The sequence below is a fragment of the Ascaphus truei genome, chromosome 1 (assembly GCF_040206685.1).
Source record: "Ascaphus truei isolate aAscTru1 chromosome 1, aAscTru1.hap1, whole genome shotgun sequence".
NCBI lineage: Eukaryota > Metazoa > Chordata > Amphibia > Anura > Ascaphidae > Ascaphus > Ascaphus truei.
In genome coordinates this window covers 119838621-119910709 of record NC_134483.1, presented here as the reverse complement: position 1 = coordinate 119910709, position 72089 = coordinate 119838621, and the positions used below count along the sequence as shown (strand labels likewise).

Sequence of the window (72089 nt, the reverse complement as noted above, 5' to 3'; positions counted from 1 at the left end):
CAAAAAACTGCTAGGTAAGGAATATGCCCACACACAGCAGACAGATAGGGAGAACTAAATCCCCGAAGAGAGACAACAGAGCCAAGGATAAAAAGCCATATAAAATTTATCCGGAATGGTAAAATTCAAGGCTTACAAGATACCGGAGTATAACGGGCGTTGGTAAGGTTAAAGATGATACACCGAGTCGCGACCTCGTGAACCTCCAGCGCGTCCGCCTTCTCTCCCGGTATCCGTCCTGTGCTGCAAACTGGATGCCGATACGTCACTTCCGGGTTTCGTGGGTGTTGTTGGCGTCACCGGAGCTGCAAGCTGGATGCCGATAGTCACTTCCGGGTTTCACGGATATCGTTGGCGCCACCGGAACATCAGCTGGATACTGTCTCCCTCAGGGTGTTGTATTGAGGGTTACGCTCTACGTGTTTCGCCGTGCGGGATTGTCGAAGCCGTCAATCCCGCATGGTGAAACGCGTAGAGCGTAACCCTCAATACAACACCCTGAGGGAGACAGTATCCAGCTGATGTTCCGGTGGCGCCAACGATATCCGTGAAACCCGGAAGTGACGTATCGGCATCCAGCTTGCAGCTCCGGTGACGCCAACGACACCCACGAAACCCAGAAGTGACGTATCGGCATCCAGTTTGCAGCACAGGACGGATACCGGGAGAGAAGGCGGATGCGCTGGAGGTTCACGAGGTCGCGACTCCGTGTATCATCTTTAACCTTACCAACGCCCGTTATACTCCGGTATCTTGTAAGCCTTGACTTTTACCATTCCGGATAAATTTTATATGGCTTTTTATCCTTTGATCTGTTGTCTCTCTTCGGGGATTTAGTTCTCCCTATCTGTCTGCTGTGTGTGGGCATATTCCTTACCTAGCAGTTTTTTGCTCCCTGGAGCACTACCATGTTATGTATATATATTGCCAAACAGTACACACTATGGTAGTTTGTATATATTTTCCAGGTACTGACGCTCCCCTGATTCCGTTCCATTATCTTGATTGAGGACCCTGAAACAGTCCCAGAATGGTTTGAGTGTCTTTACTTTTATTTTTGTGCACGGTGAAGTTTTATTTTATTTCATTTTATTGATTTTTTATCACTGTTATTTGCACTTAGATATAGTGTTTGAGCGCTATCTAGTAGATTTTGTATGGAAGATCAACTGGTCCCTGACGGCACCTTTTGTGTTTGGTCGGGGAGTACGTCAATGGTGCCCCCTGTCTGGGCAACTGTACGCACTGGCCATTGAGCCCTTCCTCTGCCTACTGAGGAGGAGGCTCACCGGGCTGGTGCTGCGGGAGCCCAGCATGCGGGTAGTCCTGTCGGCTTATGCTGATGACGTGCTCCTCGTGGCCCAGGACCTAGATGATCTGGAGCGGGCACAAGCGTGCCAAGAGGTCTACACCGCAGCCTCTTCTGCTCGGATCAACTGGTCCAAGTGCTCCGGCATTTTGGTGGGTCCCTTACAGGTGGACTCTTTGCCCCCCGCGTTTCTTAATATCTCGTGGGGGAGCGATACTCTCAAATATCTGGGAGTCTACCTGTCTGCTGCGGAGGACCCGGCCCCAGAAAACTTCAGTGAGCTTGAAGAACTAGTCATTGCTCGTCTGGGGTCATGGGTGTATCTGTCGAGAATGCTTTCCCTTAGGGGAAGAACCCTGGTGATCAACCAGCTGGTGGCCAGTCAGCTTTGGCACCGGCTGATAGCCATGGGTCCACCCCCCGAATTCATCAACAAGATCCAGAGGAGATTGATGGATTTTCTCTGGATGGGGAAGTATTGGGTCTCTGTGGGGGTTGCGTGCCTTCCTTTGGAGGAGGGTGGACAGGGAGTGGTGTGTGTCTGCTCCCAATTACACACTTTCTGCCTCCAGTACCTGCAGAGATACCTATTTGCAGATCCGTCTCCGCAGTGGTGCCAGCTGGCGACCTTTTTCTTTCGCCAGCTGCGCAATATGAGGTATGACCGGCAACTTTTTTTCATCAGGCCCGAGGGTTTAGGTAGAAACCTCTCGGTGCTGCCGGCATACTACCGGGACTTACTGAAGGCCTGGAAACTGGTCTCCGCGACCAGGAAGGAACAGGCGGTGGGGGTTGATTTATTCGCCGAGCCCCTGCTGTATAATCCGGCAGTGGGGGCTCGGATGTTGGATTCACCCTCTATTTGCCGCCGGCTAATCCTGGCGCAGGTGACCAGAGTCGGGGATCTCCTGGACTATGAGCGGCGGGACTGGGTAGGAGCAGAGGAGCTCGCGCCCCGAATGGGTCTGCTTACTGCCCGCGTCCCTCGTCGTTTGATCCAGGAGATTAAAGATGCTATCCACCCCGACTATTTTTTGGGAACGAGGGCGAGAGACCCCGGTGGAGAGAGCTCTATTCAGCTTTGGTTCCCCGTCCCGCCGGGGATTTGAGTTGGAGGGTCCTCCACGGTGCACTGAGCACGGGAGAGTATTTGGCACACTTCACGGACTCCCCCGCCGCCTGTCCCTTCTGTGGCGAGCGGGAGTCCGTATTCCACATTTATCTGAGCTGCGCCAGACTGCAGCCCCTCTTATCCACCTTGAGGAGCCTTCTTCTGCAGTTCTGGCTGGGTTTTTCCCCTCATCATTTTATTTTTGGGTGCCCAGTGTCCCGAGACAATAAGCCTAGGGATCTCCTAGTCAACCTGCTCCTGGCAGTGGCTAAGGTAGCCATTTACAAGACCAGGAAGCAGCGTTTGGAGAGGGGGGTCCCAACGAACATCGTGGCAGTGTTCCGGGAGCTGGTGCACTCCCGTATTCGGGCAGAGTTCACGTACGCCGAGTCCACTGGGACGGTTTCGGAGTTTGCCTCCCAGTGGGCGTTAGGCGGGGTGCTATGCTCGGTATCCCCCATCATGGGTTCTTCTGAGTTAACCCTTCTTTTTTAAGTGCACTTTTACAGTGCACTTGTTGATTCCCTTATATATTTGTTTGACTGTTTTTTCTTTGTTCTACTTCGCCGGCCAATCAGTATTAAACCAGATCAAAATAGGCTGCTTCCCTCACCTTAGCAGGAGGATTCCACAGGGAAAAAAGCAGAGCACAGCAGAAATAATGGGGGCTAAACACCAATTAGTATAGAATTTCAAGCACTTTAATCCATGGTAGACATCATGGTACAATGCTGCTGCTTCCCTCACCTCAGCACTATCACCTGCTGCTGTTTCACTCACCTCAGCATTATCACCTGCTGCTTGTTCACTTCGTTGACTCATTCGGAAAGCGGAAACCAGCCCACGCCATTAGGAAAAAGTTTATTTTAGTGTGGGAGTTGGCAAACTGAAATTTGTCACATTTTCATGGCCAATTTGGCGATTGGCGACAGGGTTACCCACCTCGGGTCTAGTCCATTGCCTCATGCTTGTTCCCTCCCCCTCTTTCTTAGTTTAAAATCTCATCTGACCATTTTAACATCCTCCCTCTTAGCACAGCAGACCCCTCTTCGATGAGGTGCAATCCATTCCTACTATAAAGATTGCACCTCTGAGAGAAGGACTCCCCATGCTCTAAAATGTCCAAACTCAAATCCTACACCATTTCTTAGCCATGCATTAACCTCCCTAAGATCCAACTGTCTCTCTAGTGTAGCACAGGGCATTGGTAGAATTTCTGGAGATATTATCTTGGAGGTCCCTGCTTAAGCTTGCGGCTTAGATCCCTGAAATAATTTTTTCAGGTCCTCCATCTTTCTTTAACTTTTTCATTGGTGCCAATGTGTATCCAGCCACTCCGATCAACCCACTATACAGTCTCCATGCTCACACGCCAATGCATACTCCTTATTTTGTTAGTTTTCTATTATAATAAACAATTCACTATATTTTTATTTTAAGTACAGTACCTACTGTTGTAATTTACTTAAATGTAAGGTGTCTTACAGCCAGACTTATCAAAATGGGTTTATGTTCATTCATTTAGTTTAGCTTTCTCAGGGGAGGAGCAAAAAGGATTAATTACACCAGGCCCTAAAAGAAGACAAGGAAGTTGTAACTATGGGCTCTATGCAGTAAGCGCCGAAAAAGTGCAATCGCTAAGTGTACCTTATCGGCATGATTCTGCCGATTTTCCCTCTCCGTATGCAATAAGTGCCGAATCCCTTCCGAATCAAGCCGATGATTTGCCGATCACACACAGGTGTATCGGCGTGCATGGCAGGGTGGTGTTAGGTTCGCCAATGAAACTTCTTGCTGAATCTGCCGAAGCAAGCATGTTTTGGATTGAGCGGCCCATTTAAAGACAGCGTGTATTTTTATTCATTCTCTGTGTTGTTGGGAGTGAGAGAGAGAGACACACAGAGCTTGGTGATTTACATATTTCATATTGACTGAGAGAGTTGTTGTGTATTGTGAGAGGTTTGTCCTGTGTTGTTTTGTTAACATCTTTGTCTTGTTTTCACTTTGTAAGTGTTCAGTGCGATTGTTTTTAAATTTCTTTTCTGTTCTTTGTGAGTGCTAGAGGTATGGCCGCAAGGCATGGGAAGAGTGATGCTGGTGTGAGTGATACTGGTAGTTGTGTGAGTACGCGTCTGAGTGAACGTAGGATTCAGGGGAGTGCTGTGTCTTCGAGTGCGAGTAGTGTTGCTGGGAGTGCGAGTCCTGCTGGTGGCTCTGTTGCTGGTGCTGGTGGGGTGTCTTCTGCTGGTGCATCTGGTGGTGGGGTGGTTGCTGGTGGGCCGCTTTTGGAGTCTCTTCCATTGGAAGAAGGAGAGTCCAGTCAGCAGCAGCCAAGCTCTGGGCCTGCACGTATTCGGAAGAAACGTCTTGAGCGGCCACATAATACTCAGTGCAATGAAGAGGAAAACAGAGTTCTTGTCACAGGAATTTTGGAGCACTATGACTCTCTGTATGGCATTTACTAGGTAAGTCTATCTTTGCATTGATTGTTCAAAGACACGTTATCCTAGGTCATGTGAGATGTCTTAATATCACAATATTATTCTATAATATCTATCAATTAAAGTTAATTGTTACACACATATTCCTTCATGCTTTATAACGACCATAACAATCAGTCTAAAAAGTTTGACAAAGTTCATATAATATTCATGCAAGCTTCCTTACATTTGTATGTTTCCACGTAAATGCTCATGTGGTACACATATTCCACCTAAACCAGCATGTTTGGTATCTCTTGGAACAGGTAGCAGTTTAGGCAACTGATCGTTTTTCTAATAATAATTGACGTCATATATTTTGTATGTATTTCAAGGGCGGACAAGTTCAGCATCCAAAAATGAAATGTGGGAACAAATAACATTGGCTGTGTCTGCGTGTGGGAATCATATCAGGGACCGGACGAATTGTCGCAAGAGATTCGATGATATCAGGGCAAACTTAAAGAAAAAAATCCAAGCACAACGGATGCATGCTTCTGGCACTGGAGGTGGGCCGGCAGCACAAGCTCTAATCTTAACTCCATTGGAGGAGCAGATGCGGGAAAAATTTCTTCCTGTCGTCGTGGAGGGTTTGCCAGGGGACAGATATATCGGAATTTATTCGGCTCCATTTCCACCAGGTGACAAATGTTACTGTACTAGGCGTGTCGTAGGTTATAGTTCTTATCTATATTTCCGCTGCTACTTATACTTTCTTCCCAATATAAGCATACCTACATATATATCTATATATATGTGTCTCTCTCTCTATATCTATCTGTGTATCTATCTATCTATCTATCTATCTATCTATATTTATATCTAGTTGTCCTAAAAAATATATATATGTGTGTGTGTGTGTGTGTGTGTGTGTGTGTGTGTGTGTGTGTGTGTGTGTGTGTGTGTGTGTGTGTGTGTGTGTGTGTGTGTGTGTGTGTGTGTGTGTGTGTGTGTGTGTAAACATGTATTGGCTCAGCTATCGTGGATGACATCATTATAAGTAAACATACACAACTTGACCTGCATGAAGGGATTATGTGTACTGATCTTCCAAATAACACACACTGCAACCTTCTACCTTACAAAGCATTCAACATCTTTGCCCTATAGTTCAAAGCTGAATGTATGTGTGAATCTTTGTACAAACAATGGGTTAATATGCATAACCACAAAGCACATCCGCTCTCATTGTTTGTCACAGTAATGTATAACTTCGTTATACTGTGTCTGTGCACACAAATGCCTAATTCACTTTTTCATGTATGTGTCGATACATATATACATATATACATATAATATATAATATATATATATATATATATATATATATATATATATATATATATATATATATACAGTGTTCGACTATCCTATACATTTACACGCCCGGGGCGTGTGGCTTTAACCCCCGGGCGAGTAAATATTGGCCCAAGCAGAACACGTGCTTGTTTTTTAAAATTTCCCTGCTTGCGCTGAAATTTCCCCTGCTCGCGCTGAAAAAAAAAAAACTCCACCTACCTGATTGCTGATTGGCGCACGCTCCCAGGCTTTGTGGGCATGTGGCCAGGCTCTATATGACCCCGCCCCCAACGAGCGGCCAGTCTTTCTGGCCGGAGATCTCTCCAATCTCTGCATGCTGCGGCCCCTCTGCTTCTTCCCTGCCTCCTGCAAGCCCCCTTACTCCCCGCTTCCCGCGCGGGGCAGGAGTTGGTAGTGGGGTCCCCCCCCCTTCTGTCCCTGTCCCCGCTTACCCCGACTCCCCGCCGATCCCCGCGTGGGGCAGGAGATGGTAGTGGGGGTGTCCCCCCTTCTATCTCTGTCCCTGCTTACCCCGACTTCCCGCCGATCCCCCCGCGGGGCAGGAGATGGTAGTGGGGTGCCCCCCTTCTGTCCCTGTCCCCGCTTACCCCGACTTCCCGTCGATCCCCGCGCGGGGTTGGAGAAGTCACGGTGGGGGGGGCGAGCGGGGCAGTGGTGGTGGTGGTCGCGCGGCCTTTCCTCTTCTTCCCCCTATCGTGTGTGTGTGTGTGTCTGTGTGTATGCATGGGTGTGTGTGTGTGTGTATGCATGGGTGTGTGTGCATGGGAGAGTGTGCCTCCCCCCACCCTGTTGCCTCCCCAAAGATTACACTAAGCCCAGCTATCTTCATGATGGCGCAGCATGAGGTGTGTGGGGGGGGGATGCCGGTCTGCCCGCTCGACCACTAGCTTCATGCCGTCGAGGGGAGCAGGGCAGTGGCGGCCACGGCGGGGCTGACTGTCCCCTTGGGCGCCCGCTGGGGGACACCTCGCAACGTGCCTGCCACCTCCCCAAAGCTTCCACTACGCCCGCGTGAGGTATGGGGGGGGGATGTCGGCCTGAACCCCCCTCCCATGAGCGGGAGATCGGCGCGGGTGGGTGGGGGAGGTGCGTGGTGGTGCTGGTCGCGGCCATTCCTCCCCCCCTGTATGTGTAGAGTGTAGTGTGTGTGTATGTGTATGGGAGAATGTGTATGGGAGTATGTGTGTGACACCAGAGGTACCCCCCCAATCAGTCACCCCCCCCAGTCAGTCACCCCCCCAGTCAGTCACCCCCCACCCCCAGTCAGTGTCATTCACCCACCACCCCCAGTCAGTGTCAGTCACCCCCCACCCCCAGTCAGTGTCAGTCACCCCCCACCCCTAGTCAGTGTCAGTCACCCCCCACCCCCAGTCAGTGTCAGTCACCCCCCACCCCCAGTCAGTGTCAGTCACCCCCCACCCCCAGTCAGTGTCTGTCACCCCCCACCCCCAGTCAGTGTCAGTCACCCCCCACCCTCAGTCAGTGTCAGTCACTCCCCACCCCCAGTCAGTGTCAGTCACCCCCCACCCCCAGTCAGTGTCAGTCACCCCCCACCGCCAGTCAGTGTCAATCACCCCTGCCCCAGTCAGTGTCAGTCACCCCTGCCCCAGTCAGTGTCAGTCACCCCTTCCCCAGTCAGTGTCAGTCACCCCTGCCCCAGCCAGCCTGTCAGTTACTCACCCAGCCAGTCACCCCTGCCCCACCCAGCCAGTCACCCCTGCCCCACCCAGCTCACTCACACAGCCAGTCACTCACCCAGCCAGTCACTCACCTAGCCAGTCACTCACCCAGCCAGTCACTCACCCAGCCAGTCACTCCCCCAGCCAGTCACTCAGTCACCCAGCCAGTCACTCAGTCACCCAGCAAGTCACTCACCCAGCCAGTCACTCAGTCACCCAGCCAGTCACTCAGTCACCCAGCCAGTCACCCAGCCAGTCACTCAGTCACCCAGCCAGTCACTCACCCACTCACCCACCCAGCCAGTCACTCAGTCACTCACCCACCCAGCCAGTCACTCACCCACCCAGCCAGTCACTCAGTCACTCACCCAGCCAGTCACTCAGTCACTCACCCACCCAGCCAGTCACTCAGTCACTCACCCACCCAGCCAGTCACTCAGCCAGTCACTCACCCAGCCAGTCACTCACCCAGCCAGTCACTCAGTCACTCACCCAGCCAGTCACTCAGTCACTCACCTAGCCAGTCACTCACCCACCCAGCCAGTCACCCAGCCTCTCTCTCTATGTATCACCCACCCTCTGTGTGTGTCTCCCACCATTTCCCCCCTCTGTGTCTCCCCCTCTGTCTTCCCCCACACTCTCTCTCTCTCCCCCCACACTGTCTCTCTCTGCCCACACTCTCTCTCTCTCCCCCCACACTCTCTCTCTCCCCCCATACTCTCTCTCTCTCCCCCCACACTCTCACACTCTCTCCCCCCACACTCTCTCCCCCCACTCTCTCTCTCCCCCCACACTCTCTCTCTCCCCCCACACTTTCTCTCTCCCCCAACACTCTCTCTCTCCCCCCACACTCTCACTCTCTCTCCCCCCACACACTCTCTCCCCCCCCACACTCTCTCTCCCCCACTCTCTCTCTCCCCCACTCTCTCTTCTCCCCCACTCTCTCTTCTCCCCCACTCTCTCTCCCCCCACACTCTCTCTCCCCCAACACACACTCTCTCCCCCCACACTCTCTCTCTCCCACATTCTCTCTCTCTCTCCCACACACTCTCTCTCTCTCCCACACTCTCCCACACTCTCTCTCTCTCCCACTCTCTCTCTCCCACACTCTCTCTCTCTCTCCCATGCTCTCTCTCTCTCTCTCTCCCACACTCTCTCTCTCCCACACTCTCTCTCCCACACTCTTTCTCCCACGCTGTCTCTCCCAAACTCTCTCTCCCACACTCTCTCTCCCACACTCTCTCTCCCACACTCTCTCTCTCTCCCTCTCTCTCTCCCTCTCCCTCTCAATCTCCCTCTCCCTCTCTCTCTCTCTACCTCTCTCTCCCTCTCTCCCTCTCTCTCTCTCTCTCTCTCTCTCTCCCTCTCTCTCTCTCACACACTCTGTCTCCCCCCACTCTCTCTCTCTCTCCCCCCACACTCTCTCTCTCCCCCACACTCTCTCTCCCCCACACTCTCTCTCCCCCACACTCTCGCTCTCCCCCCACTCTCTCTCCCACACTCTCTCTCCCACACTCTCTCTCCCACACTCTCTCTCCCACACTCTGTGTCCCACACTCTCTCTCACACTCTCTCTCCCACTCTCTCTCTCTCCCTCTCTCTCCCTCTCTCTCTCACACTCTCTCTCTCCCTCTCTCTCTCACTCTCTCTCTCCCCCCACTCTCTCTCTCTCTCTCTCTCTCCCACCACTCTCTCTCTCTCCCCCACACACTCACTCTCTCTCCCCCACACACTCACTCTCTCTCTCTCTCCCACACTCTCTCCCCCACACTCTCTCTCTCTCTGTCACTCACACTCTGGATCTGAATCTCTTATTTACCCTATATATCGTAACTGCCCTATACTACACCGAAATCTTAACTGCCCTATACTGCTTTCTTCCAGATCTGACTCAAGCTTCACACGGAAGACATCAGAACCCCCCCCCCCCCAACCCAGAAGACAGGTAGGGAACACTTCCCCTCCAATGTATAACATTACGGGAATGAGGCTACCTGGACATTGAGGGACTACGGATCAGGTAAGATCCCAGGCGGGATTGCTGCTTTAGATATTGTGAAGCGGGGACGTCCAGACACTGGTTAAGGGTTTCAGGAAACTAGTCATTCACACCTGGATTTTAATTCTAGATCCAACATTTATACACACACACACACACACACACACGTAACAAGGACTAATTGTAGTATAATGTAATACAATAAATACATTTGTCAAAAACGAATGTTGTTCTGACTAGGAATTTATTAAATGTATTTTATTTATAAACGAAAATCACTCTTAGAAGTGCAGGGGTCTGTTCCCCTCCTCTTGGTTTTTAAATCCATGTTCAAATAAAGCATTTTTCAGCCCAGTCCAGCCGTTTGCAACTCTTTCCTGCACAGTTGTGCCTGCTGATCCACCTTCCCCCTCGGCAAGGGTGATTTTCGTTTGTATCCATATACAGCAAGGAGCACACAGATCCAGATGGAAAATGGACTTATGTGAGTACAATATGATTACTATTTGCAAGTGGGAGCTTCCCCATGTTCACTGGATCATATACACTGGCGACACACTTTATTCGAGCTCGGCTAGTCCCACGAATTCGGGTATACCCGGGTGTATTGAGGTTTGTGACTGTTTTCTGCCCGAGTGCATTGAGGTATTTTCCAAGCAGGGATTGAAGCATTTTATTCCCCCTGGCTGCAATACTGCACAGTATATATATATATACTGCATTACAATTCATGAATTTATGCCATCTGGTAGACACGCGAAGCATTGCAGCCTATTAAATCCTAATCATTATCATTTAACAGATCAGCCGCCCGTCAGCCAGGCATGAACCCAGGCTGGGAAGGCAAACGCAACGGGGCTTGTCAGAGGTGAGGAGCGGCGCATTCCAGGTATCTGCCAGGTACATACTGGGTATTTGCTCGAATAAAGTGTGTCGGTGCAGTAGTTGCTGGATTTATATACAAGGGGTCTGGGTGGGTCCTAGGACTTCCCCCTGACATCCCTTTTTATCCTTGCCAGATTGTGTTCCAACTAGGGGTTAATCTACACAGCTCCACACAGTATTTCTACACAACAAGTGATCCGGATGCAGTATTTATTTTCACAAGTGGGTCATATGCTTTGTAGCACTAGTAATTGAGGGACTCTACCTCAATATTCCTCTGGTATTTTATTTATATATTTTATTTTAAAGCGGGGTTGGGGGCGGGACTAGGGGCGGGGTTGGGGGCGGGATTAGGTGGCGAGTAGATTTTTTGGTTGGGCGAGTAGATTTTTGGGTGATTTGTCGAACACTGTATATATATATATATATATATATATATATATATATATAAATTAGTGATAATCTATTTCCCCTATAAACAGGCCATTACTGCCTAATCAAGTCTTGCATGGAAGATTGTGCATTGAAAGGCGAACATTAATAATTTGCACAAACACATTTGGTTATGTTTTATTAAAGCTCTTTTGTCGCTTCATGTACTATAATGAGAGCATAAATAGGAACATGTACCATATGGTATTTAATTGTGTTCATATGTAGCTCACTTCAGATTTTTATTTCGCTCATGTACCGGTGTGTGAAACCAGCTGCAATTAATATGTAATCACAGCATAGAGGTGAACAAAGAGGATGGGGTCGGGCACAGAGCCAGATCACAGGGTCATGGTAGGGTCAAGTCTTGTGGGACGGCTTACAGGTGGTAGAACCAAATAAAAGGTCAGGGTGGTGTCACGTCTTGGGGGAGGGACTACAGTTGTTACACGCTGACAAGGTGAACAGAAGTGAATCACATTCATTAGACATGGTAATTATCTGAATACTTTCAACCACCAGGCCACTATATATGAAAACGTACGTTAGTCATTCGTTCACTCATATTTTCTTTTTACCTTATACACTGGCGACACACTTTATTCGAGCACGGCTAGTCCCGCGAATTCGGGTATACTCGGGTGTATTCAGGTTTCTGATATTTTTCAGCCAGAGTGCATTGCGTTATTTTCCGGCAGGAATTTAAGCTTTTTATTCCGGCTGGTTACAATACTGCAATGCCGTCAAAATACACATGGTGGCGCTTGCGAGCTATTCTCTGTGAAGCCGTCCCCTATAATGAATTGTAATGCAGTATACAGTATATATATATATACAGTACTGTATAACAACAACCCCTGTAAGCCCTAACATACAGTACTGTACAGTACTGTACTGTATATGCACATACATAAATGATACTACTGTATGGGCGGCGGGGGCGAGATGTGTTTGCAGCAGAGAGAGATCCGCTGCTCTCTCTCTGCGCAAACATCCACACATTAAAAATTATTTGAAATACATTTTTATTGATAGTGTAGATGTGCAGGGGGTCTCCGGAGCTGAACCGCGTTGGTTTTAGGTCTGGGGACCCCGTGCCCCCCGAGATACAGGCCCCTTTAGGGGGTGCCGGTATCCAGCTCTGCGTTAAAAGCCCCGATCACGTGACCGCGGCCTGTAAACCAAGCAGAGCAGAGGGATACCGGCACCCCCTAAAGGGGCCTGTATCTCGGGGGGCACGGGGTCCCCAGACCTGAAACCTGTGCGCTTCTGCTCTGGAGACCCTCTGCACATGTACAGTATCAATAAAACACATACAATATACAGTATAAATAAACACTCGTTCTTTACCTTAGCGTCTATGCGCTATGGTAAAGAAGCATTATTTTAATAATATTGTAAAGTGAGCAGGGGGTTCCCTGAGCCAGAAATTAATGATTAATGCTCAGGGAACCCCCCCCCCCCTGCTCCTGATCAATATTATTAAAAATACGGAAAATGCTGCGTCATTACCATAGCGGATAGCCGCTAAGGCAATGAAGGGGTTAACCCACCGTGCCCGCTTTATTGTGTGTAGTGGGGATGGGTGAGGGGGGTATTTGGCCCTTGGTGTGAGTTTACGACTTGCGGGAGGGGGGGGGGGGGGTTGCGGGTGCACTTAACCCCTTCACGATCGTAGCAGTTAATACCGCTACGGTCATGAAGGGGTTAAGCCCTCCCGCTACCCCAACCCCCCCCCCCCCGCAAGCCCTCCCCAACCATCGTTGGGGCGAATACCCCATTCACCCACCCTCCCGCTACCCACAATAAAAAAATACACACACACAGCAGCCGCCAAAAAATAAATAAATAAATGACAATAAATACATTTGAAATACATTTTTATTGATAGTGTAGATGTGCAGGGGGTCTCCGGAGCTGAACCGCGTTGGTTTTAGGTCTGGGGACCCCGTGCCCCCCGAGATACAGGCCCCTTTAGGGGGTGCCGGTAGCCCTCTGCTTGGTTTAAAGGTCCGATCACGTGATCGCGGCCTGTAAACCAAGCAGAGCAGAGGGATACCGGCACCCCCTAAAGGGGCCTGTATCTCGGGGGGCACGGGGTCCCCAGACCTGAAACCTGTGCGCTTCAGCTCCGGAGACCCCCTGCACATGTACACTATCAATAAAAATGTATTTCAAATGTATTTATTGTCATTTATTTATTTATTTATTTATTTATATTTATTCATTGTGCTGCTGCTGCAAGTCGTAAACTCACACCAAGGGCCAAACACCCCCCTCACCCCCAATAAAAAAAATTCACGCACAGCAGCCCCACAATTAATAAATAAATCTAAATAAATAAATAAAATCTATGTAAAACCCCCTCCCCTATTCTCGCTTTTAAAACGCCCTGCCTTCTCTCTAATCTATGTAAAAAACCCTCCCCCTATCCCCCTATTGTGTGTGCGTTAAACTTCCCTGCAAGCTATGTAAAAAAACCTCCCCCTATTGTGTGTGTGTTTAAATCTGTCTGGCCTGTGTTTCTGAGTGCTGAGTGCTCTGCGTTTAAAGGTCCCGATCACGTGATCGCGGCCTGTAAACCAAGCAGAGCAGAGGGATACCGGCACCCCCTAAAGGGGCCTGTATCTCGGGGGGCACGGGGTCCCCAGACCTGAAACCTGTGCGCTTCAGCTCCGGAGACCCCCTGCACATGTACACTATCAATAAAAATGTATTTCAAATGTATTTATTGTCATTTATTTATTTATTTATTTATTTATATTTATTCATTGTGCTGCTGCTGCAAGTCGTAAACTCACACCAAGGGCCAAACACCCCCCTCACCCCCAATAAAAAAAATTCACGCACAGCAGCCCCACAATTAATAAATAAATCTAAATAAATAAATAAAATCTATGTAAAACCCCCTCCCCTATTCTCGCTTTTAAAACGCCCTGCCTTCTCTCTAATCTATGTAAAAAACCCTCCCCCTATCCCCCTATTGTGTGTGCGTTAAACTTCCCTGCAAGCTATGTAAAAAAACCTCCCCCTATTGTGTGTGTGTTTAAATCTGTCTGGCCTGTGTTTCTGAGTGCTGAGGGCCAAACACCCCCCTCACCCCCAATAAAAAAAATTCACGCACAGCAGCCCCACAATTAATAAATAAATCTAAATAAATAAATAAATAAAGACATGAAGAGAAATAAATATATACTGTACAGTATATACTTTGTATATATATATACACTGTATATATATATATATATATATATATATATATATATATATATATATATATACATACAGTATACATATATACACTGTGTATATATATATATATATATATATATATATATATATATATATATATATATATATATATATATATATATATATATATATATATATATATCATACAGCTATATTTATATATATATATATATATATATATATATATATATATATATATACTGTATATATATATATATATATATATATATATATACATACTGTATGTGAGTGAAAAGAGAAAAAAGTAACCCGTATGGGAGCACTCAGGTATGCAATTGATATATTTGTTTATTTATTTGACACAGTGCAAAAAGGGATGAATAAACAGTACATGATTTAATAACACTTAAAAAAGAGGCATGGACCCTTAAACACTAATGAACAGCACTAGGGAACGACACACACTGTCAACCCTAAACATGAAAAGGATAGTGACTCAAAAAACACTAGGGAGAATCAAAGTGAATCACAATACAGTAGGTTACTGGGTTTAAAGGCACCTACTGTATACAACGCTAAGGATAATGCACACTACACACCAAAAGGTAGACTTGTCAAAGTATAAATGACAGTCTCAAAGCATCACACATCTGCATTAGCATACAGTAATATACAGTAACCAATGCCTACAGCACAAATCATGTGTAGGAAAGGTGGTAAGGTGGAATGAAATCCCTAAATGTGTAGAGCAATGAAGTTAATGAATAGCATACTGTACAGTATAAAACATAACATTACAATCCACACAGTACATTGCATTTACAGTACATTGTATACTGTAAATGATGCATAGCATTAAATCTATGCACCATATACAGTACTGTACATTCTGCAAATGAATGTTAACAATATAATTGCAAGCTACTCTACCAGTAAATACTGTACAAACACTTCCAAACAAGTCAACTTAACTACAGTATTTTAACCAAGCAAGTAAACCAAAATCAATATATACTGTAAGTAACAACCAGAAAAGACAATTTAAAAACAAACTAACCCTTACAATACCAAGGATTACATCTATCTAATTGTAAAAAACCTTATACATTATACACAGCATTGTTTAAAAACCCCTTCCCCCCTAATGTTTGTGTTAAGCAGATTACACTGAAGGGAGAGAGATATAAAGGCCTAAAGCCCCTTCCCCCCCTAATGTTTCTGTTAAGCAGATTACACTGAAGGGAGAGAGATATAAAGGCCTAAAGCCTTACCTGCATTGGTAAACCCTCCCTGCATTGGTAAACCCTCCCTGCATTGATGTCGTGTAGTGTACAGTATGTAAATGTGGGGAGGAGGGGGGCCCAATGTGCATAATGTACTGTGAGGTCTAACCACCCTCACCCCCTACCCACATACTGTACCGTTACCCCCCCCCCCCCCCCATCCTGGCCATGGCCCCTCACGCACAGCAGCTCCACAATTAATAAATAAATATAAATAAATACATGAAGAGAAATAAATATATACTTTATATATAAATGTGAGTTTATAAATAAAATAAAGAATATTATTTCTAGGGGCCCTAGAACAGAAGTTCCCACGCCAATTTCGCGCTCGTTGCTCTTTTTTTGCTCTTTTTTTACAATGTTGCTGGTCTTGCGGCTTTGCAGTATGCAAGCAAAAAGCGCAGTGTATGAAGTCTGGGTGAGCGCTTTCCACATTTGATGCCTACGGCACCTTCCCATTTCTACACACTTCAATACCTGCACAGTTGGTAGCGCTTTCCATCCCAGCTACCATTCTGGATATTCACCTCTCACAGGCCATTCTTGCCCGAGTCTGTCCTATCAGACAGGGGCATTAACCTGTATCCACACCACCTGGACAATTTCTCTCTGTCAGAGACTTGTGCTATTTATTTTATATATTTTTGTGTAATTATTCATGCAAATTTATGCTCATTTCATATGTGGTTTTCAACATAAAGTGGCTGCTGAGCCTGATCCTAACTCATACAGTATACAGTAGCGCTTCCCTGTTTGTTTGTTTATTGCAAGCAAAAAGCAGTTTGTAGTACTGAGTGTGAGATAAATTACTGTATTTATCAGTGTTGATCAAAGAGAGTTGATCAGAAGGATTCCCCTTATATACAGTACGTAGAATTAATAAAATTGTATTATTTTCCGATATCCGCAGTGATTCTGGTCAACCTGACAGATTTTTAGTAATACAGTATACTGTACTGCAAGACCATGTGTTGTCTACCTTTTACTACAGTATACTGTACTGTATGAATGACAATAGAGTGCTGTATACTTTATAAGGGGAATCCTTCTGATCAATTCTCTTTGATCAATACTGATAAATACAGTATCATATTTATACCCCTTTAGCACCTGTCGTTCCATCCTATGCACCCATTTACTGTACAATGGTGATTGCGGTCGTATTCACGTACTTTATGTGAGATAAATTAACCAGTTCTTTTATTGCTGAAGTCGCCACAAAATACTTTTATTTACAAATACAGTACAATACAATGGTGAAACTTTTCAAGTTAACAGCAATTCAAAACATCAACACACAATAATACATACTTTACAGTACTGTACAGTATACTGTACTAGTATATTTGGGCCTTGTCTTTGGGGGTTTATTCATGCAATTATTAGGGTGACCTGGCGTTGGAAATACTGACACAGTACAATCCTACAGCTACACCACCCACCCCCTCCCTTAGAGTTTTTAATCCCTCCCTGGCCAAGCATCAATCGTCTGGCTAATCCAATCCAAGCCATTGTTTTGTTAATCTGGCCCTGGGCTGTTCAGAACAGCCACTGCTTCTAAATTACTGAAAATATACAGGATAAATATACAGTGATGTGAAATAATCCTTTCTGTGTGTCTGAGAGTGTTGAAAGTCACCAGGTCCTCATCTAGTAGAGTACATTCTCGAATACCTTTAGAATAAAAATACAGTATATATAAATATACAGTATAAATATTGCACAGTATACTGTAATGTTAAATAACCCATCCTGTTCTTTTTCCCTTCATACTGTAACAGTATCCTCATTGTGTCTGCGGTACAGTAGTTCATTGAGAGAGGAGAGGTTTTGTGTACATCATTACTGCTGTTTATATACTGTACATTTGACTGCACAAGCAGATTTGACGAACACAAGGCCCCCCCTCCCCTCTGGTGCACCCTTTTTCCTGGAACGACAAGAAAACAAAAACTTTGTTCAGTTACTGTACTGTACTGTATGTGCGTACTGTATTATGGTAGACCTACTGTACAGTAGGTGGCTGGTGCAGCTTTCTCTGGAAAGAAAAAATGGAGCAGTTAGTAGGCAGTTACTGTAGTATGTCAAACTAGTCTACTGTACTGTATACTGGAACTACTGTAAACTCTGACTATTGGGAAAGCTAAAATCTGTGCCATACTTACCTGTATCATAGTGTACCTACTGTACAATACTACAGCACTGTACTACTTTCCTGATGCTTGTCCATTGCGCGCGATGACAATGGGCAACACAGTGGCAATATGGTCTATATATTTATTGCATCGTTCCTCGGTGAGTACATCGTTCCAAAAACTCATTATGGCTTTATACAACTCGTCCTTCTTGGAGGGTTTCGCCACTTTACGGATGTGGTCCTTCAGCTGATGCCAGACCATTTCGATCGGATTGAAGTCTGGTGATCTGTGATTGGAAAGAAAGGACAATTAGTTTAAGAGATACAGTACACAGTAAAAACAGTGGGGAACATATAAATGGGACACGGTCTACTACACTTACTCCGCTGGCGTCTTCACCCAGTTGATGCCGCGCTCAAGGATATGCGCCGTCGACGCGGTGTGCTTGGGATCATTGTCCTGGTAAAAGCGATGACCATTGGGAAAGTCTTGTGTGATGTATCGCACTATCACGGGCACAATGTTGTCTTGGAAGAAATCTTTATTCATGATTCCTATAGCAAGAAAAGAAAAGTGCTCAATAGTACAGTACAGTGCATACGGTAAGGCAACACTAGTCAAGTACAGTGCATTAGGCGGCATTATATTTGAGAAATTGTACCTTCAAAGACGACAATGCATCCCGGTCCACGCCTAGAGATGGCACCCCACACATGCAGCTTCACAGGGTGTTTTGGCCGTGGCTTCAAAGTTATGCGGCCTTTTTTGTGGAACGCAAATCTTGCAAATCTCTCCAGCGACACAGTAGACTCATCAGTGAAGATGCAATCCTGGAAAGTCTCACCGCTGTCGATCCATGCCTGGGCCTGGAGCACTCTTTTGATTTTGTTTGCGTCCCGTATCATGGGGTACGCTCTGTAATGACAATGAATAAAAAATGTTAGCGTCACAGCGCAGTACAGTTTGCAAAACAACATTTTTACTTTACAGTACAGTACCTCCTGTACTGTCCACTACTAACCTCACACGTCCATATTTCCATCCAATTCTGCGTCTCATCTTCTTTATGCTGCTCTCGGATACAGTCAGATTGTGGTTTTCCTGAAGAGTGTTTTTAACCCTTAATGCGCTCCTCTCATCATTCTCCTCACTTATTCTGTCCACCAGAAGAGTAGTCTCCCTACAATGCAAAGAAATTATATTGTGTTATTAATATGCAGCAATATAAAATGTATATTGTATACTGTACATGTAATGTTGTAATATACAGTAAATATAAATATACAAAAATGTATACTGCTGTACTATAAATATAAATAGACAAAATATACAGTATACAGTACTGTTGTAATATAATAAATATACTATATAAATACGGTATACTGTTGTTATATCATAATAAATACACATCATATACTGTATATTTCGTTGTAAGATGAATTGCAATATACCAAAAGTGTATACTGCTGCACAAAAAATATAAATTGACCACACATACAGTACACTACAGTATATACTGTTGTAATATAATAAATATACTATATAAATACGGTATACTGTTGTTATATCATAATAAATACACATCATATACTGTATATTCCGTTGTAAGATGAATTGCAATATACCAAAAGTGTATACTGCTGCACAAAAAATATAAATTGACCACACATACAGTACACTACAGTATATACTGTTGTAATATAATAAATATACTATATAAATACGGTATACTGTAGATGTACACTACAGTTTTCTATATTTTTTTTGGTTAAGTTTTATAAATACAGTATACAGTACTTACGCATTTGTTACCCTTGGTGCCTTTTTGCGGTCTCTGTTTTTTCCTTGTGCATGATAGCACACAGTGCTTGATGGCACAACGAGGCCAGAAGCAGTTAACCAGCGCTGGATATCTGCAATTCGTTGTCCGCTCGTGTACATCTCCTTCATTCTCATGCTGAGATCCTTTGAAATCTTCTTAACAGGCATTGCTGCGAGTACTGTAGAAAGAAATACAAACACAAGAATGTGTATTCGATGTTTAGTCGATGTGTATTCAATGTGCAGTGAATCCACAAAATGGATGGTGTATTTATATGTTAATGACTCACATAACAGACCACCCACTTTCAACACCTGTACCTGGCCACCATGCATAAAAGGTTGTACACGTTGCATAGCCCACCACTTGCTGATCTTTATCTGAGGCATTGTCCAGATACTGCATTGTGCCTCCCGCTTACATGGAGCATCCCCGGTTCTATGGACGAAAGAATCATCTCACCTCTGCTGTGCCTGCCACACTGAAAAAGAGAAAGGCAGTTACCGTTCCCAAGCCAAAGGCAAAGCGACAGGCTAAGGCCAACAAAGAAAACCTTCTGCTGACCCCAAAGGCTAAGGCTTTTAAAACACGTCAGCCTTATTATGTGAAGAAGAAATACGGTACTGTGCTCGGTTCGCAAGACGCATGGCAGCCAACTCACCGAATCCGCAGACCACTTGCTCCCATATGCTTCGACGACTCTGCTGTAGCTGTCCCGGAAATCTTCAGCCCGGCTTCTCCACCCCCATCTTCTCCGGTTCCATCTGAAGATGCTGCTGCCTCTGAAATCAACGGGTCACTGTCTCCTTTGCTCTTGGACGACTCTGCTTCTCTCCCGGAAATCCAGCGGTCACCTTCTCCATCCCTCTTCCACCACGCTGCAGCTTCTCCTGTACCGGGCATCCCCAGGTCACCTCTTCCACTCTCCATCGATGCCGCTTCTCTCCAGGGAACCCCCATCTCATCCTCCGTTGCACCCATCCCCCCAGATCTCCAGATGCCATGCACAAGCAGCTCGTTGGACCGGATCCTGAATGGGCTAAGTGTGGATCTCCCCGGGAATTCTAGTGTGCTGGCAAAGCTAGATCTGCTTCTGGAGTCGGTGCTACATATGGAGCAACGGCTGGATCAACGGATGCTACATATGGAGCAACGGATGGATCAACGGATGGACAAGATAGAGGCAGACATAGCGGGCATACATTATTTGCTCGGTGTTAATGCCCCTGTTTCCCCGACGCTGGAGCAGGGGGGTGACATGGATGTGATGCATGGTACCTTCGACCCCCTTCCATCACCAAGCACACCCCCTCCACCAGAAGATACAGTGTACTATGCTATTGAGGAGGACATGACAACCCCATCTAGACCACGCCAGGAGACAACCCAGCGACCACTACCGGAGGAAAGCTTCCTCCCAGACACCCTACCATTGCCCATCGCCTCAAGTACACCCGCTCCCAAAAGACTTCCTACACCCGCTCGCATACAAACAGTGCCCGACATCTCCCTGTGCGATCTGACACCGGCGCTGAGGGAGAAGTATAGGGTGAGGAGTGCTGGTATACCACACAAGTATGCCTTGATCATATTTAAACACCATGTTCCCTACACATTGTACTGCGAGTGGGTGTTCAAAGTGAACTATGATGGGAATCGCCAAAAAAATGCCCTTCCTGCCAATTTAAGGAAAAAGATTGTGGAAGAAATGCAGCGCTATTACCCTGTTACAGATCCTGTAATGAGAGGCGTTAGAGACTGCATTAATGGCGTTTTGCGCCATGCAAGGCATCGGCCATGGCTGGAAAATGGGGAGGACTTTCAGTGAGACCATACTGTAATGTTGTGCTGTACTGTACAGTACATGTTTTACCCTATAGTACCTGCTGTACTTAAACAAAGGATACTGAATGTTGTTGTGTGTTGCACGGTTTTTGTACTGTATTTGTAAATAAAAGTTTTTAGTGGCGACTTCAGCAATAAAAGAACTGGTTACTTTATCTCACACACAGTACTACAAACTGCTTTTTGCTGCCAGACACATCTACACTGTGAATAAAACACACACATCATTAAAGAATCATTCTTTAGCTTAGCGGCTATGCGCTATGGTAAAGAAGCAGCATTTCTGTCTTTTTAATAATATTGTAGAGTGAGCAGGGGGTTCCCTGAGACAGAAATCTAATCTCAGGGGACCCCCTGCTCCTGCACAATATTATTAAAAGTTCAGAAACGAGGCTTCATTAGCATAGCGTATAGCCGCTAAGGTAATGAAGGGGTTAACGCATAATAACCAATAAATACATTCAATACACTACCCACTACCCATGGCAACCTCCGCTGCTGTACAGTAAAACAGAGAAAAAAAATAACACTTTCAAAGTAATGTCCCCTAACCCCTTAATCACCATAGCGGTTATTAACCGCTACAGTCATGAAGGGGTTAACCCGCCCTCACCCACCACTTGGGACGCCTACTGTACATACCCTCCCACTCTAACCCCCCACCCCGTGAGGCCTAACCACCCTCAACCCTCACCCACTAACTACCCACAAGGGAGGCCTACCCACATACCGTTGGGGAAACACCCCACCCCCACCCCAGTACCCACAATAAAAACAGTACAATCACCCACAATAAACAGCATTCTATTTATTAAATACATTACCCACCCCCTGTGCCCCCCCCCCCATAAATACAAGATTTATTCTTTTACATTCAGGGTCCATAACGTAGCCCCACGCTAGTCCCCGGTGGGCTGGCAGGGCACCTGGACAGACCTACAGTTTACCAGCAGCATTCCACAGGTTCTGGAGGCCTGCTGGTGGATCCTGCCAGCACCATGGCGCCCAGGTGGTCTCCTTGGGTCACCGTGAGCCTCAATTGGGTCCACACGGTAGGCCCAAGGATGTCTGGGAGCCCCGGGTCAAACCCACAGGTGTCTGCGCGGCCTCGGGTGGTTCCCATGGCGGTCTGGGGAACTCACGGGTGCTCACTACGGGTCCGCGGTGCCCCCACAGAAGTGGGACCACACATCATCATCCCCGCACCTACGGCTCGGAGGTGCCCCCACAGAAGTGGGACCACACATCGTCATGCCCGCAGACTACGGGTCCGCGGTGCCCCCACAGAAGTGGGACCACACATCATCATCCCCGCATGTGTCACCCGTGGAACCACCAGCCTGCTACCCTTTAGGATACCCGAGGATTCCCCGCGGGTGGTCTCCAGAGGTCCCACGCAAAACCACGGAAGTAACCCTGAATGTAAAAAAAATAAACCTGGCCTATACATTCAATACATACACCCTCCCCCCCAACACCTACAGTACAATAATGTGCAAAATAACTATTATCCAGATATGAATAATAGATTAATTGCCCATTATTAAAAACATTAACTAGCATATACAAATAAATAAAGTACTACTGACCTCATCAATACGAAGTGTCCGACGCCAGCGCCTTCCTTCTCTTGCCCACACAAAACATAGCCAAAACCAAGCCAATACATTGCAATTACATTCAGATATCAATTAACCCCTTAAACACCTTATCGGATAATAACCGCAAAGGTAATTAAGGGGTTAAGCCACACAGGCACGATACCCACCCTTCACCCATGAATTTGTACTGTGGCTTCATCATGCAACTATATATATATATACTGTATATATATACATACAGAGAGACAGAGAGAAAGAGAGAGAGAGAGAGATATATACAGTATATATATATACACACGTTATATACACACCCATGATAAACCAAATATACAGTACAAATAAATGTAGAAGGGTTATCAAAACCATACTGTTCTACAACCAAACACTTCTCCATACAGACACTACATTAAAAATCAATTTCCTTTAAAAATCCTAACTGATCTCACAATCTACTGTACTGTATATGATCACAAACCAATGAAAAAAGTCACATTCCAAAATGCATAAAATCTATGCACCATACTGTATACATTCTGCAAATTAATCAACGTAAACAAAAATCAATTAGCAATCATTATTTAGATCTCTAAACATTTCACACTCAATCATGAACAATGAAACCATTAACAGATTCACGCCTAGAGCAGAACAATTAAGCCTTTGAAAAAATATAAGTACCGACAAAAATACAACCTTTCCAAACCAAGCCTACAGTACCTACAGTATCCCTGACCTTCCTCAAACACACAATACAATACCAAGGAATAATACATCTATCTAATTTTAAAATACTTTAAACTCACAAAATAATTAAAAACACATCTAATCCAGCTTTTAAAACATCATCATTTCTTACCCTGAATGTATACTGTACAGTATATCTCTCTAGACATATATATTGTACATACATACATACAGTGGCAAGAAATGATATACCACAAAAAAATAAAAATACACAGGTTAAAAAACCTTTTGAAAAAATTAACAAGTTAAATAAAATACATTTCTTTACTGTAGTTCACTTACCATTACTTGCCCCCACCGACTCCCGTTGCCCAGCTTACTCACGAACCAATCCACGATCAGGAACCCATAAAATAATAAACCATTGAAAATAATAAACATTAAACTAAAAATCCAAACCAATCCACGGGTCTTCTACTTGTAATACACCTTCATCTGTATTCTTCTTTCTTCTATCTCCTTCCGGGCGGGGCAGGGCGTGGTCTTCTTTCCATCATCGGCCACGCCCTTGTCTTTTTCCTTCTCCGGAGGTCCTTCCTCCGCGGCGTCTGGCTGCAAAATGAGACGACATAGGCTTTTAAAGGCCTATGACGTCACATTTTGCGTCATGGTTCCCACGGTCCTGATTGGACCGTGAAAACCATGTGTGTTGGCCGATAATAAAAAAATGATGACGTCACTTAAAGGGAATGAAAGCACAGCCAATCAGAATGGCTTTGCTTCAATTGCCTTTAAGATGACGTCATGAAAAGGCACATGGCCGTGCACACATGGTACTAGAGCCAATCAGAGCGTGGGAACTTTATCCCTACTCTGATTGGCTCTGGTATACCATGTGTCAGGGGCTTGGGGGAGAAAGGATGTGACGTCAATGAAAACCTGTCACGTGGTACGGTAGCCAATCAGAGCGTGGGAACTTTATCCTTATTGACGTCACATCCTTTCTCCCCCAAGCCCCTGACACATGGTATACCAGAGCCAATCAGAGTAGGGATAAAGTTCCCACGCTCTGATTGGCTACCGTACCACGTGACAGGTTTTCATTGACGTCACATCCTTTCTCCCCCAAGCCCCTGACACATGGTATACCAGAGCCAATCAGAGTAGGGATAAAGTTCCCACGCTCTGATTGGCTCTAGTACCATGTGTGCACGGCCATGTGCCTTTTCATGACGTCATCTTAAAGGCAATTGAAGCAAAGCCATTCTGATTGGCTGTGCTTTCATTCCCTTTAAGTGACGTCATCATTTTTTTATTATCGGCCAACACACATGGTTTTCACGGTCCAATCAGGACCGTGGGAACCATGACGCAAAATGTGACGTCATAGGCCTTTAAAAGCCTATGTCGTCTCATTTTGCAGCCAGACGCCGCGGAGGAAGGACCTCCGGAGAAGGAAAAAGACAAGGGCGTGGCCGATGATGGAAAGAAGACCACGCCCTGCCCCGCCCGGAAGGAGATAGAAGAAAGAAGAATACAGATGAAGGTGTATTACAAGTAGAAGACCCGTGGATTGGTTTGGATTTTTAGTTTAATGTTTATTATTTTCAATGGTTTATTATTTTATGGGTTCCTGATCGTGGATTGGTTCGTGAGTAAGCTGGGCAACGGGAGTCGGTGGGGGCAAGTAATGGTAAGTGAACTACAGTAAAGAAATGTATTTTATTTAACTTGTTAATTTTTTCAAAAGGTTTTTTAACCTGTGTATTTTTATTTTTTTGTGGTATATCATTTCTTGCCACTGTATGTATGTATGTACAATATATATGTCTAGAGAGATATACTGTACAGTATACATTCAGGGTAAGAAATGATGATGTTTTAAAAGCTGGATTAGATGTGTTTTTAATTATTTTGTGAGTTTAAAGTATTTTAAAATTAGATAGATGTATTATTCCTTGGTATTGTATTGTGTGTTTGAGGAAGGTCAGGGATACTGTAGGTACTGTAGGCTTGGTTTGGAAAGGTTGTATTTTTGTCGGTACTTACAGTATATTTTTTCAAAGGCTTAATTGTTCTGCTCTAGGCGTGAATCTGTTAATGGTTTCATTGTTCATGATTGAGTGTGAAATGTTTAGAGATCTAAATAATGATTGCTAATTGATTTTTGTTTACGTTGATTAATTTGCAGAATGTATACAGTATGGTGCATAGATTTTATGCATTTTGGAATGTGACTTTTTTCATTGGTTTGTGATCATATACAGTACAGTAGATTGTGAGATCAGTTAGGATTTTTAAAGGAAATTGATTTTTAATGTAGTGTCTGTATGGAGAAGTGTTTGGTTGTAGAACAGTATGGTTTTGATAACCCTTCTACATTTATTTGTACTGTATATTTGGTTTATCATGGGTGTGTATATAACGTGTGTATATATATATACTGTATATATCTCTCTCTCTCTCTTTCTCTCTGTCTCTCTGTATGTATATATATACAGTATATATATATATAGTTGCATGATGAAGCCACAGTACAAATTCATGGGTGAAGGGTGGGTATCGTGCCTGTGTGGCTTAACCCCTTAATTACCTTTGCGGTTATTATCCGATAAGGTGTTTAAGGGGTTAATTGATATCTGAATGTAATTGCAATGTATTGGCTTGGTTTTGGCTATGTTTTGTGTGGGCAAGAGAAGGAAGGCGCTGGCGTCGGACACTTCGTATTGATGAGGTCAGTAGTACTTTATTTATTTGTATATGCTAGTTAATGTTTTTAATAATGGGCAATTAATCTATTATTCATATCTGGATAATAGTTATTTTGCACATTATTGTACTGTAGGTGTTGGGGGGGAGGGTGTATGTATTGAATGTATAGGCCAGGTTTATTTTTTTTACATTCAGGGTTACTTCCGTGGTTTTGCGTGGGACCTCTGGAGACCACCCGCGGGGAATCCTCGGGTATCCTAAAGGGTAGCAGGCTGGTGGTTCCACGGGTGACACATGCGGGGATGATGATGTGTGGTCCCACTTCTGTGGGGGCACCGCGGACCCGTAGTCTGCGGGCATGACGATGTGTGGTCCCACTTCTGTGGGGGCACCGCGGACCCGTAGTGAGCACCCGTGAGTTCCCCAGACCCCCATGGGAACCACCCGAGGCCCCGCAGACACCTGTGGGTTTGACCCGGGGCTCCCAGACATCCTTGGGCCTACCGTGTGGACCCAATTGTGGCTCACGGTGACCCAAGGAGACCACCTGAGCGCCATGGTGCTGGCAGGATCCACCAGCAGGCCTCCAGAACCTGTGGAATGCTGCTGGTAAACTGTAGGTCTGTCCAGGTGCCCTGCCAGCCCACCGGGGACTAGCGTGGGGCTACGTTATGGACCCTGAATGTAAAAGAATAAATCTTGTATTTATGGGGGGGGGGGCACAGGGGGTGGGTAATGTATTTAATAAATAGAATGCTGTTTATTGTGGGTGATTGTACTGTTTTTATTGTGGGTACTGGGGTGGGGGTGGGGTGTTTCCCCAACGGTATGTGGGTAGGCCTCCCTTGTGGGTACTGACTGGGTGGTTAGGCCTCACGGGTGGGGGGGGGGGGGGTTAGTGTGGGAGGGTATGTAGGCATCCCGAGTGGTGGGTGGGTGAGGGTGGGTTAACCCCTTCATGACTGTAGCGGTTAATAACCGCTATGGTGATTAAGGGGTTAGGGGACATTACTTTGTATGTTTTAATTTTTGTGTCTGTTTTGCAGAAGCGGAGGGGCCATGGCCAGGATGGGGGGGGGGGTTAACGGTATGTGGGTAGGGGGTGAGGGTGGTTAGCAATGCAGGGAGGGAGATTTACTGGTAACAGAAACATCTATCTCCCTTCAATGTAATCTGTTTAAAGCCCCCTCCCCCCTAATGTGTGTTTCTGTAAAATCTCTCTCCCTTCAATGTACTGTAATCTGTTTAACAGAAACATTAGGGGGGGAAGGGGCTTTAGGCCTTTATATCTCTCTCCCTTCAGTGTAATCTGCTTAACACAAACATTAGGGGGGAAGGGGTTTTTAAACAATGCTGTGTATAATGTATAAGGTTTTTTACAATTAGATAGATGTAATCCTTGGTATTGTAAGGGTTAGTTTGTTTTTAAATTGTCTTTTCTGGTTGTTACTTACAGTATATATTGATTTTGGTTTACTTGCTTGGTTAAAATACTGTAGTTAAGTTGACTTGTTTGGAAGTGTTTGTACAGTATTTACTGGTAGAGTAGCTTGCAATTATATTGTTAACATTCATTTGCAGAATGTACAGTACTGTATATGGTGCATAGATTTAATGCTATGCATCATTTACAGTATACAATGTACTGTAAATGCAATGTACTGTGTGGATTGTAATGTTATGTTTTATACTGTACAGTATGCTATTCATTAACTTCATTGCTCTACACATCTAGGGATTTCATTCCACCTTACCACCTTTCCTACACATGATTTGTGCTGTAGGCATTGGTTACTGTATATTACTGTATGCTAATGCAGATGTGTGATGCTTTGAGACTGTCATTTATACTTTGACAAGTCTACCTTTTGGTGTGTAGTGTGCATTATCCTTAGCGTTGTATACAGTAGGTGCCTTTAAACCCAGTAACCTACTGTATTGTGATTCACTTTGATTCTCCCTAGTGTTTTTTGAGTCACTATCCTTTTCATGTTTAGGGTTGACAGTGTGTGTCGTTCCCTAGTGCTGTTCATTAGTGTTTAAGGGTCCATGCCTCTTTTTTAAGTGTTTTTAAATCATGTACTGTTTATTCATCCCTTTTTGCACTGTGTCAAATAAATAAACAAATATATCAATTGCATACCTGAGTGCTCCCATACGGGTTACTTTTTTCTCTTTTCACTCACATACAGTATGTATATATATATATATATATATATATATATATACAGTATATATATATATATATATATATATATATATATATATATATATATATATAAATATAGCTGTATGATATATATATATATATATATATATATATATATATATATACACAGTGTATATATGTATACTGTATGTATATATATATATATATATATATATATATACAGTGTATATATATATACAAAGTATATACTGTACAGTATATATTTATTTCTCTTCATGTCTTTATTTATTTATTTATTTAGATTTATTTATTAATTGTGGGGCTGCTGTGCGTGAATTTTTTTTATTGGGGGTGAGGGGGGTGTTTGGCCCTCAGCACTCAGAAACACAGGCCAGACAGATTTAAACACACACACAATAGGGGGAGGTTTTTTTACATAGCTTGCAGGGAAGTTTAACGCACACACAATAGGGGGATAGGGGGAGGGTTTTTTACATAGATTAGAGAGAAGGCAGGGCGTTTTAAAAGCGAGAATAGGGGAGGGGGTTTTACATAGATTTTATTTATTTATTTAGATTTATTTATTAATTGTGGGGCTGCTGTGCGTGAATTTTTTTTATTGGGGGTGAGGGGGGTGTTTGGCCCTTGGTGTGAGTTTACGACTTGCAGCAGCAGCACAATGAATAAATAAATATAAATAAATAAATAAATAAATGACAATAAATACATTTGAAATACATTTTTATTGATAGTGTACATGTGCAGGGGGTCTCCGGAGCTGAAGCGCACAGGTTTCAGGTCTGGGGACCCCGTGCCCCCCGAGATACAGGCCCCTTTAGGGGGTGCCGGTATCCCTCTGCTCTGCTTGGTTTACAGGCCGCGATCACGTGATCGGACCTTTAAACCAAGCAGAGGGCTACCAGCACCCCCTAAAGGGGCCTGTATCTCGGGGGGCACGGGGTCCCCAGACCTAAAACCAACGCGGTTCAGCTCCGGAGACCCCCTGCACATCTACACTATCAATAAAAATGTATTTCAAATGTATTTATTGTCATTTATTTATTTATTTTTTGGCGGCTGCTGTGTGTGTGTATTTTTTTATTGTGGGTAGCGGGAGGGTGGGTGAATGGGGTATTCGCCCCAACGATGGTTGGGGAGGGCTTGCGGGGGGGGGGGGGGGGTTGGGGTAGCGGGAGGGCTTAACCCCTTCATGACCGTAGCGGTATTAACTGCTACGATCGTGAAGGGGTTAAGTGCACCCGCAACCCCCCCCCCCCTCCCGCAAGTCGTAAACTCACACCAAGGGCCAAATACCCCCCTCACCCATCCCCACTACACACAATAAAGCGGGCACGGTGGGTTAACCCCTTCATTGCCTTAGCGGCTATCCGCTATGGTAATGACGCAGCATTTTCCGTATTTTTAATAATATTGATCAGGAGCAGGGGGGGGGGGGGGGTTCCCTGAGCATTAATCATTAATTTCTGGCTCAGGGAACCCCCTGCTCACTTTACAATATTATTAAAATAATGCTTCTTTACCATAGCGCATAGACGCTAAGGTAAAGAACGAGTGTTTATTTATACTGTATATTGTATGTGTTTTATTGATACTGTACATGTGCAGAGGGTCTCCAGAGCAGAAGCGCACAGGTTTCAGGTCTGGGGACCCCGTGCCCCCCGAGATACAGGCCCCTTTAGGGGGTGCCGGTGTCCCTCTGCTCTGCTTGGTTTACAGGCCGCGATCACGTGATCGGACCTTTAAACCAAGCAGAGGGCTACCGGCACCCCCTAAAGGGGCCTGTATCTCGGGGGGCACGGGGTCCCCAGACCTAAAACCAACGCGGTTCAGCTCCGGAGACCCCCTGCACATCTACACTATCAATAAAAATGTATTTCAAATGTATTTATTGTCATTTATTTATTTATTTTTTGGCGGCTGCTGTGTGTGTGTATTTTTTTATTGTGGGTAGCGGGAGGGTGGGTGAATGGGGTATTCGCCCCAACGATGGTTGGGGAGGGCTTGCGGGGGGGGGGGGGGGGTTGGGGTAGCGGGAGGGCTTAACCCCTTCATGACCGTAGCGGTATTAACTGCTACGATCGTGAAGGGGTTAAGTGCACCCGCAACCCCCCCCCCCCCCTCCCGCAAGTCCTAAACTCACACCAAGGGCCAAATACCCCCCTCACCCATCCCCACTACACACAATAAAGCGGGCACGGTGGGTTAACCCCTTCATTGCCTTAGCGGCTATCCGCTATGGTAATGACGCAGAATTTTCCGTATTTTTAATAATATTGATCAGGAGCAGGGGGGGGGGGGTTCCCTGAGCATTAATCATTAATTTCTGGCTCAGGGAACCCCCTGATCACTGTACAATATTATTAAATCTCTCTCTGCTGCAAACACATCTCGCCCCCAGTATGTGCAGTAATTTACTGAACATATACTGTAGAATAAATGCATAGTTTTATTTATTCGGGTTTATTACACAGTATACTGTATGGCCGGAAAACATCAGCATACAGTACAATATAATCCATCGAAATCCCCCCATTAGCCGTTTTCTTTTCTGAGGAAAAACAAAATGAAAAGTTTTAATGTACAGTAATGGTCAGCCCCCTAAAGAAGTTCCCAGCCAGCCCCACCAAAATAATACGGCAAAAATACAGTACTCACCATACTGTACAGTATTGTACTAAATTTCCCATTCAGCTTGCGCTGGCGCCGGCCCACTTCCAGTCCAGCTTTCATCATTTTGCAGAGGGACTAGCCCACCTGTAGTCAGCGGGAAATCGCTTAGGTACATGCAAGCTTCATCAAAACTGGCTGCGAAATCCATCTCAGAGTTGTCACCGACGGCGGGACCATGATGATAAGCTGGTGCTGCTGCTGGTTCTGGTTCTGGTTCTGGCGCATTGCTTGGCAGGGACTGTCGCTTCTTATTTCGTTTTAACACGACCCTTCGCCTTTTGCCGCCTCCATTATCATAGATACGGGAAAAACCCTGTGACACACACCAATACCCTCCAACAAATTGGGGCTCAATACGGTGAAAACAGGGGTCACTACATAACCTTTTCCTTATTGCATGCTTCCACAAATGAGGAGTTGGCGAAAATCTGTAAAAGTCATAATTTTCGATAAAATACTGATAAATTTGAACAACTGTTGCCATCTTATCCTCTGTTGCATTTATAGCGGCCCATATCAAATAAGCATAACTTCTGTCAGGTTTTTGGAACACGGGCTCCACTTGAACACTCATGTCTCTGTAGAATAGTGTAAGTGAAAATGATCTTTGTCTTTATTTAATACATTACTGTATGTAAAGCCTAAATTGATACATTTTTTGCAACTATTCCTTCAGTCTCAAGGACAAGTTACACAATAGCATACTGTACTGGGATAAAGTAACTTTTTTTTGGAAACGAAACAACTTGCAAAGGCCACACATTACTTAAGTCATGAGTTTATGCCATCTGGTGGACAATCGAAACATCGCAGCCTAGTAAATCATTCTCATTCTCATTTAACAGATCAGGCCCCCGTCAGCCAGGCATGAACCGTGGCTGGGAAGGCAAACGCAACGAAGCATGCAAGAGGTGAGCAGCGGCGGATTCCAGGTTTCTGCCAGGTACAAACCAGGCATTTGCTCGAATAAAGTGTGTCGGTGCAGTAGATACGCCACCTTATCACAACAGTACCATCTGTGAGCGACACAATGCATGTGTTGATGAGTGTCAGCCACATTGAGCGCTACACCTGCTTCTCTTAAATGTTCAGACAGATCACTAGAAACATTCATTCACATTTCCACAATTAGGTACTGAATTATAAGCAGAGTCAACTTTGCTGTCATGGTAGTGATGTACATTATTATTGTTAGATTACTACACAACATATGCAGTGTATGTACAACAGAACACTTAATTTTACAAAGCATTCCTGCATGAACATTGTATGTTGTATGGCGTTGAAAATAATTAGATTCAATTAGATTCACATGTACATTTATGTTAAGATGGATAATGTACAGCTTGCCTGAAACATATCATTTGCATTTCGTTATGTGATGCTGATATTTAGCCATAAATACTCCCACTACACAAACTTCATGCTAATTATGTACACATGTCAATAACATTCTGATGTTAATCTTCTATATATTTGCTCCTGCAGCTCCTGGGACACCTGCCACTGAACATGTTCCATCACCTGTCTCATCAAGGTCATCATCAAGCATGGAAGATGAGTGTTTGAGGTGCAGCCCATCTAATGTGTACTTTTGTCGATTTTCATGTGCCATGCAAAATAAATGCCTTTCACATGTAATTAACTTCACATCAGTTATTGTCACAGAAGATGTAGTGTTTCCTGACAACATGTATTGTGTGTGTTGTAACCTATCAGCTAGGAGTTGTGAGGTTACAACAACCTTTCATTCATTCTTCTTTCAGACTGAGTTGAAACATCATTGTTACTTCAAGCATCATCTTTTAATTGGACACAAATTAAAAATTATGGAAACATATTATGTGTTCCACTTTGAGAACAACTATCATTATATTGAAAAACAAGTGAAAGTTCCATGGCAGTTCATAATGTCTTTCTTTATTTGTAGAACCAAATGTTGCCGCTCAAGGACAAATTCACTCAAGTGACCATGAAGCTGTTGCCACTCCTGGATTAACACAGCATTCAAGTCCTCCTGCTCGTGACACCTACTCAGCTATTACAGCTTCTGAAGAACGAATCTTGGGTGAAGAAAATTGTCGCCATTCAGAAATGATGTCAGTGCTTGAAAGGATGCTGTCACTGCATGAAAGGATGCATGAAAGGTCAATATTAGAACTGTCACAAATTCAAAAAGTCATCAACCAAGTTCCTAAAGAAATCCAAAATGTAAACAGGACATTACAAGCAATAGTTGTGAATGGCAGCCAAGCAAATCAGTTGCGAATGACAGCAAGAGAACAACAATTCCACTTTACCCCATCTGAGGATGGATCTTTACATGCTGCTACTTTTTCTCCTGAGTCATCAGTTCTTCATTCCCCAGTTCTGGATGATACCGGTACAGTAGGTGCAAGTTCTGTGCAGGTCCCTCTCAACATCCAACCGCTTACATCTCTTCAAAATCTGGAACCGACACCTACAAATGAGACACGAAAAAGAAAGTTAGGGCAACAATTACTACTAACCAGCTTTTGGAAAAAGATTAAAACACCAAAACAAGAAACTGCTCCACCATCACTCTTGCAATGTTTATCAACTGCTTAACAACTGCCACAGCCCACACCCAGTGCCCCTGAAGTGCCACAGCCCACACCCAGTGCCCCTGAAGTGCAACAGCCCACACGTAGTGCCACTGAAGTGCAACAGCCCACACCCAGTGCCCCTGAAGTGCAACAGCCCACACCAAGTGCCCCTGAAGTGCAACAGCCCACACCCAGTGCCCCTGAAGTGCAACAGCCCACACCCAGTATCCCTTGCAACAGCCCACACACAGTGCCCCTGAAGTGCAACAGCCCACACCCAGTGCCACTGAAGTGCAACAGCCCACACCCAGTTCCACAGAATTGCCACAGACCAGTACAAGTCGTACAGTTAAGGCCAGAGTAGTTGCCAAAGGGAAAAGGCAAACACAACAGCCAACGAGCAGGCCTGTGACTCGCTCTCAAAAGGATAAACAAAAATAAATAATCACATTCACTAAATTTGTTGGTGTCCTGGTGGTGTTTACTGCAGACTATTTCATGCATAGTGTATGTATGATAATGTACAGATGCTTCATAACATTCAAGTATGTCCTTGTACACATGAATGTTTAGAAATGCTCACTGACTGAATGAAGGCATATTTGATAACATATGAATATGTATTAATCATCAGTTGATTAATGGTAGAACATTATTACACACTTGCCATGTTAATGGAAGCTTACATTCACTTAGCTCTTGTTCAAGATGAGATGTATTTGGGATATTTTTGTAATGTAGATAGTCATTTCATGCTAATATTATTGACATACAACTTTAAGTAACTACCCATATAACAGCATACATTTTTATGTTATGTTTTCTGGTGTCTTAACTCTGTAAGACATTACTTACCTTAATCTTCTTTCATAGTTCATAATGTTGGCATGTGATCATGTATGATTTTTGGTTACAATAACAGATCTGTAAGTGTGTATGAATATATCTGTAGTCTCTCTGTATCTCTATGGATATATGTATACACACACACACACACACACACACGCACACTGTGTGTGTGTATATATATATATTAACTGAAAAAGTTACCCGTGAGTGACGAAACGCGTCAGGGAGTGTCATCACGTTGGACGCATTGACATTACGTCATTACTAAGCGCTGGAGCAGACTGATCCATGCGCGAGTGCTACAGAGGCTTAAGAAAACGGAGCCACTTTCTTGGACTCTTGAACAGCATTTACCTGCCCTGGATACCTGCTGGGACGTCGATCCTTCATACTCTGAGACTGGGATTGCCCCAAAATGATGCAGTATTAACCGGATGGTGGTGATTATGAATCACGCAATGCTTGTTTTTATTGTACTTTTGTAAGTGCATTTTTTACCCCCTCCTCCCCTTCCCCTCATTAAATTTACTATTTTACGCTATGGGCGTGCGCTCTCTCCTCTCTTTTTCCCTTTAGATTCCCTGTGGACGTGGTTTGTCCATATTGAGAGCAGCCGGAGACCCTCTACACCAGCACCCACAACTTTTACTGGAACTATTTCTGAGGACTGGTTTATCACTTTTTCTTTGCTTTTTTCCTGTATATGTTGTTACTCAGTTTTATGTAGAATTTCTCCATATGGTTTACAGGTGTAATATTTTCCTGTGCTATAGTAATAATTAAGGGATTCACTATTATTAGTTAACACTGTGTAGATATAATACAATTATTCATTCTTAGCAAGCCTATTCACTTTATATTGTTTTCACACTTATTCAGAGGCGCTGCTTTCTTTTTCTGTTTGTCATATATATATATATATATATATATAGATATAGATAGATATATCTATCTATATCTATCTATATATATCTATATATATATCTATCTATATATATATAGCTATATATATATATATATATATCTAAATATATATATATATATATATATATATATCTCTAAATATATATATATATATATATATATATATATATATACACACAATATATAGTTAATTACATATAGATAAATATATATGTTGATATATTTATCTATATCTAATTATATATATATATTTATTTATATATATATTTATATTTATATATATATATATATATATATATATATATATATATATATATATATATATATATATATGTATATATCAAGAGAGACTAACAAAGAGAGTCAAAGAGAGAGAGAAACAGAGAGAGAAAGAGAGAGAAAGAGAGAGAAACAGACAGAGAGAAAAACAGAAAAAGAGACAAACAGAGAGATGTGTGTGTATGGTTAAATCTAGCTGAGTGTAACCAGAAATCTGTTCATCATAGCACTGTAGATGATTTCACACACATTGTTATTCTAATTGAAAGAGTCAACTTGTTTTGCACATGTTGATTGCCTAAGCCGGAAGTAAAGTTTCGATTCCTGTGAAAAGAGTATCTTACCCAAAGAATTTCAGCAATTATTGTAACAAATTTCTTGTGGGAGAAAACCTAGGCGTATAACTGCTAGGTTGTATTATAACCTTGGAACAAACCGCGAAGATAACATGTAACTATTCACACATTCAGCAGACATCCGTATGCGTTCAACTTAACACAACGTACACTTGGAGAGAAGAAATGGCAGAAGCTTCCACATTGCACAGCCATCCACGTAAATCATACAAATTTATGATTTATGAAGCAATCGAATCAACGCCAGAGAAAAGTGCAAACGTGGCCAAAATCTATGACTTGATCCAAAAGAAAAATCCATACTACCAAGAACCTGACAAGAAACGAAATTTTAAAACTTCTGTACGATTCACTTTATCCGCAAATGAATGTTTTGAGCGTGTCCATGATCGGTTAGATCAACGATATGGATGCTGGCATGTTGCGCCATCATTTAAACTTACCATGGAACATACAGTATCTTCTGTTAAATAGCATATTTTTGCCTAATACCAGTGACACTGAAGCCACACCGACTGTCGCGTCTGCTGATATACCTGCACCCTACATTCATCAGGACCAGATGCAAGATGGACATAACTACTATAATATGTATCCAAACTTATATGGGCAATACCAATGTGGATGGGAAACAACCAACAACTGTACGTACCTCCGGACGTCTCGTTTGAAGAAGCCACTGCAGATCCACATGACGCCCTCATGGAGATGTGTGTGATTCAGGATTCAACGGTTGCCTCAACCATGGATGATACTGTTGTGCCTTACTGGAGCGAGCAGTTGCAGCCAAATCAGTTTTGACTTCTACAAGAATGGTAAATACAAATTTCGTTATGCCTTTACTCAAATTATATATGTGTACATTAATAATATACACCATTTGTTAGCCAAATGAGTGTATACAGCTTAACATTGCAGACAGCCTTACATGTAGCGTGTACAAAGACATTATTTCCTATAACAATATACTACATGACGAACCATTAGTACACATTGGTGACGGAGTCCTAAATCATAGATGCTTATCGCTTTTAAAGTATCATTTCAACATGTTACACTAACTGTAACATCTCAGAACATCCAGGGGGAGCATATAATGGGTTGAGAAAACAAAACAAGATACACAAATATAAGTGCAGACGTAATGCAATCAGTGAATAAATGTGGCAGTGTCTTGGCTCATATAGCTGTACTACTCACAGGACTAAAGTGTATATATAAGCAGTTGGCAAATAGGGTTGCCACCCTTGATGGTATAAAGGCACCGGACCCCTTATCGATACTCCGTCAGCATAAACCGCATGTATAAAGAGAGAGAAAACTACATAGTGCGATCAATAATATAAACTTTATAAAAAATGAATGGGTAAAAAATGCGCACTTACAATGTGCTAATATAATAAAAGCTTTGGTCACAAATTGTGAGTAGGAGTTGTCCCGAGCAGCTCACCGCCTCCCTGGGTCATCAGGCTGAATGCCACGGCACTGTATCCACGATCGGAGCCTCCCTCTGTGCGCCCGTCTGATCCTCTGACGTCACGGCTGCAGGTTAGGTTCAGCTACGGGTCGCCTCCAAGACCAAAATAGGTCTGCTGGTTTCCTCTACGCGTTTCGCCCAGCACCAGAAACTGTTCACGGCTTCGTCAGGAGAATAATGAGTAGCATGCTAGTGGCTGTTTAAATACCCTTTGGGAATGCTAATTTAGCTAAAACATTCAATAAATCAATTAAGATTGCACCTGGAGTTGGAGTTGAACATGGTTGGAAGTTATAATACTTTGTGTTATTAGAGACTTAATAACGTGGGATAATATTGTTGTGGACACAGTTTGTTCGTACATTACGGCAGATATCATACATAAATCACAACTTTACCCTTAATGGGTATTATGAAATGTCATTCTGTATTTCACTTGCTAATAAATGTGATTGTCAGATTTAATATGTTTACTGCGATCTCAATCGCTTCAATAGGAGATGGGAAGGGGAGGAATCTTCTTATAATGAACTCACTATGTATTACAATATTAAGTGGTGATGAATAATTAAATAGTAATTGGTCAGTATGTTAAATCTGATCTAGAAACAAGGGAGGGCAAAGATCTCTATTGGGGTATTAGATGTAAACAATGTCCGAAAAAGAGACTGATGAGGTATGTATAGTAAAACAGGCAAATATATAAAGTATGGACTTGGTTGTGTCATTATAAATTCACACAATATTTAAAGGGAGTAGTGGTCAGGGATTATTTATATTCAATATGAGATGGAACACGGTGTAAGAACGATACTAACGTTGATCACGTGCACATAAAAAGTGTGGACTAAGATGTGTAGTAATAAATTCTCATAACCCTTAAAGGGAGCAGTGATCCAGGTTTATATGTTATCAACATTCAATATGGGATAGAACACGATATGAATGAAAGGATCTAAGCCTACCATTAAAAAGTATGGTGTACGAATGACATTTCATTTACAGTGAATAAGAGAACATATATAGCAAGATAAACATAGACATAACAACATCGTATTGTGCTAGCACTATAGAGACTTGCTGCCATTTATGGATGCTGATCTGAAACGAGAAGCAGGTGAAAGAGCGAGGGACAACAGAGACAAGGCTAAACAATATTAATATACAGTATCCGAAGGAGATTATTTCAAAAAAGGTGTGAGATCAATCTCAGCATTTAGACCTCTAGGGGCTAGTGTTTTGAGACGGTGGATCCAAAAGGTTTCACGTTTTAATAGTTCCAAACCCCTATCTCCTCCCCTCCAATGGGGTAGGACATGTTCGATGGCTTTGTATTTTAGGCATGTCGGTTCACCACCATGGAATTCTGTGAAGTGATTAGGAATGCTGTGATTAGTTAATTTCCTCTTAATTCCACTAAGGTGTTCAATGATTCTTGTTCTTATAGGTCTTATTGTTTTGCCTATATACTGCAACTTGCAGGAACATTCTATCATGTAAATTACATGATCTGTCCTGCAAGTCATAGAGGTATTGATATCAAAAATTTCACCAGTAACACTAGAGTTGAACTTTGTTTGTTCCTGTGATTTAAACCGACATGCCTTACAATTAGTACAGCCAAAAAAACCTTTTTTGTTTAGCCATATGTTATCCTTGGATTTAGCCTCCCTGAGTGCACTAGGGGCTAGTTTGTTCTTGAGATTGCATGCTTTGGTGAAAATTACATTCGGTCTTTCAGGAATACTAGGGCCTAGGACGGGGTCGTTTTTTAGAATATCCCAATGTTTGGAAATTATACTTCTCACTTTTCCAGCATCCCTACTGTATCCTGTTAGAAATGCAAAATCAAATTTATTGTTCCTAATTATGTCCTTTTTCTTAGGTATCAACAAATCTCCTCTCTGTACTCCCTCTATCTCTCTCCTCACTGATTCAATTTTATCCTCACTGTAATTTTTTTCCAGAAATCTCTCTTTGATTTTTACAGATTGTGACTGATATTGTTCTATATCTGTACAGTTTCTTCTTATTCTAGTGAACTGGCTAGATGGTACATTATCCATCCATCTGGGCAAATGGCAGCTGTCTCTTCTAATAAAGTTGTTCTTGTCTATTTCTTTGAAGTATGTCTTAGTTTTTATTGTTCCTTCTTCAATATATATGTTCAAATCTAAAAAATTAATTTGTGTGTGACTCCATTCACTCGTGAATTGTAGATTGTGTGTGTTAACATTCATACTTTCAATAAATTTAATTAAAGTGTCTTCACCGCCCCTCCAAATAAAAATAATATCATCTATGTAGCGGCGATAAAGGACAAGATTCGCCACAAGCTCACCCTCCACCCAGATGTTATCCTTCTCCCAATCTGACACAAATAAATTGGCGTAGCTTGGAGCGAATCTCGTCCCCATCGCCGTACCACATTTCTGCAAATAAAAATTCTGTGCATACCAAAAATAATTGTGCTCCAATATGAATTTTATACTTTCAATCAAAAAATCAATTTGTGATTCTGGTAGGTTATCATCTGTTAGTAATACACGCCTGACTGCTTCACATCCCTGTGTGTGTTTAATGACTGTATAGAGTGAAGCTATATCACAAGTGGCTAGTATAAAGTGTTCTTCCCACTTCACCCTACTCAATAGGTTGAGTATATCAACAGTGTCTTTCAAATAAGCCCTTTGTTTCACCACATGTGGTTGCAAAATGGTGTCTATGTATAGCGAGAGGTTGGCAGTAAGTGAGTCAATCCCCGAGACTATTGGTCTTCCTGGGGGATTGACTACACTCTTATGGATCTTGGGAAGGAAATAAAAGACCGGCATCTTGGCTTTATTTTGATACAAAAAATTGTATTCCTTATCATCAAGTATGCCGGTCTCCTTCCCCCTATCGAGACCGGCATACTTGATAATAAGGAATACAATTTTGATTTTTTGATTGAAAGTATAAAATTCATATTGGAGCACAATTATTTTTGGTATGCACAGAATTTTTATTTGCAGAAATGTGGTACGGCGATGGGGACGAGATTCGCTCCAAGCTACGCCAATTTATTTGTGTCAGATTGGGAGAAGGATAACATCTGGGTGGAGGGTGAGCTTGTGGCGAATCTTGTCCTTTATCGCCGCTACATAGATGATATTATTTTTATTTGGAGGGGCGGTGAAGACACTTTAATTAAATTTATTGAAAGTATGAATGTTAACACACACAATCTACAATTCACGAGTGAATGGAGTCACACACAAATTAATTTTTTAGATTTGAACATATATATTGAAGAAGGAACAATAAAAACTAAGACATACTTCAAAGAAATAGACAAGAACAACTTTATTAGAAGAGACAGCTGCCATTTGCCCAGATGGATGGATAATGTACCATCTAGCCAGTTCACTAGAATAAGAAGAAACTGTACAGATATAGAACAATATCAGTCACAATCTGTAAAAATCAAAGAGAGATTTCTGGAAAAAAATTACAGTGAGGATAAAATTGAATCAGTGAGGAGAGAGATAGAGGGAGTACAGAGAGGAGATTTGTTGATACCTAAGAAAAAGGACATAATTAGGAACAATAAATTTGATTTTGCATTTCTAACAGGATACAGTAGGGATGCTGGAAAAGTGAGAAGTATAATTTCCAAACATTGGGATATTCTAAAAAACGACCCCGTCCTAGGCCCTAGTATTCCTGAAAGACCGAATGTAATTTTCACCAAAGCATGCAATCTCAAGAACAAACTAGCCCCTAGTGCACTCAGGGAGGCTAAATCCAAGGATAACATATGGCTAAACAAAAAAGGTTTTTTTGGCTGTACTAATTGTAAGGCATGTCGGTTTAAATCACAGGAACAAACAAAGTTCAACTCTAGTGTTACTGGTGAAATTTTTGATATCAATACCTCTATGACTTGCAGGACAGATCATGTAATTTACATGATAGAATGTTCCTGCAAGTTGCAGTATATAGGCAAAACAATAAGACCTATAAGAACAAGAATCATTGAACACCTTAGTGGAATTAAGAGGAAATTAACTAATCACAGCATTCCTAATCACTTCACAGAATTCCATGGTGGTGAACCGACATGCCTAAAATACAAAGCCATCGAACATGTCCTACCCCATTGGAGGGGAGGAGATAGGGGTTTGGAACTATTAAAACGTGAAACCTTTTGGATCCACCGTCTCAAAACACTAGCCCCTAGAGGTCTAAATGCTGAGATTGATCTCACACCTTTTTTGAAATAATCTCCTTCGGATACTGTATATTAATATTGTTTAGCCTTGTCTCTGTTGTCCCTCGCTCTTTCACCTGCTTCTCGTTTCAGATCAGCATCCATAAATGGCAGCAAGTCTCTATAGTGCTAGCACAATACGATGTTGTTATGTCTATGTTTATCTTGCTATATATGTTCTCTTATTCACTGTAAATGAAATGTCATTCGTACACCATACTTTTTAATGGTAGGCTTAGATCCTTTCATTCATATCGTGTTCTATCCCATATTGAATGTTGATAACATATAAACCTGGATCACTGCTCCCTTTAAGGGTTATGAGAATTTATTACTACACATCTTAGTCCACACTTTTTATGTGCACGTGATCAACGTTAGTATCGTTCTTACACCGTGTTCCATCTCATATTGAATATAAATAATCCCTGACCACTACTCCCTTTAAATATTGTGTGAATTTATAATGACACAACCAAGTCCATACTTTATATATTTGCCTGTTTTACTATACATACCTCATCAGTCTCTTTTTCGGACATTGTTTACATCTAATACCCCAATAGAGATCTTTGCCCTCCCTTGTTTCTAGATCAGATTTAACATACTGACCAATTACTATTTAATTATTCATCACCACTTAATATTGTAATACATAGTGAGTTCATTATAAGAAGATTCCTCCCCTTCCCATCTCCTATTGAAGCGATTGAGATCGCAGTAAACATATTAAATCTGACAATCACATTTATTAGCAAGTGAAATACAGAATGACATTTCATAATACCCATTAAGGGTAAAGTTGTGATTTATGTATGATATCTGCCGTAATGTACGAACAAACTGTGTCCACAACAATATTATCCCACGTTATTAAGTCTCTAATAACACAAAGTATTATAACTTCCAACCATGTTCAACTCCAACTCCAGGTGCAATCTTAATTGATTTATTGAATGTTTTAGCTAAATTAGCATTCCCAAAGGGTATTTAAACAGCCACTAGCATGCTACTCATTATTCTCCTGACGAAGCCGTGAACAGTTTCTGGTGCTGGGCGAAACGCGTAGAGGAAACCAGCAGACCTATTTTGGTCTTGGAGGCGACCCGTAGCTGAACCTAACCTGCAGCCGTGACGTCAGAGGATCAGACGGGCGCACAGAGGGAGGCTCCGATCGTGGATACAGTGCCGTGGCATTCAGCCTGATGACCCAGGGAGGCGGTGAGCTGCTCGGGACAACTCCTACTCACAATTTGTGACCAAAGCTTTTATTATATTAGCACATTGTAAGTGCGCATTTTTTACCCATTCATTTTTTATAAAGTTTATATTATTGATCGCACTATGTAGTTTTCTCTCTCTTTATACATGCGGTTTATGCTGACGGAGTATCGATAAGGGGTCCGGTGCCTTTATACCATCAAGGGTGGCAACCCTATTTGCCAACTGCTTATATATACACTTTAGTCCTGTGAGTAGTACAGCTATATGAGCCAAGACACTGCCACATTTATTCACTGATTGCATTACGTCTGCACTTATATTTGTGTATCTTGTTTTGTTTTCTCAACCCATTATATGCTCCCCCTGGATGTTCTGAGATACTTCTAAACTTTGGAACCCGTGAAACAGGTCCCACCAGTGAGGTTTGAGCTGTGGGTTTTTTGGTCATCACTTATATTTATTTTATCATTTACACCATTATTATTATTTATTCACTTCATATATAGCTGTTCGCGCCTTTTTGTTCACCTATTTACACAAACACTAACTGTAACACACACACACACCTCATTGTTTAGCATTCAACATATAAAAACAAAGTGTCTCCCACATATGACGTGGGAACCTGGTCATGTCCCAAGGCGTCCTTAAAAAGGTTACCGATGCAATCCCCACCCCCAACTGACGTGCGCGCGTGAAACAGTATTGGCTGTGCCCGTAGCTTATTGTAGCTGTGCCCGTAGCGTGCGTGTCGGTGGGGCGGTGCGTGCACAGCGCTGGAGGCCAATGTTCATTCAGTGGGAGGGGTGTTTGCGTGCATTTCACGGTGCCTTAACATGATGTCACACGTATTTTGTTCGCTCATTGGCTGATCGTCCGTTTTTGCCGTGGGCACACGTCCGTTTACAAAGTTTAGATATGTACGTGTGTTGAAGTGAATTTGTTTCGCTTCCATATCATAACTTTCAGCCATGATATGCGTAATGCTAACAGCACCATGGAGGGACATGTATTGAACACACAGCGTACACATCGTTTTGCGCATGCGCTAAGACTTAGTCCACACATTCGTGACGTGCGCGCTCAACAGACCGGGTGCGCGCACATTATTATGTATACAGGCACCGGAACTAACATATCAGTAGTAATTATATACTTATGATTTACCCCCGCTGCAGCTTATATATGAACAGAGGAAGTGGTGCTGCAAGGGGCGGGTAATGTAATTCACTGAAAGACAGACAGAACCCCTGTAGATAGCACTCTTTTCCGGTGTGAGATGGTGATTTAGTTAAAATATCTTTATTAATAAGCAACTTCGTTAAAATGATGGGGTTTAAAACAATTATTAAATAATACCAAGTATTGCTAGCTCTTGGAATTAGTTGTTCCAGAGGAGTATACAATTATTGGTTAATGTCCAGTGTTGGGATATTCACTGGCCCTAGTGTTTGAATGAGTGAATGAACTAGAGATTATTGTGATTGGAACGGTAGTTTGGACCACATTTGTAGTGCCACAGTAATTGAATACTAATAGATGCACTAATACAGTAAACCTATACTATGCTGCTATGTGCTGCAGCCAATAGTACTGTACATTATTGATTTGTGAAGAGCAAATCTAGGTTAATGTGCATCTAATGGTGTCCACTGTCACCAGCATTGGAGATGGTGGTGCGTGAGTGCAAGTGGTGATATTATAAACACGTGTGAACCCGGGTCTCTAGTTCATTCACTCTATATGAGGAACACTAGGGTCAGTGAATATCCCAACACTGGACATTAACAAATAATTGTATAATTGTATACTCCTCTGGAACAACTAATTCCAAGAGCTAGCAATACTTGGTATTATTTAATAATTGTTTTAAACCCCATCATTTTAATGAAGTTGTTTATTAATAAAGATATTTTAACTAAATCACCATCTCACACCGGAAAAGAGTGCTATCTACAGGGGTTCTGTCTGTCTTTCAGTGTATTATATCAGTAGTAATGCCAGCAACGCGATTTGAAAAATGAGACAGTTCTGTATCTGTAGTTTTATCCTTGCAGTTTAAACTTATGCGTGAATATCCACAATCATATAGAGATGTGTTAAGCGTTGTCATGCTGAGACATAGATAAATGTGCCATCTTTGAACATCATGTGTTTGCTGTATTTCACAGATGTCGCGGATGAATACATGGGACCAATGTATGATTTCAGATGAGCCAATCGTTATATTAGATGATTGTGACGACTAGCGAACAACTATTATAATAAATATGTAACAATGCTTTCAATGATTGGTGCGCAGATTAACAATCACTACATAATGTTATCCTATAGTGCAAATATTTACTATGCACTTAATTATCATAATGATGTTGCTAAGCACGGAAGTTAGAACTTCTATTGATATTTTTTTCTTTTCTACTAACATTATATGTACAGTATTGCCATGTGATATATGCAACTAACATTATCACTCAGCAAACACATTAATCTACTATATATTATAATCTCACGTGTGACTTGTCAAAGAATGTAAATGGTACATAACAACTCGTCGACATTGTATCTGAACGTACACAATAACAATAGTGAGGTGATAGAAACAGTTTAGTCGTGTGAATGTTATATTATCACCTAAGTTGTAGTGGTAACCTAACATGCATGAGCTAATGAATGTTAGGTAAAGATCATTAAACCATTAACTTTTGTGTGTACATTTAATTCACACGAGTAACTATAGTTTAGTGTTATTAGTAAACGTTCAACACATACATAGCTAAGTGAGGCCTATGATAAAAGCAACATTATTATGTTTTTTATATTATTTCTGGTAGAAATACATGCATCACACCAAAACGACAACACACACACACACACACACACACAGTAGGTTGCTGAAATGTGTGCGTATGTAAATGTATACTTCATTTACACTACCGACACGATTTATTCGAGCAGGGCTAGTTCCGCAAGCCGGGGGATGCCCTGGCTTGCTAGCCCCATTCCCTCGGCGTGCCGCGCGTCACCGATGCGCGGTCACGCGTCATCGGGTGCCAGCGCCCCCTGCACGTGCGTCCAGGGCTCCCCGAGGGATCCCTGGTGTCCTGCGATGTGGGGGACGGCGGCAGAGGGTTCCGGGGGACCCGGGGGACCCGGCAGCGGGAGGGAGAGCGCCCCGATCGGAGGGCGCTCTTCCGCTGCTTCGGCGCACGCCCGGCACCCTCCGGCGCGTGCCAGGTTACTGCTGCGGCCGAGAACGGGCAAATGCTCGAATAAACTCGGCCGCAGCAGTATGATCATATGTTAAAGGTAGTTATAAAGGATCATGACCATTTTGAATAAGTAAAGTGAATGAAATAAAAATTTTAATATCTACATTGTCATTGTGTTGAATGATTTAGGAAAAGTTGAAAATTCCAAAAACTATACTTTGGAATGGTGTTAACATTTTGACAAATGTTAGATGAACGTCAAATCAACACACATATTTGACTTATACATACACATGTGACAATGTAGTAATGAACATGAAGATGAAGTGAGAGAAGAACTAATCACATACATTGCAATGTTAATGATGTTTAACACATTAGGGTCTTTTCATACAAACATGAATTGAGTGTTAACATCGCTTATGTGCATGAATAGATGTTCTCTTCCCATAATCACTAGCTGAGCAGGGTTTATCCCCTTCTATCCCCCCACCCCTATATTCCATGAATGGATGTTGTAACGTTGCCAAAATTACATGTTATGTAATGTACGTAATGATAAGAAAACACACTGCACAATAACCACCAAGTGTAGATAAACGCACGGACACAATACAGAAACGACATGTTTCTATTGTCACATCTTTTTCATTACGTTCTGTTTATACATCCTGTAACTATACCTGTATCGAGGTTTGCACATCTTGTAAATTGAAATACATACCATGAGCAGAAATTGGAGTGATATACCTTGAAAAAGAAAACATGAATGAATATAAATCATTGTCATGACATGTTCATTAAGGTAAGCAACACACAAAGTGACAATTTTGTATGTGATATGAAACATTATCTACAATACGTCAAATATGATCTTAAATACACAATAGTGTACACATCATTGTGACACATGTCACACTCCAAAAGAAACATTGTATATAACCATACTGCACTAGCTATTGACTATCGACATAGTAGGTTTATTGTGTATGCATAACAAAAATAGCATGTACATAAAATATAGATTTTGTACACATTATTTCTTCACGTACACACAACACCTTTTAGTGGTAAGAAGTATAATACAACCTGCTGATGAATGACATACCGGTGCCACATGCAATTGTCCACAAAGCAGAGAAGAGAAAGGTGTGCGAACCATATTCATCTGTTTCCAAGTGAATGGTATTTGTACAAATGTATTTATCATTACAATGAATTAATACATCTATGTAGTTCTATGAACATATATGTATTTGCTTACATGAAAAATAGGTGTTTATGACATTCCGACGTGTCTCCACACCACCGGCTGTTTGCTCAGTGTCAGCTGGTAAATTTAAGGGATGCTCCTCCTCCAACCCCTGACCAATGTCGGTTTGTACATTATTGCGGAGTGCCAGATTGTGCAAAATGCAACATGCAATGACAATATCTGACACTTTAGCAGGCTTATATTGCAATGCCCCCCCTGTTCTATCTAAACACCGAAATCGTGTTTTCAGATGCCCAAATGTCCTCTCTATGACGGATCGGGTAGATATATGGGCAACATTGTACTTCTCCTCTGCTTCACATTGAGGGTTTGCCACCGGGGTCAACAGCCACGGCCTAATTCCGTATCCTGAGTCACCTATAATCCATCGTGCCAAAAAATGAAACAATTTGTTGTTTGTTAACACATCATAATATGTACTCACCCACCAGCCAACCAGGTCCAAAATAGCCTTCTTCGAAAGCATGGAAGACTGATGAGTTTCTCAGGATAGAGGAATCGTGACTGGAACCAGGGAATTTGGCTACCACATGCATAATCTTCATGGTGGCATCGCATACTACCTGTACATTCAGGGAATGGTAGTGCTTATGGTTGCGGTAAGCATGCTCACTCTGACTAGGCGAGATCAAAGCAACATGGGTGCAATCTATTGCACCCATCACACATCGTATCCCGGCTATGGTATAAAAGCCATTCCTGACTTCCAGCCACTCTGTGTGCTCTGTAGGAAAATGAATATAATTCTATTCAGTGCACATAGAAACTGGGTAAAGGCCAGCGAGAATGTAGATTGCGAGACCCCGCCCACTATGCCCACAGTTGTCTGGAATGACGCGGAAGCAAGATAATGTAATGAGCACAGCATTTTAACAAGCCCAGGGACTGCACGACCTCTGGCTGTCACAAAATCTAAATCTCCCCGTATTTCTTCATAAAGAGTTAAGATTGCTGCTGAACTCAAACGATAGCAACTTACAATCTCCTCCTCATTCATCCCATCTAACATGGTTCTCTCCCTGTACAAACGAGGACGAGGCACAACTTCTCTCCTCTCTCTTCTCCTCTCATCTCCTTGCCCTCTCCCTCTCCTCTCCTCGTGCCTGTCCCTGTCACTGTCCCTGTCTTCTCTGTCTCTGTCCCTGTCCCTTCCTTGGCCTGTGACATCCTCTCCATCAGCAAGCCTCTCGTCCAATAGAATCTTCCTCCGTCTCATAAACATTCGCATCATTTTCAGGTCTGTAGCTGTGAATGCACAGGTAATTGCCCTCCTTTAAATACCTATGTGATGATGTCAGGTGACTTGATGAAGTGCAAAGTGTTACATTAACATATCCAAGTTGTTCACTCCCAACGTGTATCCAGTACCAATTAAAAGGATTATTTATGTGTGTTCACCAGGCAATCATGATATTTGAGAATGATGTAACGTTAAGCTTAGTATAACCATTTATTGGCAAGTATTTCTGGAATGTGTAATGCATGTACCACTTCAGAACGCAACACTCAGTCATCTAATTAGTATACAAACATGACATTGACGTTGAGAAACTACGTTGCAACATGTGTAATTTGGCATGTTATTGTCACCTGTTCACATGAACTAATTGTTTGTGCATATGCATAATTTAACGCCATCAGGATACTTGCTATTGATTCCGTTTCAATCGTGTAAAAATGAGTAACTATTATAGATGTGTGTATAAGTTAGCATGAAGTGATTCTAATGCATCGTGTACAATGTAAACATGCAATGTTATTGAGTGTCCAATTGCGGACGTCATCAAAAGAGGGAGGTCACAAAGTACATTTAAACATAAAAAAACAGCTACATTTACATTTGATCATGCGTTACACATTCAAAGCATTCTGTAATGTATACCAACATTACTATACGCTGGATCTGTTAGATGTGTGAAATCTGTTACATCATATAATAAATTGAAGCACACTTAAGTAACATGTTTCATATTATGTGACCTGTTCCTTTAAGAGTTGAGTATAGGATTTTCCATGTACATATCATAACGTTAAGACTAATGTGACACGCAAATCATCATAACATATAAAAGTACAATGTTATGCCAATAATAAACGTAAATGCTGACACGATGAAGTGAATGACCTCGACACTGTAATGCCAAGCACATTTTTATTATGAGCAATAGAACTTAAACAGTCCTATAATGTTATAAGACCCCGCTCCATTGACTTCTTTGATGTAGAGATGAGGTTTTTTTTCTACCTTATCGATCCTTCTCCCCTCCAACTTGCCAACTTTAGTTGGCGGGGCCAATTGCCGATGAAATCTCCATTTCTGAGTGCCGATCAGCACAGATAAGCTGATCGGGGCTACTTGAATACAGCCGATTTCAAAAAGTGCCGATAAGTGCCGATAAGTGAGCACTTATCGGCGCTTACTGAATCTCAAATCCAATTTTGGCGGGAAAATGCTGATAAAAGCCTTATCGGCGCTTACTGCATGAGGCCCTATATTTCTAGACTTCTGTTCATTGACAGCATTCACATGATTGAATATTTGAACTCTGTAATTCATATTCATGTTAAATTTCACAGTAACTGTGCCACCAAGCTAAGAGTTTTCTGTCTGCCCTAAGGTTGAGCCACATGTCTATGTGTTTTTCTCTACTATTTGAGTGACTTTAAAAAAAAAATGATTTACGCATATTCAATAACATTTTATTGTGTGGATTGTTTTTCCTTTCCTTTCCTACTACTATTCCTTAACCATATCATGAACTCTGCGGGGAGATGGTCAGACAACAGTGCAAAGGGGGAGAACAGTATACGTGCATCAACAATATATGGGATAAGCAGGACTGGTGAGATGGTGTCACATTCTTACCGTTGGTGTCAGTTAATAATTTTGTTTTGGAGCACAAGATACTATACATTGAGCTTAGAAGTAACAAATGCAAAGTTTATATTTGTTATTTGTTCTGTAGCCTTAAACATAGATTACTGGGAATTTGATATGAATACTTTAGTCTGTTTAAAGCTTATTTGCATGCCTATTTGTATAAGCAAACTGGCAGCAGGACTTCTGGATTTAAATCAGGACATCTCCGCCTGAAGCTTCCTACTCCCTTGCTTACTATGACTCAGATTTGATTACTTTAATATATACTTTAATTAGGTCTACCCACGCAGTGAGTGGAACCCAATGCACAATACTGTATGCCAAAGCATTAAAAAGAAATTAAAAAAAAAAAAAGAATACAGTAACAATAAACAGAAGTTTAGGTGAGAATTCCTTACTCATTTCCTGAAATAAAACAAAGTATTCTATCACATCATCTGAATACAAATCAAGAATATGTATATGTGTATATCCCATGTTCCCTTCTTTCTGGGCTTTAAGTTAGTGGAATTCAGGATAGCATTTAAGGAGATAATAGTGGGTCTACGTATAAGAAAAAAATGAAATTTGACGCACAACAATGTTTGAAAATTGGATTTACATATGTTTTACGAAACACTGTTGAAAGGTGGAAGATATTTTTTTTGCCTGAAAGATGTGAAAGAGTATCCTTTTGTCATTTTTTAATTGTATACATTTATGTTACAAGAAGCTTCTTCAGTATTTCTGATACTCTGGTGCTCACAGTGCTGTTAAAAAAGTTCACAGTTTGATGCAAAAACTCTTGATGAGATGAACAAAATATAGAATAAAAACTCTTGATGAGATGAACAAAATATAGAATGCTTATTAAATTGATCAGGATCCCTGCGATGGTCGGATAGAGTTCCAGGAAGAAGAGGGAGAGGGAAAACAGCAGGGGCCTCCGGTGGAGATAAGAAGAGCCCCACAGAAAGAGAGGTGCCTGGCTGAGTCCTGGTAACAGCTTGAGGAGCAGGGAGATGTGAGGGGAGAGCAAGAGGCCCTGCAGCAGGGAGTGACTGAGGCATAAAGAGACAGTGCAGAGAAGCCCATAGCCCTTGCAAGCAGAATCATTTAAAGTCACAGCAGATCCCTCACTTAAGCTAGCATTGTTGCATGAAACAGTAATAAAGACACCAGTAATACATGATCCTACAGACATTGGGAAAGAAACTGTGGTCAATAAGCCATATTCACTTACACTACTACAGCTGGGGGGATCCTATCTCTGCACCCCCCCATAAATTACTAAAAGAGGAAAAGAGGAGAAAATAGAAGACATGATGGAGAGAAAGGGAACTGGTGATCAGCAACCAGACATCAGTTAAAGGTACAAGCCCTGATTAGACGGGGGGGGAGGATACAGCTCTACATTGACCATTGGACCCCTTCATATTCTTCCCTATACTGGATCTGTGAACCGATCCCACGTGGGTTCTTAAACCACACCACAAAATCCCACTTGCATGGGGGAGGAGGGGGAATATAAAAAGACTATGCAACTTACCCTCATTTCATTCAAAATTAAAAATGAAGGGAGGCACATGTGTGAAGACTGAGGGAATAGATGCTCCGCACTCCCTGGCACTTCTATGTACTAAAAAAAACGTACAATCATAATTAAATCGCTATCGCAGTTAACCATAGATGGATATACCCACAATATCTACCCGGTCCAAAACTAGAAGAATCTCACCATATTTAACCGATTATTTTCAAAGGGCTGGTAGGGTGCGAGCGGGAGGATCCATGGTCCCAACCCCATGTGGGAGCTCTGATTCAGAAAGAGACGTGATGGAAGAGTGTAGGTCAGAGAGGGACAGAGACCTAGTTACCAGAAGCGACCTCAAGGAGTTCGTTGGGAAAATTAAATCTCTCTTCCAATCAGAGATGGCAGAGTAAAGAAGAGATATAAATAGCATTGGTAACAGGACAGATGAAATAGAAAAAAGGTTGGACGATACCATAAAGGCTCTTCATAAAACGGAGAAAATCACCTCTTACCTAAACTCCCTGGTGTCTGATCTGGCGCTACATTGATGATATTATTTTAATTTGACAAGGGGATCAGAATAGTCTAGAACTATTCTTGAATGATATTAATATTAACACTTATAATTTAAAATTCACTTCAAAAACAAGCAAAGCTTCACTAGATTTTTTAGATCTCAACATTTATATCAAAAAGGGACCATAAAGACTAGGGGCCTCATTCAGAGAAGGTTCATAAAAAAAATCACTGGACCATTTAAATCACGCTTTTTATGAGCGTTGCTATCACGGTATTCAGAAAGCCTTCATTACCTGTAATAGCAAAATTCACAAAACGGGTGATAAGCCGGTGATCTGATGAACGACCCTCTGAAAAGGCCTTACCCGGCGAGTTGTATCTGCTGCAGAGAGAGCTGCTCTGAGAGAGCCATCTCTTCCTGTGCAAATATCGCCCGAAATGTATGTGTATAAATTTTAATTTTGTTAATAGTTTAGATGAGCAGGGGGTCTCCTGACCTGAACCACATTGGTTTCAGCCTCAGGGACCCCCTACTTCCCGAAATACAGGCCCCGTTATGGGGTGCCGGTATCTCCTATGCATTTTGTTCCCATGGTCACGTGACGCGGACATTTAAATGCATAGGAGATACTGGCCCCCCATAACGGGGCCTGTATCTCGGGAAGTAGGGGGTCCCTGAGGGTATCCGCTATGGTAATGAAGTTTACTGTAAATGCATTTTTATTGCACAGGATTCATGCCAGGGGTCTCTGGTGCTAATATTAATGGATATCAGCTCCAGAGATTCCCGGCATCAACCCTATGCAGGAAAAATGCATTTTTTTTCTAAGTCCCATCTCGCCGCTTCTCTGCAGGTTTCCAACACCTTTAAGCCAACTTTTTCTGGCGTGAGAATTTTGTGATAAATCACCATTCTAGAGCGGTGATAGGCGTTCATAGCCAAATCACTGCTACTAGAATTGCACGAGTTTATGAACATGCCGAAAAGTGGTGATAAGTGGCTTATCACCGCTGCCTTAGTGATTTTTTTTTATGACCAATTTTTTTTGAACAATTCAGTCTTTTATCACCCACTTATCACTGCTTACTGAATAGCAGTAGGCATTTTGGGTGATAAGTGCTTGATAAGTGGCTTATGAACGTTTTCTGAATGAGGCCCCAGGTCTTTTTTTTAAAGACGTTGATAGTAATAACTATATTCTGCACTCCAGTTGCCATCATCCACAGTGGATGGACAATGTTCCGCATGGCCAATATAGGAGAATGCGCAGAAATTGCACTGATGATGAGGTATTTGGATAACAGTGTGAAACACTAAAATCAAGGTTCATCCAGAAAAAATATAAGGAAGAGGTTCTAAATGTAGCATTTCAAAAAGCAGCAATTCTAGATAGAAAAGATTTAATCAAACCAAATATAAAAAAACAAAACTCCAATAATAACTTTGACACGGCTTTTTTTAACAACTTTTAATAGAGAAGCCAGTAATATCAGTAAAATAGTTCGAAAGCATTGGCACATTTTACTCAATTACCCCATCCTGAAAAACGAAATCCCAGATAAACCTAAAATAATTTTTAAAAAGGCGAAAAATCTGAAAAATATTATTGCACCTAGTGCCCTTAAAAAAAATGAAACTAAAGATAAAGGGTGGTTTCAAAAACTAGAAGGCTTTTATGGTTGCTCCACTTGCAAGGCTTGTGAGAGGGAGTGGCTCAGTGAGTAAAAGACACTGACTGGCACTGAGAGTTTGAAGCAGGGGAGCCTGGTTCAATTCCCAGTGTCGGCTCCTTGTGACCTTGGGCAAGTCACTTTATCTCGCTGTGCCTCAGGCACCAAAAAAAAAAAAACATAGATTGTAAGCTCCACGGGGCAGGGACCTGTGCCTGCAAAATGTCTCTGTAAAGCGCTACGTATAACTAGCAGCGCTATACAAAAACATGCTATTATTATTGTGAATATAAACAACAAGATTAAAAAAATTTTAAATCAAATAACAAGAACGAAATTTTTAAAATCAAACAATATATGATTGCTATACCAAATACGTTATCTACATACTGGAATGCCCCCGTGGGTTACAGTATGTGGGGAAAACAAAAAGAGCAAGTAAGAAACGTATTATTGAACATCTTAGCAATATCAGACGTGGTGTGATGACGCATAGTGTATCTAAACACTTTGCGCTTTTTCACCACTCAAACCCAAGAGGTCTTATGTTCACTACTATAGAAAATATCACTCAACATTGGAGAGGCCGTAGTAGGGATATAGATTTGGGCCAACGTGAAATGTACTGGATTCACAAACTAAATACCCTGATACCAAATGGATTAAATGTCGATTTTGAATTGGCTCCATTTTTAATTTGAATTCCTAAATTTATATGTATATGTACCTTTTGGTTTTATTTTTTATACATATATATATATATTTTCCTCTGCCCTTATATCCGTTCACCAATTCTTAGGGAATATGGGACCTCCAGGGATGTTTTATTTCCGTTTTTTATATTTATATTTTTTAATATTTTTTCTAATCTTTTATTATCAAGCATTGCATCTAAGCTGTTTATTGTGTAATTAACACACCCTTTTTTCTCCCTCTCTCTTCCAAACTCGCTCCATTCTCTCTCCATTTGAGCTGCTATGTTTTTATATACTGTTTATGTACAATTTATTTTAAGATTTTTATTCTATTAATAAAGTATTTTTTTAACTGTTTGACTCTTTTTTTGAACACAGAGTTATGTACTCTTTATGAGAGAAATAGAGAAAATGCAGTGCACCACGATCCAAAGAAGAAGCAGGTCTGGCAAAAATCTATCTTTATTAGAAAGTCATAAAAACAAGGGATGCAGCGCTTGAGCAGCGACACATGTTTTGAATAAAGATGAATCAGGTTTTATAATAAATCTCAAACCAGTCATTCCCATATACCACCATCTCCCAAAGATCCAAAAGACTTTGGTCGACCCTCCTGGTCGACCAATAGTCTGGATCTTTGGGAGATGGTTTGTCTCGATATGTTAATGCCTACTTGCAGCCTTTTGTTAGGGATTTGCCATCCTTCATTCTGGACTCCGGTGATCTACTCACCCAAATAAAGGAAATTACATGGAATCAAGAGTTTCTGTGGGAAACTATGGATGTGGTCTCCTACTTAATCATACAACATGACCTGGGCATGACAGCGGTCCGTCACTTTATAGAATGTCCAGCTAGCTCATTACCTATGACTACATTTATTATGGAATCTATATTTTTTCTCTTAACACACAATTATTTTCTCTTTGAGCACAAGTTTTACTTGCAACTTCGGGGAACGGCAATGGGGATAAGTTTTGCCCCCTCCTATGCCAATCTTTTTATGGGGTGGTGGGAAAACAACTTCATCTTTAATAGCACGAACACTTTTAGACACAATATTATTTTTTACAAACGGTTTATAGACGACCTCATCTTCATCTGGCACGGGAGCACTGATAGTTTATTAGCTTTTTTTGATTACGTAAATAATAACACTTTGGATATTCACTTTACTATTAATTATCATGCACATCACATCAGCTTCTTGGAGATGAGGAGGAGCGCAGGCAGGTGTAGCAAAATATGCAAAAAGAGAATAACATATATAGTGCAGATTGTAAACACTGTGCAGATAGATGTAATCTATAGAATAGAACTCACATAGATCGCAGAAAATGTCACGTGTCAGAGATCCTTCTCTCTCTGACTGGAGCCCTTTGAATGGTAACAGGGAAATCCCTCAAGGCACGAATATGTATGGATAAGAAGAAAAGCCACAATAGTGCATACTATTCCAATATTGTATTAATCAGACAAATAACACGAGTATATTACACTCACATTCGCCATGTACAAATCAGGTGGAGGAGAGAACCGCAGCTCGTTATGTGGTGGTGCAGGTATAGGCAGCTTCACAGCATTCAGGATTCTCTTCCGCGTATGTCACAGCCGTCGCGTCACTTCCGCTGTCGCGTCACGGCTGAGGGCGGAAGTTCCCAATGGAAGAGACCTTAGACCGAATTCTGCCAGTCCTTCAGAGCTTGTTCCCTCACTGCAAACTCTACGCGTTTCGCCAGATGCTTCGTCAGGAGTTATAAAAAGTTTTTATAACTCCTGACGAAGCTTCTGGCGAAACGCGTAGAGTTTGCAGTGAGGGAACAAGCTCTGAAGGACTGGCAGAATTCGGTCTAAGGTCTCTTCCATTGGGAACTTCCGCCCTCAGCCGTGACGCGACAGCGGAAGTGACGCGACGGCTGTGACATACGCGGAAGAGAATCCTGAATGCTGTGAAGCTGCCTATACCTGCACCACCACATAACGAGCTGCGGTTCTCTCCTCCACCTGATTTGTACATGGCGAATGTGAGTGTAATATACTCGTGTTATTTGTCTGATTAATACAATATTGGAATAGTATGCACTATTGTGGCTTTTCTTCTTATCCATACATATTCGTGCCTTGAGGGATTTCCCTGTTACCATTCAAAGGGCTCCAGTCAGAGAGAGAAGGATCTCTGACACGTGACATTTTCTGCGATCTATGTGAGTTCTATTCTATAGATTACATGTATCTGCACAGTGTTTACAATCTGCACTATATATGTTATTCTCTTTTTGCATATTTTGCTACACCTGCCTGCGCTCCTCCTCATCTCCAAGAAACAATCTACCCTTCTGGGACCTGGAACTGTCCCATCAGAGGAAGTTGAGCTGCTCTTTACACTTATACATTTATTCACTACTGGTGTTATATTGTGTGATATTAGTTGTATTTCCAACAACATTATTGGTTCACTTGGGAGCGCCCGATCCACTTCCCCACCCCTCCCCTTCCCCTTCCCCTTCCCTCACATCCCCTTGTTTTGCATTCACATCACATCAGCTACCTGGACATTCTATTTTATATTGATATTGCTAAGAATATACAAACAGATGTATACAAAAAAACTAATTCAAGGAATTCTTTTTTGAGGGCGGACAGCTGTCACCCCAGGTCAGTGATTAAAGGTATACCAAAAGGTCAGTACCTCAGACTGAGGAGAAATTGCTCCACAATGAGTGATTTCATGACTCAGTCTGAGGCGCTGACTAACAGATTTGTGGAAAGAGGATATGACAGAGAGACCCTCCAATCAACTCTCCAAGAAATAGTGGAGATTGAAAGAGACACATTATTGCCCCAAAGGTCCAGAGTGAGGGATGGCAGAAAGGGGAAGAAACAGGATAATAATAAAGTGTGCCCCCTGTTCATATCTCAATATAGTAAATCAAGTGGTCAGGTTCAAAAAATCATCAACAAGCATTAGGAACTATTACAAATGGATCCCATTTTATGTGAATATACTAAACAAGGTCCAAAGTGTGTATATAGACGAGCCAAAACGCTGGCTGCATTTATTTCCCCAAGTGTTATTTCAACCCCAGTGGGTGATCCGGACTGTTTTTTGACCAGAGGGTCCTTTAGGTGCAATCAGTGCAACATGTGCGAGTTCATGAGACCGTCCAGGCATGTCTTTTCCCACAGTACACATAAACAATATAATATCAACAGCTTCATCAACTGTAATACAACCTTGGTAGTTTATGTAATCAACTGTGGCTGTGGGAAGAGATATGTTGGTAGGACTACAAGGGCCTTGAAAATAAGAATGCAGGAACACTGTTGATTAATTCGGAGAAAAGATCTAGAGCATCCTGTCTCAAAACATTTTACAGAATGTAGCAAGGGGGGCATCAAGAACTTCTCATTCTTGGGTATTGAAAAAATCAAAAAGAAGGAGAGAGGGGGAGATATTGTGAACACCTTGAACTGCAGAGAGTCCTTTTGGATATTCACTTTGAGAACGAGATTTCCTGAGGGGATCAATGTTGAGTGGAGTATCAATCACTTTTTGAATTAATCATGATTATATCTCGAAGAGTAGAGAAGGTGTTTGGATAATATTAACTTTTAGTATGAAAAGGTGACTGCATGATGAATTGTCTTCTTGGATAAGACTTTGGGCCTCATGCAGAGAGCAGCGCTATGTAAAATTGGAGAGGGGAATAAAATGTCGCTTTAATGGAGAGTTTTTTTCTCCATATGCAGAAAGGGCATAAAACTGCATTTAGAATCCTGTCTGCATATGGAGAGTTTCAACCGGCGATACAGTATCGACAGAGTTTATTCGAGCAAATGCCGCCGGTTCACCGGGATTTACTCCGGCTGGTGCTGAGGAAAGTCAGCACATCAGCCGCATCCAGCCGCGTCCCCTCCGTTCCCCCCCCCTCCAATGCGCGCGCAATTTAAACATCTTCCCGACCCTCTAGCTGCGCCTGCTGTGCCCCTCTGCTTCCCCGCTCCCCCGCTTACCTCACTTCAAACCTTCAGGGGAGTCGGGGAAGCCGGGGAAGCCGGGGAAGCCGGGGAAGCCGGGCGCTCGCTTGACTGTGACGTCACCGACGTCACGCGAACGAGCCGCTACTCAACGCTTCTCCACGCTGCCGCCACGCATCCTGCCGAGCGGCATTTGCTCGAATAAACTTTGTCGCTACTGTATGAGCGCTGTTGAAACTAGTGGGGAAAAAAATCGCGTTTTTTTTTTTTCCTCCCCCACCGGCCGCCGAGCGCCAGCTTCTTGCTGGCGAAGCAAAATGTTGAAAATCGCGCCATTTTTTTGGCGCGAACAGCCACTAGATGGCGTTCGCGGCTCTCTGAATACGGCCGTTTTCAACACTGGAGAGATTTAGGTTCTCTCCAGCCGCGCGGCGAGTTTCAGAAAAAAAAAATGGCGCTTTTTTTAAAACTCGCCATTATCTGCCTTTCTAAAGGCAGATTTCGGCAAAACATGCCGCTTTCCCTGTTAGCGCTGCTCTCTGCATGAGGCCCTTAGTCTGATTCAGTATTGACCAGAATTCTTTATGACATAATTCATTACTTCATTCTGTATTAACTACATAATGTTGTTAGAAGATTACTTGCTTCAAAAAGAGACAGATAGTCATAGCATCTCTTGTTGGATAGAACCTTGTTTGTATCTGTGATAACTTTATGATATAATTGTTTCTATATTCTATGTCAAATTGTATAGTGTTGTTAGAAGATGATTCGCTTTAAAATGGGATAGTTAATAATCAGCATCTTGTGGCATCCCCTATGAATAAATAACATTAAATAACATTATATCAAATAAGAATTATTAATATTTTCCTTAGGTACTCCACAGGATGGATTGAACATCATTATGATTTAACTATTTCATAACCTCATTGTCATCACAAGGATGCTCATTTGTTTTTACACGAGTATATTACATACTTTATTTTTAAATGTTTTGTTGTGTATTTTAATCAATAAATGTTTATGTATTGATATTGTCATGTTGTCACTGGCTGCCCAGTTGAGCTTACTATTTTTGCTATACCTCTTATATGTATAAAAGATTATTTTAGACAACTCAGCAACGATTTGTTCTGATTTTTTGAACACAGAGTCCATGATAGGTTGCCTTCTTGGGCCTCTGAGAGGGTGTATGGCACCATTAGAAACCTATAGATTAGGGCTCATAATAGCCCGTTTATGATACATTTCTTTATGCATTTCATATTGTATTCCCGCGCGTGCGCGTGCCGGCAGAATGGGGGATCTGTATAGCCGATGCCAGAGTCTATCACTCTCCTTGGGGTACTCCCCAATGGGCGTCCCTTAAAGGATGATGTGAAGACTGACACACGGATAGTCACTCCCCTATGTCTGATCGTGGGGCGCATGCGCTGTGGTAATATGTTCTTATTGGTAGGAGTCAAGTGAGATCGCGAAATATCGCGAGATTTGGTATGTATTGGTATTCATTTGTACTGCTATACCCCCGTGCATGCGCGTGCAGGCAGGACAGGGGTTTATACAGCCAATGCCAGTGTCCATCCCTCTTCTTAGGGTACTCCATTATGGTGCGTTGCCCAATAGTTGATGTGAGGACTGACATATGGCTAGTCACTCCCCTACACCTAGCCATGGGGCGCATGCGCTGTGGAGGAATTTTTTCATTGGCCGGTGTTGAGCTGTGACGTCACAGGTATTGCGAGATTTGGCAGCCATTGGTATTTAACTGTTCTGTATATCGTGTAAAAGCACTTCTTGATAAAGTGCTGGGCACGAAACGCGTAGAAGGGCTGCATCCCTTGTTTTTATGACTTTCTAATAAAGATAGATTTTTGCCAGACCTGCTTCTTCTTTGGATCGTGGTGCGCTGCATTTTCTCTATTTCGCTGGACTTCATCTCTCATCAGCAGCACGCGGTGGAGGGGAGACTCTGGTTGCTGAGTAAATACTGTGAGTACCTAGGGCCAACCCAATGAGGTAGGGGAGGCTGTTCCTGGACAACCTACCCCAGCCTTCAGGGTATTTAGTGCCCCATTATCTTTAGGCTCAGTATATACAGCAAACTGAATGCATTAATACCCAGCGTGTGCTCCCCTCCTTCCTATATATATAGTACACTTTGAGCACCTTGCCTTACCAATACTCTTTATGAGAGAACCTGTGGACCAATTAACAATTAATTAACTAATTATCTAACACACTATATAATTATTTGTACCCATTATGGGTGTCATATTTCTCCTGATGAAGCTGACGCTAGTTCAGCGAAACGCGTAGAGCTTCCACATCTTGCGCAGTGAGCTCCGCTTCAAAAGAGAGGGGACCACTTTGCCATGTACCTGCTTCCTCTCCCGCATAAACCGGAAGCTGTCAAGCCTTCGACAGATGTGACATCAGACGCCATCCGACGCCATCCAGGTGCGGGAGTACCGAAGGAAGACTGCCTGGATACCACCTCCCTGGCGTGAGATTCACTGCTCTACCATATCTTTATGTGCCTATTATATTTGTACATATTGTGAGTACATTTCGTTAGCTTTTTTATTGTGATAAAGTTTTACTGGTCTGCACTATGGTTTCTCTCTGCTGTGTTTCCTCATGAGTGTCATTTTGAGTGAGAGCGCTCCCGAGTTCCTGCACACCTTGCTCCTGCTACATGCTGATTCTTCACTTAATGTTTGTAAGTAGGCATTCTGCACGAGACAAGTTTTGTCCTATCAATCATATGTGACTTTACTGCACCATCATTTGTTCTTTTCTGTTTTGGGGTGTTCCTGAATTATCGCTCCCTTCACACCCTGGATGTAAACTGTTGCTATAGGGAACCTGTACAATTCCCTTTGAAGGATTTTTCTATTTCACCTTACACCTAATTTAATTTATTCACATCACTTATTATTTATACACAGTGTTGCTTAGCGCCGTTCTGAATCACTTGGGTTACTTGGATCTGGCAGACCAACAACAAGACACAGAAAATAGGGATAGGAGAAATAACATCAGTCAGGTGGGTCCCGGAGACCATCATAGATGCAGAAGAATTCATCACAAATTGGCTAACTAGCATGCTGCCAGATAAATCAGAAGCAGAATTACAGCTAGATCGTTGTCACAGAGCCCTTCGCACTAGACATCAACCTGGAGAGCCCCCCCCCAGAGACATAATAATGCGATTTCATTATTTTCGTGAAGGATGCCCTTTGCCAAATAACCAGAAACACTGCATCTGTTGAATTTGCGGGGATTAAACTACAGATATTTCAAGATTCACCATAAGCAGGAGAAGAAAGTTACAACCAGTCATTAAAATATTACGTGACAAAGGAGTTCGCTATAGGTGGACCTTTCCGTTTGGACTGTTAGTTATTTAAGGTGGCAAAGCCTGTGCTATGAAAGATATTGACAAGGGGGAAACCTTCTTGGAGAAGTTGGGCCTAAAAACATAGCTCACTCTTCGTGCTTCTGAAGAGAAACAGCTTCTGTCTGAAACAGCCTGAAGGAAATGCGGAGCTCTGCGTGTGGCGGAAAGGACAGATAAGTTAATTGAAAAGCAATTACAGTAAGACTTTAAAGGGTTACTGTCTGTCACGAGAGACCAGGTATTTACACCTTTTTACTAGGATAATTAATTGAGCAGCACAGGTAAAGTTAAATCAATTATACATTTATTCGCAGGAAAAGGCATACACACAATGATACACAAACTACATAAGAAAAGACACACTTACTTGGAACTGGGGTAAAAAACTAGACTTTCCTACAGTAGTTGCTGTGCTCTCTAAAACAGAGCTTTTCCTTGAGCGGGACTTAGCTTCAAACATCCTGGAACAAAAATCGGCTTGAAATCCCAACTGTGACCGCTATGTTCGTTTCTGAGAGCTTGGTCCCTAAAAGCTGGAAAATATTCCGGGCAGACTTATCTGAAGCTGGTGCTCTGCTATTTGCGCTTTTTAACACATTCAAAAGCCCGCCGCAGTTCTGGCGCTGAGAATCTCCCGACTGATTGGCTCAGGGGTTTCTTATAGTATTTTGAAGTTCATTCACAAAATACTACATCCAATCAGAGTGTGGGAACTTTCCTACTAGCCAATCAGAGGGATGCCTGTCTGGAAAGCCACGTAAGCGGGGAATCTGAATCTGCCAAGGGACATGCACTAGTTTGCCCCCTAAGTCCTTTGTGATTCAAATGCCACCCGCTGGGTGAGGCTTCTCCAAGTCTGGTGAGGCAAATGGTAGCCCGAACGACTTCCATTCATCCCAGGACGTGGGTACTTGAGCCCTTCCCTGCTACCCAAATGGTCTTCACACCTCAGGCATCCTCTTGTGGCTTTCAACTCCGATGTTCACAGACTTACTGGCACCAAACTTGGTGCTCTGGTAGCCTGTTGGAACATTGGTTCTGAAAGTCCCTGCTCTTTTACTGTGCACAACAGTATATACTATATTAAACCAACTGTTAATAAAATATACTTTAATCTGTCCTAAGTCTCTGGGTATGGGGAATAGAATAGAAACCTGCACTTTATTTTCTACTAGTCTATATTCCCCACAAACTATCACATAGACTTGGACTGAACACTTAAAGTCCCCTCATAACCTCATAATTATGGTTGGAGTGCCCATAAACCCCAATACATGTTCTGGGCTACCTGAGCAGTAACTGGGTATCCCCCTTAACCTAGGGACCCCTCACGGTTACAGGGACACTTTACATCCCTTTGCCCCATTTACCTTTCTGGGCTGTGCTGAAGCAGGGAACCCTAGCGGTGAGGCCTGCAAGCGTTTTCAAGGGGAGATATTGCTGGGACAATGTGCCTACATGTATACGAGAACCAAGCATGATTCTCGGGTTCATTTTTAGGGGAACCGACAGCACCGGACCTCAACTACCTAGGCACATTCTGACAACAATTTCTCTGCAAACCCCCCCTTGAAACTCATACCCTAGAAATCCCTGCTTGCTGGCATCCATGGAAAGGCAAAAACATAAAAATTCTTTATTGTCGTACATTTACACAGTGTGTATGTACAACTGTTAGGCTCAAGAGCTGACACTCTTGAACCCCAATAGATGGATCAGAGGCTCCACCAAATAAAGATCATTTTTATATACTTCTGACTAAGTCGCAGTCTATTGGACAGAAGTAAAGGAGAAAAGACTGTCATGGTAGGGACTGCCTGAGGATCACCAAAAGCCTGTCATGTTTCCCACAACATCGCGGAAGCACATCTCTCCTGGACCCTCACAGGTAACCAGCCCCACACGGACCTGTAGCCTAGGCAAAATCTCCCAGTGGGGGGGAGGGGGTGATAGCAGTGCTACATAAGTTAAACATTTAAAGTGACACACTAAACTTATCCTGAGGAAGTCAGCATTCAATTTGGAAACCGGGTCTTCGATACAGAGCTGTTGGCGATTTATAACAGAGGAGGTGTGAGAATGGCGGAGCAGTTTGGAGAGGCAGCAAGGAAGATGCCATACTCTGGGTTATCACCGGTTGCAGAGTTGATGAGGAAGGCAGAGGAGTACCGTATTTGGGGAGTGAGGGGGGCGGGTGACAATACAAGGTAGGGAGGGGGTGGTAAGATTCGGAGAAGCAGTGGAGAGGTGATTTCATTATCCATGCGGTGGCTGGAGGCAGTAAGGGAGACCCTCAGAGTAGAAGATACTGGAGGTCCCAAGTGGTAAGAGCCATGAGCGGATGGAAGGGGTGAGTACATGCCTACACAGTGACTGAGCCGGCGGGGTGAGGGCCTGCAGGGGAGGTTGCGGGTCCATCATGGGCAGACAGCATGGGCGATTAAGAATCCCTGCCACATACAAAAGGTTTGCCCTCAGAGGAACCGTGCCACTCGGGTGGTATTCCTACATGGCCAGCAGGACAGCCACAGTACTCGGGTCAGGGGAAAGGAGGGTACACCAGTTGTTCAGGCTCTTTCACAAAAGTCATCAAAAGTTGTCGACCAAGACCCTTGGGTTTTTGGGCCTTGGGGTTACCCAGGTCCCTGGACCTATCCTCTCGAGAGCCCAGTCGAGAGGTTAATCCCAAGGTCAATATTGACCAGGTCTGATTCATCGAGTTTCTGTATTTTTGTGTCCTCCCAGCTCCCAAGTTTGGTCTCCTTCTTCCCTGCCTTCCCTTGCAGAAAGTTAACATCCCAGAGGAAAGATTCTCTCATCCCTGCTGGTTGGGGAACACCCTGTGCGGTCTTAGCAGTGGTTTAGAGTTTAGCAGAGTTTGGTCTTTAAAGTACAAATGGCGGTAAATATAATTTTTCATAACATGAAGGGTCTGAACAGCCCAGGTAAAAGATGAATAGCAATGATAGACTATAAGAGGAAAAAAGCAGACATCAGAATACTCCAAGAAACACACTTTAGTAAAACCAGTTTTCCTAAGCACTTTGATAAACAGTTCAGGCAATTCTATTTATCATCAGCTAACTTCAAAAAGAGAGGAGTGGAAGTGCTGCTCCATAACCGATGCCCTTTTGCGGTGGAACAAGTTAGAAGGGATAGGGAGGGCAGGTTCCTGGTACTATTAGGCACAATCCATGGACAGCACTTGACGATAGCCAATTATAGCCAAGATATATGCCCCATTTGATCAGGACCCTGCTTTCTTCGCATCGTTCTTTTCAGTTCTGAGTCATATGGCAAAGGGACCCATTATATTAGCAGGCGACTTCAATACAGTCCTGAATACAAGAGTAGATAGATCGGTCCAACCAGGAGACAAGAGAAAAGAGAGTCCAGCGACACTCCTCAAACGAAAATCAGTTAAAATCAGTCAACAATGAAATTGAACAATTTTTCAGATTAAATAAGGACAGCGTTGATTCCCAAATAACACTGTTGTAAGCTCACAATCCAACCCTCAGGGGCTCCCTGATTAGCATAGCCACAAGGACAAAAAGGGAGAGAAATAAAAAGATAACCATGCTCCAATCCAAACGTGAGGAGCTGTCCGACAGGCATAAACAGGACAGTAGAGCAGTAACATTAAAGGAACTGAAAGATATTAGAATTGAATTAAATATGCTCCTGACTTACTGTACCAGGCTGAGAATTCCATGAGTTGGTCAAAGAGGAAATTGTATGAGAAAGCAAACAAGTCTGATACTTTGCTAGCAAACAAAATTAGCAACAGGCAGCAAAACTACAACATTCAGGTGATCAGACTAAAACCGGGGGTAGCGACATCAAATCCTAAGCTAATTGTAGAGGAATTTAAAAAGCTCTATGAAAATGTATACAATGGTGAAAAAGTTACTCACAACAGTAACATGTAGGACTTCCTAGCAGACTCAAAACTGCAGAGGTTGAGTAGGGGGGGAGGGAGGGATTAACGGAAGATTTTACAATAGAAGAGTTGTTACAGGTTATCAAACATCTGAAACAATCTAAAGCTCCTGTCCCAGATGGGTTTTCTAATTTATACTATAAGAAATGTAGTACACTTTGGCCCCCTATCTTCTCCGGATGTTTAATGCAGTGCTGGCAGGTGCGTCATTCCTGGATCAGATGCTTCAGGTGTCAATATCCCTAATATACAAGCAATGGAAAGATTCATTGGACTATAAAAGTTACAGACCTACAGTATATCCCTGATAAATTCGGATATCAAAATCTATGCTAAAATGTTGGCCAACCGGCGGTGTGATGATCGTCTCCCTGAAAAGGCCTTACCCGGCGATTTCTTTCAGCTGCAGAGAGAGCCGCCTCACCTGCGCAAATCTCGCCAGCGATCAAAAGTTTTTAATATAAGTTTTAATACTAGTGTAGATGAACAGGGGTTCCCAGAATAGAACCTTGTTGATTTGAGATCCGGGGACCCAATGCTTCCCGATATACAGGCCCCATTATGGGGTGCCGGTATCTCCTATGCATTTAAATGTCTTGCATCACGTGACTGTTGGATTTAAATCCATAGGAGATACTGGCACCCTATAATGGGGTGAATTGGCTGCACACTGTCAGAGCAGGCTCAACCAAACAGATACGTGTTCTCACGCCCACTGGAACACCTACAATTAACATAACACATTTACGAACATTTAAAAGTCGAAAAATTGCAAATAGTGGCAGAATAAATAATAGTTTTGCCTCTAAACTCCTTGAACGTCTTGGGTTCTCTCGCTTGCTACACTTTCTCAACACCTATTGTCTCCTAGACCTTCTTTAATCTGGCTTCCGCACTGCTCACTCGACTGAAACAGCCCTCACAAAAACAACTAATGACCTCCATGCTGCCAAAGACAGGCGTCATTACCTCTGCTCATATTACTTGACCGCTCTGCCGCATTTGATACTGTGGACCACCCTCTTTTCCTTCACATTCTCCATACTCTTTGTATTCGTAACAAATCTCTATCCTGGATCTCCTCTTACGTCTCCCATCGTACTTTCACTGTCACTTCTGCTAACACCTCCTCCTCTATTGATCTCTCTGTGGGGGTACCCAAGGGCTCTGTCCTGGGACCTCTTCTCTATTCTCTGTACAAATTCTGTCTAGGTGACCTAATCACGTCTCTTGAGTTCAAATATCACCTCTATGCTGACGGCACACACATTTACTTTTCAACCCCTAACCATATACCTACTGTACAGACCAAAGTTTCTGAATGTCTCTCGCTATATTATCCTGGATGGCCCTCCGGCAACTTAAACTTAACATGTCAAAAACAGAGCTCCATATATTTCATCCCAAACCTGGCCCCACTATCTCCTTCTACATTACTGTTGGAAGTTCTGTCATACACCCAGTAACACAAGCACGCTGCCTAGGGGTCACACTCGACTCCTCTCTCACATTCTCCTCTCACATTCAAAACGTATCTAAATTCTGTCGCTTTTTCCTCTGCAATATTACAAATATATGCCCTTTCCTCTGTTGCTCGACTGCTAAAACTCTGATACAGGCCCACATTCTCTCCCGTCTTGATTACTGTAACCTCCTGCTGTCCGGCCTTCCTTTCTCTCACCGGTCTCCCCTACAATCTATCCTAAACGCTGCTGCCAGAATCACTCTACTCTTTCCTAAATTTGGCTCAGCGTCTACCCTGCTGAAATCACTCTCCTGACTTCCTATCAAATCCCGCATCTCCCACTCAATTATCCTTCTCACTTTTAAAGCTTTATACTCTTCTGCCCCTCCTTACCTCTCAACCCTAATTTCTCGCTATGCACCATCCCAACTCTTGCGTTCTGCTCAAGGATGTTTTCACTCTACACTCTTTGTATCTAAAGCCCTCTCCCGCGTTGAATCTTTCTCACTGACTGCCCCGCAACTCTGGAATGCCCTTCCCCTCAATGTCAAAAACATTGACTGTAAGAGTGAGCAGTTTGGGCAGGAGGACTGGGGATCCTCTGGCTTTATTCAAATTTACAAACAAATGTTGCATAACCCAATGGGATAACCCACAATAGAAAAAAACATTTAATATGATGCACAGAACCCTTGCTCTCATCACTGTTGCCATGCTGGCAGCATTGATTCCCACTCCCTTAATTTGAAACCTGACTGCTGAAGCTGCAGTTGTTCCTGCACTAATGCTGGGGTTTGCCTCTAAGGATAATGTGATCACTGCCATGGCTAGCACATACCGCACAACCCCCTACACTTGTTGTTGGTTGCCTGTTTCTCTTGAACATTACTGTCCACCTCAGCTCAAGCTTACATTACAGTAGACGTGCTGCTGCCTGAATGTCCCCAACATGCTGATATCCATGTTAAAGAGCTTCATTATAGACCCTTGAAATAAAAATATAAAAGTAATCAAAACTGAAGGGAAAGTGGTCCAGAATCAAATCGGGCCTGGCAAGGGTTAAACAAATAAAGAAAGCGACCCCCCCCCCCAGCCATGGGCAGGGTGGTTTCATGACCAGGGGAGCTGGCCTTCCTCCCCACTGGCCCGCCTCCCACACCGCCCTCCCCGTCTCAGAGGAGGGGTCAAGAGGACCCAATTTAAGGCCAAGCTGGCGGGGGGCACGTCCTCTTTGCCACCCGCCAGCCAATTGAGCCGGCAATGGGCGAGGGGCGACCCAGGTCGCTGGCCTGGTCACTTCCCCCCAGGATGCCAAGGACGGGTAAGGTACCCGCGGCGGTAAAAGGGGGACGGCGGCGCGAAAGGGCAAGAGCGCTTAGGATTTGGATGGCATCCCAGGTAGTCCACACAGACCAGGGAAGCACAGGCAATGCGACAGAGGGGGATATACCGGGTGGCGCAGCATGCGTACAGCAGGCAGCGGCAGGGCTAACCCACGCACCAGATCCAGCAGCTTATGGCGCAGTAGGGAGGGCAAACTTCACAGCAGCATTGGTAGGCATGTTGAAGGCCTTGGAGCCGCAGGCGTCAGTCTCCTTCGGCACAGGGACATCAGCGGGAACAAGGGATGCTGGCGCAGTGTTAGGAGTTGCAGCAGCGTCGGGGGCGCACATCGGCGAGGGGACTGTGGTGCTAATCCCCGCCCCGGCAGCCACCAACTTGACCCTGGTGTCTCCTAATCCACCTCTGGCTGGGGTCATTGGCACCGAGGGTTCCTTCTCTTCTATGGTTGGTGTCATGGGCGTAGTAGCTCCCCAATCCGTGACCCCGGTGTCTCTTCACACGGCCGGGGTCATGGACACCGTGTTGACACCAACGGGAGCAATCCCCGCTGGGGCCTATTCGACTCCACAGGTGTGCGTCGTTAACGAATTAGGCACGCATTTGACAAAAGAGGAGAAGGAGAGTATTTGGGCAGGGATTTCGTGGAAATCTTATCCCTATTACCCAATTACTGGGAGGCTTTGGCACGATCTTATACGAAAGGGGAGGCTAGGAAGGAGGACATCGAGAAGCGGCTCTTCCCGCGCACGTACGCTAATTGGGCCCGCGCGTTCAGAATCTTAGCCGCAGTAAATTGGGGAAAAGTCCCCCCACTTATGTGCGGCTCTGTTTAAATATGAGGATATGATTGGGGAGGCCCATCAGAGGCATGGGGGTATGGGCTGTTGTTTTTACGATTTGAGATTTAGACAGAAGATGGCGGCGCACAAAGATAAAGTAACATGGGTCATGAAGGAGACTGACCTCTGGATTGACTTGATTGGCTTATCGGACAAGCCGGCGCCCTTTCAGGGAGGGGGGAGGGGGGACGCGCTACCGCAAACACTGACAAACAGGGGGATAGCCGGCCGGGGGTGTGCTGGGCCTTCAATGACGAGCAGTGCACATATGCTGTTTGCCGCTTCAAGCACCAATGCGCCACTTGCGGAGGGGCTCATCCGCAGGCGAAATGCTTTAAGAGCGGGGGGCGCTGTTACAGGAGGGGTGGGCGGAGGGCTGGGTAGCAAGGCGCCTTCTCCTATAATCGTCCAAAGTCAGAGCCCTTGGCTGGAAAGCTACCCAAATAGGAACGCAGCCCGGCTGCTCCTCAACGGGTTTTCCGAGGGGTTCAGAATCCCGTTTGTGCACCAAACGGGATCAAGGTTTGAACGGAATTTGAAATCGGCAAGGGTTTACAGCGATGGCGAGGGAAAAGGTGGGTAAGGAGGTGGAGTTTGGGGGGATGACGGGCTCATTCGCCTATCCCCCTCTTCCCGACTTGAGGATCTCCCCACTGGGGGTGGTCCCCAAAAAGGACCCAGGGGCATTCAGGCTCATCCAACACCTTTCCTATCCCGAAGGCTCATCGGTGAACGACAGCATTGATCGCGAGTTGTGCTCAGTCAGTTTCGCAAGCTTTGACCAAGCAGCGGCACTGGTGAGTGGGATGGGTCAGGGTGCATTGCTGGCAAAGGCGGATATCAAGTCCGCCTTCCGGCTGCTGCCAGTGCACCCCGAGTGTTTCCACTTGCTATGTTGCATGCTCGACGGTCAGTACTTTTTTGACTTGTGCCTGCCCATGGGCTGCGCACTATCATGTTTCTACTTTGAAACTTTTAGCACGTTTTTCAAATGGGTGGTGTGTTGCAAGGTGCAGGCCACAGGGTGTATGCATTACCTGGACGACTTCTTGTTTGTAGGGCTGGCGGGATCAGAATTTTCAGCCATGGCTCGCGAGTTCGGGGTCCCGCAAGCCGACGAAAAAACAGTTAGCCCAACAACAGTAATCAGCTTCCTCGGGATCGAAATTGACTCAGCGAGGATGGAATACAGGCTCCCGCTGGATAAACTGGCGACTCTGAAAGAGCTCGTACGAGAGTTCGGTGGTCTGAGGAAAACCTCACTGCGTCAATTCCAAGCATTGTTGGGCCACCTGGTTTTTGCGGCTCGAATCATGCCGGTAGGAAGGGTTTTTTGGAAGCGTCTGGCGGCGGCAACCGCTGGGATCAGGCATCCTAATCACTTCATCCGGGTCACCCGAGAGATCTGCGAGGACCTGCGGGTCTGGTCGGATTTCTTGGGGGCATACAATGGGAGAACCTTATGGCGGGGGCGTCCTTCGAGGAACGCAGAGCTGCGGCTGTTCACGGACACGGCAGGCTCAGTAGGCTTCCGGGCATACTTCAACGGTGCATAGTGCGCAGAGCTCTGGCCCACGCACTGGAGCGAGTCTCAGCTCATTAGAAACTTAACGTTCCTAGAGCTGTTTCCGTTGCTGGTCGCGGTGCGATTGTGGGGGCAGTCTTTCGCAAACAGGGAAGTGGTATTCTGGACTGACAACATGGGAGTGGTCAAGGCTGGTTCATGTTCCCCACCAGTCGTGAATCTGTTGTGCAGCTTCGTCCTCTCATGCTTGCAATTGAACATATCGTTCCGGGCGCGCAATGTTCCGGGGGTCTCAAATAACATTGCCGACTCTTTATCCCATTTGCAGATGGGGGAGTTTCGGAAGTGGGCGCCAGAAGTGGACAGGGATGGCTTATCTTGCCCGACAGAGTTATGGGCACTGGGGATCCTGCGGTGATCAATCTAGTGCGAGCATCGGTGGCTCCGGATACGTGGGAGGCTTATGCGGCTGCATGGCGGGAGTACTTGTGCTTCTAAAGGGAAGGTGGGGGAGATG

General features: G+C 43.3%; 1 long non-coding RNA gene across 1 annotated transcript; it reads right to left on the bottom strand.

Moving 5' to 3' along the window:
- Positions 1-33283: 33283 nt before the first annotated feature.
- Positions 33284-47267, bottom strand: LOC142469558 (uncharacterized). The gene is made up of 4 exons (XR_012789063.1): positions 47242-47267; positions 37005-37156; positions 33678-33838; positions 33284-33501 (listed from the first exon to the last, which is right to left on the bottom strand). It is a non-coding gene; the product is annotated as an uncharacterized LOC142469558 (long non-coding RNA).
- Positions 47268-72089: the final 24822 nt, after the last annotated feature.